The 72,089-nt window shown below is 37.2% G+C and overlaps 1 protein-coding gene across 2 annotated transcripts; it reads left to right on the top strand.

Annotated features, from left to right (window-relative positions):
• Positions 1 to 13,170: 13,170 nt before the first annotated feature.
• LOC149798051 (heat shock 70 kDa protein 12A-like) lies at positions 13,171 to 71,620 on the top strand. Of its 2 annotated transcripts, none has more exons than XM_089963141.1 (6): positions 13,171 to 13,208; positions 33,322 to 33,358; positions 47,507 to 47,809; positions 66,867 to 67,091; positions 67,924 to 68,074; positions 68,337 to 71,620. In XM_089963141.1, exons 2-6 carry the CDS (start codon positions 33,356 to 33,358, stop codon positions 69,398 to 69,400), a joined length of 1,746 nt encoding a protein of 581 aa, XP_089819267.1. In that variant the 5' UTR covers positions 13,171 to 13,208; positions 33,322 to 33,355; the 3' UTR covers positions 69,401 to 71,620. The 2 variants fall into 2 exon arrangements, with proteins under 2 accessions (XP_089819267.1, XP_089819266.1); XM_089963140.1 differs by lacking the exon at positions 13,171 to 13,208 and adding an exon at positions 21,661 to 21,781.
• The last annotated feature ends 469 nt before the right edge of the window (positions 71,621 to 72,089 follow it).

Genomic DNA, 72,089 nt, shown 5'->3' with positions numbered 1-72,089 from the left:
TCTGTCGATCGAATCTCATGACTGACAACTGTCGATGGTGGCGAACATTTCGAGATTTTTCTATATAAAATTGGGGGCCCGCCCCCGCCTCTAACTTCAACAGAAGAACAACACACACCCACACCATATCAACACGTGGTGGGTGATCTTTTGCACTCTCCCGGGGTTGATTATGTGGGTAGATGTAAAAATATGTTAAACGTATAGAAGGCTCCCGTATATGTTGTGCTGTTTCTAAAAAAATAATTATATGTATTTGCGCCATCCTTAGAATTAAAATTGTAATATCTAATAAGCTTACTAAACAAATCCCAATTTGGCTATTCTCATTAGGCAAACCTCACGTTGGCTATTCTTCACTAGCCAAATCTTAAGTTGGTTATTTGGACTAGACAACTATCAGCTTGGGAAACTAAAAAAAAATATTAATTTGGCTATTCTCACTAGTTGTAAATATAGTTATACACAATGCTGTAAATACAAGATTATATGCAATGTTGTTAATATGCTTCTATATGTATTTGTGCCGTCCTCAAGAAAAAATTCTATGTTTTGTCCTCTTCAGAAACGGTCAATGCTGACTTAATATATGTTATTTTAAATATATATTTTATAATATATATATATATATATATATATATATATATATATATATATATATATATATATATATATATATATATATATATATATATATATATATATATATATATATATATATATATATATATATAATCGAATAGATGTTAAAACTAATAGTGCTGCAATACATTTTTTTTAAAAAGATGGCATAACTTGATCCAGAGAAAATCATTCCCGATTTTGAATCATTATAAAATCGTAAGATTGAAGGAGTATATACACTATCAGCAGAATATGGACTGATCAAGACCATCCAGCAGATTATGTTACAAACTGTATCAACAGTAAAAGATGCAGAAGTAGAAAATTTCGTCATACATTATATCGGAATTGAGAACATTAGATCAAAATTTTCTAACGAATATAAAACAAAAAATCACCAATACACGCGTAAGACAACTATAAAAGATTATGTCAGATCGTGAAACGAAACCACTGTCACTTATGAAAGCGAGAGTAAAAGATAAAGTAGCGATGAAAACTAGTGAGAATCAGTAAAAAAATATATTGTTATATTTTTTATCTTATAGAAATACCAAATCAGATTCTTTAATCAGAATTAGACAATAAAAATTTAAGTTGATCAGATTTAATACAGGAATGTGCATAATTCCGAATCTGATCTCTATCACACGTGATCAAAGAAATATATTCTCGGCGCAGTTGATTTACTTGTTCCTTTGTCAATAAAATAATCTTCGTTGCCGTATTCATCAATAATTATATCAACACTAAATTGTTCTGTGTTGACTGAGAATGTGTCAATATCGTTCCGATAACGTTTTCAAGTACCTCCGACTTGTCATGTTTATCAACCCTCACGGGCTGGTAGATTATATAATATACCTCCTTATTTTAATTAAATGTAAAAAACCTTTCTTATCCAAAAATATACGGACAATATTTTTATTATAATGATTTTATTTGTTCTAAAATTCTCTGAATTTTGTTATTTTTTTCATGAACATTATTCGCAATAATTCTTTTTGTACCTATTTTAGTTATTTTTGTCAAGGAAAATCTATCAGATTTCGTAATTTCTAAGGATGAAAACCCTAGCGATTCTCTAAATGATTTATCGATAAATCAATACATTTCTCCTTTTTCTGCTTACAAAAAAACTAAAATCAGTCCTTAAACTGACAAAACATTTATATTAATAAATTGTCCACGTAGGTCAATTAAGTGTCGAAATTGGTCAGTATGTTTGAAATTTATTCTTGATAATAACGGATTATGACATCGTAGATAAACATGATTAGTATATTCTTGTACAATCAAATATCCAGGAGGTATCCTTGTTGAGCCTGATTTGATTTTTCAAGATCTATTTGATAGCTGCCATTAATTACATCGCATACAAGATTATTGCAATAGTTGAAGTTATATTAACGATCCCTGGTGAAATATGACGACCTTCACCACACGGATTATTATTGTGTTTAAGAATACCTGGAGGTGGGGCTATCTCTTTCCATTACTGGACAATTTGCGGAAAGGTTTCGTTGATAAGATCATTCAGTGATTTAAGTTGGTCAATTCTAAATTCTTGCATTACAAACGTTGGTAATTGTTCTTTGGTTATTTTATAATGATCGAGAAATAATTTCCTAAGTGTTGTTTATGGATTTTTTTCTTTTATATTAACAAAATCATAGCCTTCATAATCACCCGGAGAAATCAAACTTGCAATAAAAAGTTTATTGATTTAATAAAAATCTGATACAACCTGATTTAAATGCTGTATTGTTTCAATGATCTGTTGATTTATATCATCGTTGTAATATTGTGTGGTACTGGAAAATAAATTCTGCAGATCACCAAATACTCGTTGGTATTCAGGTTTAATTTGCTTAGGAAATACGTTAATAAATTCGTCAGCAATATATGCAATATTAGCTTTTTGGTCAATATTATATATAGTTATTTTTATCTATGCCATATCACGGATATAATTTTCAATATTCTGGATATTTTAGAAATATTTTTGTCTGTATTAAAATCATCTAACTGTGGTTCTGGTGGTCCTTCATACTATGGTGGAATTTCAGGCCAACTTAAAACAACGTAATCTGGAGAAAATATTTCAATCGCAGATGATAAAGTTGGTTCGTGAACTGAATAGCTATTTTTGCTTCCTTTCCAGTTATTTGCCCGATTTGATAACTTCCTGTCGGAATAGAAACAACATTTCAGTATGGTGTTCCATCATCTTTATTTTTATTTGCAAATACTAGTGAGTGAATTATTCGCCTGTAATCCACATAAATGATTTTGATCTGATATTTGGGCAACTGTAATATACTCTTAATTATGCTAGTGCGATTTCTTTTGCTGAAATTATAGTTCGACAGTTAATATTAAATTCTGGATTAGTTGAGCTTACCGTTATCATTGTTGTTTTTTACGGAGTCGTATTTGTTACGATTTGTTGTAGTAGCTCGCTTGGCGATGTCAGTAGAGTTGACATTGTTATTTAAATCCTGATTTTCTAAATCAATCACTGTCATTGATTCTTTGTAGACTTTGATCATCTCCGTGAACTCAAAATCTGATATATTTTCCATCACTAAGGCTCGTTGATAATAACGAGGATACTTTTGAGCATGCTAACGTCGCTGTTTGCAATTTTATTATATAATCATGCAATGTTGCATTTGAACACGTACATATTTTTGCAATGATATTGAGAATACCGGCAATCGTTGGTGTAGTTGAAACACAAATTGTTACAACTACTTATGCCATCATTATTGTTGTTGATAATAACACGCCGGTTCCAGCAATAACAGCAGACGTTGAATAAACAGTTATATCAACAATAACTACACGTTTGTGATATATTTTTGTTATTTTCACTACATGCTCCTCAACGATATTTTTGTTTGCCATTCACGTGCTTGATAGTACCTGAAGTTTTGAACGTCGATTGAAGTGCTCATTATATTTTACTTAGTAATCAATTGAGGTGTTTCGGCCATACATTCCAGACACCACCAGTAAGAAGTCGCGGTTGATTTTTTATGCTTCCAGTATAAATGTTTCTTCGTCTCCTTTATTTAATATGATATACACAATTCCAGAAACATTATCCATTATGACGCCAGGGATACGTGGTAGATATCTTAAATTTTGCAGCGCTGAACATGGACAGTCTATACACACCAATGATTTCTGCAGCATGTTTGAGAGTGTTATTTTCCTGTGACCATGTTGAGAATCCTGTTGACACCGTGTATGCTATGTTGGTAATCTGCCCGTATAGGATTTTAATCAGAATATTTTTTTAACGATATCAGGTATTCCACTTATAACATCGTCTAGTTTTTGTTCTAATCGATTCAATACCTGATATAGCACCTTTATTATTGCCGAGTTTCGTGTTAATATCAACGAGTTTCACGTTTTTTGAAAATTACTACTAGTATTTAAAAATATATTTACGTTAACATCAAACTCAGCTCGTGGCGTGAATAATTTAGTATCTAATGTGTCTACATATTTATTTGTTGCAGCATCTTCCTCAGATGTAGGATCTCTTTAAACAATTATCTTATTTCCGTTCATGATGAGTTCGCCTGTCATTGTATCACAGGTCTTCCGCAGACGATTGGCAACGCTTCCTGCAATTTCATTTCTAATAGTTGCTTATGATATATTTGAGTCTCTGATTCTACCGCTGTCAGTAAATATTGGAATGTTATCCGTAGTGGCACCGAGAACTCTACGAACTGTATCATTCCATTTGATGTTGCTCGTATTTAAAACCCGTATTTATCTTGAAAAATGGCAACATATCTCTGTCAACTCCGGAGAGGTTCATAATAATAGCGAGTTCATCTTTAGTCGCATAATTTGGCAAATCAATGTCATCTTTTTTTCTTGCTCTTAGTGGTACCTCTAAGAAAAGATCTTCCGTAAATATCAACCATTATACTTTAAGATCTGTTTGAAACGACGCGGTTACTTGTATAATTATGCACGACTTTATGAGGCTCATTGGTATATTTTGATAAAGCCTCAAGTACATTAATTATTTCACGACCACATATCGGTGGATCATTTAGTGTTTGTGTTGGTAATGTTGAATACCAGACTGGAATGTTTCTGGCGTATTTTAATTATTTTTTTAAATCGAAATAAATGGAGCCATGTGGGTCAAATGCGTATGCAACCCAATGAGTACCAGGCCCTGAATTATTATCAACATTTACAATTCCTGTCTTATTATTGTTTGGTGTTTTGGTAAATGGTCACGCATAAAACCACCTCTAAAAATTTTTATATTTAATTCTTTAGCAGCATCAAGTAAATCAAAATTTGATATAGGCAGAATTAGCGAAGTGTTCCTGGAAGTCTCAGACCTTTTCCGTACCGATAACGGGTTACTTGCAATTATAGACCCCTTTTTTATATCCCTTTCCTGTTATTTTATCAACAAGCATACTACCAACCTTTCCGGCAGTACCGCTTAAAACACCGAGGCCAGCTGTTTTTGCGATGACTGGGGCTGCAGCGGCGATTAATCCTGGTATAGCTGCAGGATGTGTAAATATATCACCTGTTTTGATTGAATATTTAATAGCGCTCAGAGAAAGATGGAGTTGAACTCCGGTTGTTGATTCGAAGGCTCTATTAAAATGTTTGAGTCTTGGTTAATAATAATTTATTTGGACCACCACTTGAAATTTTATCTTTTTAAGTGATATTTTAATTCCGCATTTATTCGCGAGTTTTGATTGTAATTGTTTCACCTGACAGGGAGTCAGAGTGAAATTAACATGATTATATGACATTTTTTATAATATCATGAGTGACTTAATTACATGTTTTCTATTGGTGCGTCAATAACTTGCATTCTTCCACCAGCACCTTCTGAAAGAATAACTGCAATTGCTCTGTAAGCACCATGAATAGTTGGTGGACCAACAACGGCAATAGGAGGTTGTGTTACTAACACTCGAAAGTGAATATCAACGACATATTGTCTAGATAAATCAAGATACTCCAGAGAAAAGTAATAAATCGGATACAGCGTCGTAAAATCGAATTGTGATATGTGCAACCTTGTATCTATGTTCTGTTCGCGTCCCATACATGTCATCAAACGATGATATGCAAGAGCTATATGATTTTGATCAAAATTCAACAATTTATCCTCAGATGGTTATTGATGCCCGTGTTTGTGAATTTATTCGCGTAAATTCTTGAAAAGCAAGATACATATATCGTGGTGCGGAAACACCCTGCTGTGATGCTATGTGCCATGTAAATAAACCATTAACACTAGTTTGAACACTGTCTGTGGTAACTGTCAACCATGATAGTAATGATTTACCACCTGAATCCATAAATTAAAGTAGTTTTATTCTTCGGTAATAGTTAGAGTCATTACTGGAATCCACGACGAAAGTTTTGCAAGTATTACTTTATCAGCATCACCAACAGGTCGCCAAATTACAGCATCATCAGTAGCCTTTCTTACAAGTGCAACTGTATGTCTATCTCCAAAGATAACTTTTCTAACATTTCTTCAAAATCCAAAAATATGTGACAGTCGAATTGCGCATGAAAATCTTCTACGTACATCTTTCATCATTGATCGTCGTGATAAAAATCCTAAGTTGTAATCTTGATTAGCACCTTGAGACGCCGGCCATATATCAGCGTCGGCGTTGTCGGCAAAGTTTATTGGTCATCTTATATTATGCAGTCTAAGGTCAGGGCTGTCAGTACCGTCTTTGGAGAACATCATTGGCTGGCCGGCTGATTTTGTGTAATCATCAGAATATATTGCTAGACCTATTATCATCGTGGCAACGTCAACGTCCTTCTGAATTGATTCAATATTTCTTCCGTGGATGATATAAGTGGCACTGTCAACTAAGGGCATGATACCGTTGTTGACAAAACCAACTCTAACATCAGCTGCGCATTTAGTATCATCTGCTTTTATAATTTCACCTTCTACCTCAATAAATGCTTCAGCGGGTAAGAAATATCTGGTTGTATCTTGAACTTGTAATTCAACTCGCCCACGCTGATTTGGTTGTCGTGCGTCATAAGAATAAAAGTCATAATCGCGTATCGATTCATCTTTGAGAACCGGTGCGTCTATATCGAACGCTGGATCGGATACACATTTGAACATTTTATTATAATTGTTATCGTCTAACACGAAGACCACTTCCTGCTATCAAACTTAAAGCTTTCTGGTTCACCAGCCAACTCTGGTAGTTTTGATTTGCGGCTTGCTTTAGTATTGTACTGCTATTTGCAGGCATGACTTCATTACTAGGTCATTTTACTGGTTGTGGTTTTCTTCGTACTAACCGAGCTAATCTATCCTTGATTGTCGAGAACGCTTTACCGGCAAGATTACCAATAGCGTCGATGCCTTTATCACGAACAGCCTCAATAGCTTTCATCACTAATTGTTTTACAATTAGCATTGCTTTTGGGGCTATCCTTCTAAATAGACCTTGAACAACTTCATCAAGTCCATCTCCGTAAATCGCTTTGTAAGTTGGTAATCGTGAATTCACTACCCTGCCCATTACGGGTCCACGTTGTGCATTGTGTACAATCATTTTTTAAATTACATGTTGATTAATTAGTTGTTTTTTAGTCGCTGAGATAATCATCAGCAATTTCATCGATGAGAGAACGAAAAATGTTGCGATCCATAATACTGCCAGTAAATAATCTTCGACAAATATAAGATATTTCATTATAATTAATATCTCAACTGCTATTATACTGTATGTATGTATGTATGTATGTATGTATGTATGTATGTATGTATGTATGTATGTATGTATGTATATATGTATGTACGTACGTACATAAGTGTGTGTGTATGTATGTATGTATGTATGTATGTATGTATGTATGTCTGTATGTATGTGGGCATGTATGTATGTAGGTATGTATGTATGTGCGTGTGTGTGTCCATTCATGGCCAACAATGTTCATCTGGAAAAAAGTTTGAATAAACGTTTATCTGTGACAGCCTGTTTATAGGTAATCCCGTAGCAACCGGGTGAATGCATGCTCGTGTAAAGAGATTTCTAAAGCAATTATTTTAAAATTCAAATAAATGTCGGTTCTTTTTTAAATAAAACATTTTCAAACACTCCGTAGATACACGGGACGTATCTGTTTTATTTGCGTTGGTTCTTCGTCTGCATGGAAACAATTATATAACAGGCTTCCTCCTGAAACTTGACTTTTCAAAGTGTCCCTTTTTGAGCATTCGCATTTACCAAAGTATAAGGCAAAGGAAAAAGTACGAACTTTATGCACAGTTGCGCTGATCATTTATTTAGTCCGGCAAAGATTCAGTAAAATCTTTAAATTAACATGGGAAAAGAATTAATAAGAATCTTCCTCCTAAAGAATGACTTTCGCAATTAAAGCTCAACTTTCCTTTGGAAAAGTTCTCACGAAATTAACTCACCTACCCCTCAATATTAGGCAGTATGAAAACATTAAACCATATAACGCAGCTTCACCATCCGCTGATCTGGTCTTCAAAGTTTCAATAAAATCTTTCCTAAGTCTTATGAAGAGAAGCGGTAACAGGCTCTGTAATGGACAGATATACTAAAAGACGGAGAGACACACATTCGATCAACATTGCAGTATCCCCACTCTTAATTGCAACTTGAGAAGATATGGTGCGGAACAATACGACTAGAGCATTTTTCCATCGGTATTAAGCTTGCTTCACATATTAATAGTACATTGAAATCTGAGAGAGAGAGAGAGAGAGAGAGAGAGAGAGAGAGAGAGAGGGAAAGATAGAGATAGAGAGAGAGTAAACAGGGACAGAAACAGACAGAGAGATAGAAGGATAGAGAGACAGAGAGAGTGAGAAACAGTGAGACAGAGAGAGAGGAGTAATATTAATAGAAATGTGATAGATAAGGAACTTTAGAAAAAGGACAAAGAGTTCCTGTTTTTTCCGCATGAAGGATGAAGGGCAGAGTAAAGGCAATGGCATGATATTTCCTTAGTAAAGTGTATGCAGATGCAAGTGTTTGAATTTAGTGCATTTTTTTTTTTAAAAATTGCATTGTTTCTTCTTTATTTAATTGCTGACTTCAAATGAAGAAAGCAAATATATCTCTAAATATACAATTTAATTTAGTCGTCTTGGCAATCAGGAGCACTTTTTTTGGGAAGTAGTATATTCTGCAATACGCTCTTGACTTTATTATTACAACTTTCTTAATGTATTCCTTTTCTTCTAAACATACATGAAAAGTACACGACAATGATATTCTAATTTTCCACCCAGCTGTAATTTAGTGGTATAGCGAACTTCATTAATTCTATCATCAATGAGTGAAAGAAATGTATGCTGATAAGGTCAAATGAACCTTTTCTTCCTAACATATGACGGTAAATATTTTTACTTGATTCAGGGATAGATACAACTGTATTTACGCGTCTTCATCTTTATTCGCAAGCTTGTCCTAATTTACATTGTATTGATATATGACTGTGTTCAACTTGTGTTCAGTATTAATTAAAAGGATTTTGTCTAACCAAACGGGCATTATTTAGATGCATACAAAGACGACGCAATCAATGAGCCCGAAGGTGTCCTTTGTACCATCAATTGGAAAATATGTTTGATTAGTGCAGTCCTTTATAATAAGCAACTTAATTAACTTTCATCAAGTCACTTGAAATAACATTTGTGTGTATGAAAAAATGACACCATGACCAATGGACGTGAGAAAGCTGTTTAGATCTAACATCCAAAAACAAAATTGAAAGTGAAAATAGAAGAAGAAGAAGAAGAAGATGAAGAAGAAAGTGATATTATTAATATGGTAGTGGTAGTATTAGTACCAGCAGCAGCTACATACAATACTTGTTTAAATGACCTTTCACAGAATCACTCGAAGGTATACAAGTAACAGTTTATGTTGGTTTTTGTCTAACTAATGAACAAAATACGGTTGTGATACTAGGATAGGTAAATAATTCAGTATATATTTCATTTTTTTCTTTGTACCTAATGAAAAATGTTTCATCAGATTGAATATTTCTCTTTCTTTCTATTTTGTCTTCATTAATTATTTTTTTTAAAAATATTTATTAACATTGAAAAACCTTACCTAAAAATAGTTAATACATTTTGCTCCATTACAACTGAAAGAATGTTTTGAATCCTATTATCTCAGAAAGAAGTGATAACACATTTCTTTCAAAATATGCATTTGCCATCTAATTGTTCATCTCTGAGCAATTTGTTTGCTTGGAAGAGTTTGTTGATCACCAGATTTTGGTGTTCATGGCTGTAATTAGGAGAACCTATAATGTTTTAGCAGTGTAGGATGGACAAACTAAATGGCTATTTACAATTCCAATTTACTTATCTGATGAGTTGCTACTTGTATACTTGCATAATTCAGAGCATTTAAGTTCCCACAATGCTCACAGTTGTCATAGTGAGTAAACATAACACCCAGGACAATTTGCCTTTGAACAGCCAAGTCTGGATTTGGATGGAGACGGCTGGATACATAACTCAAACATAGGTATAGCATCCAGGTCTGTATGTTTCCTAACTTGAATTATCAATCATTTATATGATTCTCTATTATATTGCTCTATGCGCTAACCCGCACATTTGTTAGGTTTGGGGCTAATCTCGGAGAAATGTTGAAATCGAAAGTAGAAAGTTATGATATGTCCTATTTATCCGCGATCTTAATTTAGCTCAATCGGATTTATTTAATCTTCAGAATGGAGATACCTATCACAAAATGTATTTTCCCGCAGAAAGTTGACAACAAAAGGCAACTGAATTTACCTTTTCAATATTTTAATGCATTAACTGAATCTTATGTTATCCATAAGTACACAGTTTACTTCATGGTCGTAGCCTTGCGGCCTTGCCCATATTCTAACCAGCGTGTATTACATTGATTCCATGCCATTATAAACAAAATAATATATGAAATAGATTACATCGAAAATCAGAAAGTCAGTAGAAGTGTATTTTATTGTTAACCGTCATATGCTCTTACTACTACTACTTCTACTACCAATACTACTACTATAGTATTATTATTATTATTATTATTATTATTGTTGTTGTTGTTGTTGTTGTTGTTGCTGTTATTATTATTTTTACTAGAGGACTCACAATGATTCATCATCGCACATGAATATGCTTGTTTGCATAACATACACCCAATCTTTGTGTTCATCCCTATCCCTAAACAATGATCATAATGCAAACATCGTCATATATATGATACGTCTTCCTGTTATGATACCTTATATACAGTTCAGTCAGAGAATATGTACAAATGTTATGTTATTGACAGTTTAGTACATTTAACGTTTGTCCCCCTACTTAAACAGGGAATTGGTATTATGACCTTTACCAACACCTGTAAAATACATTTACAGCACATGATTTAAAAGAATAGCGTTCGTTTTTCTTATGTTTTTTAGATTTACAATCTCATATAAAAGTACCAGTAACGAAGTTAATTCATGTCAACTAATGCCAGTTTCTCAAAATGGTCGTTGTTCAGATACAGTAGTGAATATTTGGACATTTTCGCAGAAAACGTGGGTCGGTAATCCTGCTCAGTATATAGGTTATTTGGACAAACAATTAATACAAATCACTCATTATTAGTCTCTGTATTTGTCCGCGTCGCTAAATTATATAGTTATTGTTCTTACATGCTGACAATGTCGGGAACTGATTTATTTGTTTTAACTGCCTTGTTTTGTTGTAAATCCCAGGCAAAAACGGTTGCCGCTGCCTTATGCTGACATAACGATATTAATTGTTTTCCCCATCATTATCATGCCAGGTACTTAATTACGAGGTAAATGAGAAATGTGTCAGTATCTCATAATTTTTGAGTGCATGAGAATATCATCAGAAAGGGTCTCTAACTGTTGAGCATTTATATACTGAACTAGAAACACAGCTGTATTTGATGGCGGCCAGCGGCATGCAAAGGATAATACAAATATATTTTCCAGCTAGTATTAGTGACATGTGGTAGGGGTATTGAGAAACTTTAAAATGCTCAATTATAACACGTTATTGCCATACAGCTTCTTCAATTGGTCTACCCTTGGAAAGTTGATTAACCAACAAGACAGTGCATAGATGATAAGAGACGAAGTGCAGTGGATGATTAAATATTACATGCATGGGAAAGGGGTGGGGTGATAAACGTCACATATCTAAAAACACTCAAGCATGACAGCATGGCATCAAACATATTTAAGTTGTATGCCTTTATAAAAAAGAGTCAGCAACAAAACATTATATAGAAGGCTAGCAACAAATTGCAATGAATAACTGAAAAGTTCCTATCCTAAATATTTGTAGCCGCTTACTGCAATAAAAACCACAGGAAAATTATGAAACATCTCATTATAATCAAGAATAACATATGCTATTTTTTATTATTTCTTATGGAAACATTTGGTTGGGTGATAAAACATCAAATATCTCAGTGTTTTTAGAGCATGACAGATGGTCATCAGACATAAATTATGTACTCCTGTAATGAGGAATCAACAAAAAAAAAAAACAACAACATTATAACAAAGCCAATGTGCATTTATTTGAATGCAGCCTAAGTATATAGGGAACATACTTGGTATGCTGTGTACAGTCATTAGTTGGAGAACAAGGCACGAGGTTGAGTCCAAGAGTATTATATTTATAAGTCACTCCTGAGTGTCGGCCCAATGTTTACACACAGAAAACCGCGTACGATCGTTATTTTTGCATTATAAATATTCATAATAATTAAATTTCTACAACAACAACAACCCCTGAAAACCTTCACCCCACTGCAGAATATTAAATTTCTACTACTCTAAACATAATTCGGTCCCTAGAGTCTAAAATATCCGCTGTTGAATGACATGTATGAAACACAAGGGACTTGACCTTGTAAGCTTGCTCCCTGATACATTTATATCTTTGTGACGTTAGTAAAGAAATACTATTCTCTCTCAACATGCAAATTTCCCGCTTTAAAGCACAACTTGTTACAAAAACGTACATAAAGATTTGGGCCAAAACGGAAGGTATTTGTAATAAGTAGGGTAGGGCGAACTCGGTGTGTTATATGAAATAGGATTGGAACAAACCGGCCAAGACGGTGTTCCGTACTCGTGTTGCATTCAAGCATCTGTACCAAAAATTATATAGAGAAAAGATATAAGCAAGGCACGACCGACCTCAATCAATTTATCGAAGATGATCTTTCTATCGTTTCCGCTCTTTAACATCATCAGAAGGTATACCTCTCGGGAACGTTGTTATCTTCTGAGAAACCGATGTACCAGGTTGTTGAAATGTCTTCATGCAGATGCTTAGGAACTAGACCTTATTCCATATTGATTGTTAGACAAATGATATCCCCAACGCTTAAGTGTGAGGATAAATACCTCTTGAAATGACAATATCCGCTACGAACACTGTGATTGAAGGTATGAGTGGTTATTATGTAATTCTTCTGTTTGCAGGTGGTTGATTTCAGTGTATCATAGGATCATACATGGTATGTAGAAACATTAATTAAAAGAATGCTATAAATGAGCATTACTTCGTTAGTTTTAGTAATTGGAACGGCAAGAATTTTTAGTTTATGAACCGGACCTATTGCTGCAGAAAATAAAAGATTGTTCATTTATTGGAGGAATGTTAGATCTTTGGAAACTTTAGCTGCGAGAAATAAAATTTGTTTTTCCTGTGCGAAGACTCAACCCTTGACACAGTCATATGTAGCATAAATGTATTGAAATGGCAAACTGATGTGCACAACCCACGATTGTAATAACACTCCCCGTACTCCATTCTACAATCCGACATTTAAGATATTGATATACGAATGAGGAGAGGATAACCTGTACAAGTGTATTGAGTTATATACCGTGTTGGTGTTATGATGATATCTGTCCGTTTGCATTCATTCTGCTTTGGTTTCTGCATGATAACCATATATCTTTCTCTCCTGCCCTCACCAAACTTTACAGATAGTTTTCTGTAGGGGCAAAGAAAATGATCTATTGAGGTTAGGTGATAAAAAGGTTAAGCTCAGGGTTAACTTAACATGTATAGAATAAATAGTCTCTGCATTGTAATAACAGTTTAATTTCACATGTCTTCAAAAAACTCCATGAATGGTTCGCACAATCTATCTTCATTAAAAGTTTTAAATGGCTATATGTTTTCCCGCCATAACTTGATTCATCCACAATACAGCTTCACTCAACTCTTTGGCAAGTTCATTACTCCTTGAGCTAGAAAGAGAAAAATATGTTGATTATTTTAGGTCAACGGAGAAGGTCATATAAATTTTAAGATTGGCAGTTATATATTTTTTTTATGAAAGTAGGCTGTGCGAATCATAAATGGAGTTATTGAAAGCTCAAATATTCACATTGAAATTACTATGTGGAGACATTTTTGCTGGGACGATTTATATTGATTTTGTGTACGAGAGCTTAATCTCAAGGTTGATTTGACACGAATAAAACAAAAACAGCCTCCACATTGTCATTCCAGTGTGAATTCACACGTTGTCTCCAGACTCCCTGTATAGCTCGTAAAACTTACCTTCATCATAGTCTCCTCTAACTGGCAATCATATTTTACTACCATAACTTGTGTTATCCACAATATAGCTTCACTCAGCATAATAAACATGATAAATAGTGTTTGTGTGTGTGTGTGTGTTCCCGGGAAAGGGTGAGGTGAATTCCATTGATGTCGTATGGGCCAACCACAAGGCCACAAAAACCTTAAAACATTACGTGTCAATAATTTATTATGTTCTACTCCATCTGAAGACACGTTTTAAGATATTATTCAGTTTCAAACTGGTAGAGGAAATAAATTCAATATATTGATTATGGAATAAAATGGGCAATATAACAAACATTTGGTACACATTGATGATTGGCTTTAATTTTACTTTTGTTTAAAGTTTTATATGAGAGAAAAATTATGAAAGAAATACAAGACAATATATAACAGAGTTCGAGTTTAACATGAATTCGAGTAAGACAACTCTTTATATCAAATAATTTAATTTGATCACAAATAGTGATCTTAACTGTCTAAGATGTGGACCTAATGCCTTCCGCTTTGGGGGCGAAAAACAATATTCTAACTGATTGTTTACAATATTGCATCCATTTATCCTAAAGAATAAAACATTTGTATGGACTGTGACTTCTGTAATGTAATTACCTACTTTTCTATTGAATTCTGGGCGTATATATACAAATTATATATTTGAATTTGATAGGTTCCTACAAATATGTATGTGTGTGTGTGTGTGTGTGATTTGGATTTTAACGTAGCTTTAAAAAAAAATTTCAGTCATATCACTACGATGTCAGCAGTGTGGTAGTTTAGAGTGATGTTTAGCACTGGGGCATCATGCCACAGACATGTAGAATGATGTCCCACCCAGTCACATTATTCTGACGCCAGGCCGACCAGTCCTCACACTAACCTGTTAATGCTGAGTGCCTAGTGATGTAGCTGTTAGTACCATTGCTATAAGATTTTGGTATGACTCGGCCGCGGTTCGACCTCGCGACTTCTCGCATCCAAGGCTGACGCTCTAGCCACTATACCACCGGAGCGGTCCGTTCCTACAAATACCTTGTTGAAAAAGCAAATGAATAAATCTCTCTCTCGGCATCCGTCCATCTTCGAGAGACGATGGTGTAGCTTCCAGTTGGGTGTCCTATCTGCACCTTCGCGAGTGGCTGAGGAGTCCCACCCTAGAGTGACAGTCTCTGTTGCACTTGCTGATGGTGAACGTCGATGCTTATTGAGGCTGTTGTTGTTTCGCTTCCTCCTGGCTCTCTTTGCAGCGAGGTTTGTGTTTCTCACTTCCTCGGTTTTCTAAACGCATTGTCTGACAGCGAGGCGCCAGGCGGAGTGGTCGTCAGCAATGCTCTTTCAGTCGTTGACTTTGATGTTGGCCGTCTTCATGTCCTTCTTGCAGACATCTTTGTAACGCAGATCTGGCCGTCCAGTCAGTCGTGCGTCTTCTGCTACCTTCCTGTATTGCAAGTCCTTGGGAATGTGGCCTGGGTCCATTCTCTTGACGTGGCCGAGCCAGCAAAGGCGCTTCTCGCTGAGAATAGAAAATATTCTGTTCATGTTGGCGCGCTCCAGAACCTCTGTGTTCAGTACTTTGTCCTGCCACTGGATGTGCAGAATATGTCGCAGGCGTCTCAGGTGAAAGCTGTTTAGTTTCCTCTCGTGGCTCGCATAGGTTGTTCATGCCTAGCTGTTGTAGATGTATGTGCTGAGCACGCAAGCCTGGTAGACGCGCAGTTTGGTCTTCTCAGTGAGGTTGGGATTGTTCCAAACCCTCTGATTCAGTCTGGCCATAACTGCTGATGCCTTGGTAATCCTGCCGTTCACCTCAGCATCAATGGAGTGCGAGCTGGAGATGGTGCACCCGAGGTATATGAAGTTCTCAACAACTTCCAGGTTGTACCAATCGATGACGATTGTGGGAGGGGAGTCTGAGTCCTGCACCATGACGTTCGTTTTCTTCAGACTGATGGTCAGTCCAAACACCTTGCAGGTGTGGGAGAGGCGACATAATAGCTGTTGCAGTCCATCTTCCGTGTGTGATGTAAAGGCTGCATCATCGGCGAAGAGCAATTCACGGATAAGAACCACTGTGAATTTTGTCTTAGCGCGGAGAAGGGCGAAGTTGAACAGTTTTCCATCAGCCCTGGTATGGATGTACACTCTCTCGCTGCAGTCCTTGAAGGCGTACTGGAAGAGCATGGAGAAGAAGATGGCAAACAGCGTCGGCGCAAGGACGCAACCTTGCTTCACTCCGTTGCTGACTAGGAATACCTCTGATGTTGCGTCTTTGAAGCCCACGGTACTGTGCATGGTCTCGTGGAACGACTTGACGACAGCGAGCTGTCGTGGGAGGCAGCCGATCTTCTGCAGGAGCCTGAAGAGCCCACACTGACTGACCAGGTCAAACACCTTCGTCAGGTCTATAAAGTTTTTGTAAAGAGGCATCTGCTGCTCACGAAACGTCTCCTACAGCTGGCGTAGTGAGAAGATCATGTCTACAGTTGACCGGCCTGCTCGGAAACCACACTGGGACTCTGGGTAGATGCGGGAACGCTAGGGTATGCAAGTGCGCCAGGGCGACACGGGCGAAAGCCTTTCCGACGATGCTGAGGAGGGAGATGCCCAGGTAGTTGTTGAAGTTGCTACGGTCTCCTCTGTTCTTGTACAAAGTGACGATATTGGCGTCGCATTGTCCTAGGGGATGTGTCCCTTTTCCCAGAAGAGGCAGAGGAGTTCGTGCATTTGCTGGAGCAGTGACGATTTCAAGCCCTTGAGGACTTCAGGCAGGATGCCGTCACTCCCTGTGTCCTTCCCACAAGCGAGGTAATCGATGTCTTTTCCGAGGTCTTCCAGGGTGGGCGATGTGTCTTGTTCCTCCATGACTGGCAGGTCTTGTATGTTGTCCAGGGCGGTGTCAGTGACGACGTTTTGGGTTGCATACTGCTCGAGATAGTGCTCAACTAAGCTGATTCCCCTGATCTGTGATGACTTCGCCCGTCTTGGACTTGAGGGGGTCGCTCTTGGAGGTGGGGGGCCTGTCGCCTTCTTGATACCCTCGTACATGCCACTTGCATCCCCAATGTCGGTAGCTGTCTGTATACTGGTGCAGAGGTTCAGCCAGTATGTGTTGGCGCAGCGGCGGTCGGTCTGATGGGCGTTGTTCCTGGCAGTCCTGAGGGCTTATAGTATACTAGGGATAGATGCATCCTTGTATGCCAGGAGGGCGTTTCTCTTCGCCTGAGCTACTGGCTTTATCTCCTTCCGTTGTCCTCATACCAGTCTGCATGTTTGCGCTCCTTCTTCCCGTAGGCAGTGATGGCATGGCTGAATTGTACACAGCGTCACGGAGGTGGGACCACATGTAGTCGATGGTGTCATCAGGTGTCTCTTTGTTGACAGCCTCCTGCAGTTTGCCGATGAACTGCTGTGTCTTCTCTGAGCTGCGTGCACAGCAGGTGTTGATGCTGGGGTGACCATTGGTTTTGGCGTCGTGCAGCTTCTTGGGTATTATTCGCACCTTGCTGGCCACTATGGAGTGGTCCGTGTCGCCGTCGGCACTGTGGTAGCTGAGAGTGAGGTGGACACTGGCCAGTTCCGCACGCCTATGAAGACGAGGTCCAGCTGGTGCCAGTGGCGGAAACGTAGGTGTCTCCATGACAGCTGGTGGATCTTCTTACATTTGAAGAAGGTGTTGGTCACACATAGGCTGTGGAAGCAGCACATCTCCAGTAGTCGCTGACCATTCTCGTTGACCTTGCCCCTTCCGCTAGAGCCTAGACAGGTGGGACAGGCCTCGTGTCAGCTCCAAGTATAGCACTGAAATCTCCTAATAGGTAGAGGTATTCAGTGCTGGAGATACTGGATATCGCTTGATCCAGAGCCTCGTAGAACTTGTCTTTCTCCTCTTGGGTGGAGCAGACGGTTGGGGCGTACACGCTGACGATGTATGCTGGGCCTGAGGATGTTGACGGCCGGAGGGCAAAAATCCTATCAGTGCCTGATGACGGAGGCTCAATGAAGGTAACTATAGTGTTCTTTACAGCGAAGCCGACACCGTGCTGCCTTAGCTCGTTCGAGGGCTACCCTTGCCAAAAGAAGGTGTAGTTGGCTTCCCTGATGGTGCCGCTGTTTTCTAGTCTGGTCTCCTGAAGGCAGGCAATGCTGACGTTCAGTCGGGAGAGTTCCCTATGAATGACGGCAGTTTTCCCTGCGTCGCCGATCTGCTGAAGGTCAGCGGTGAGTCCAGGACACTTGGTCCTGATGTTTCAGCTTGCAAAACGAAGAGCTGGAGTCTTCTTATTTCTTTGTTGAGTCTTGCCTGGTGCGGAGTTTGTAGCCTACTTGTCGAGATGGTTCTTTAAGCTCCACGCACCCAGTGAAGCAGACAGGACATGGCGGGGCAGCTCCTTACTGACTGGGGGCTGCCCAGCTTGAGGCGGTCGGTAACTGTCAAGTGAGACATGGTGATCTCTCCCACCGTCGGAAACAACCCCTGGCGCCAAGCTCTACGCCAATCGAGTTATGATTTAGAACTGGTAAACTGCTGCTTCCCGTGTTGCGCCGACGCCTTACGACGACGCTGAAGTGTCCTATCTAGTGCAGATACGAATCCTGGGCAGGGTGGTATGGAGAGTCAGCTGTTGCCCATGAAGCAGGTCTCCCCTCACAACGCAGCTGGTGGACCCAAGTACGACGAATGCTGATACAGCTTGGCACCAACGGCGTCCCAGGAGTTGCTGGAATGACGTTGAAGTCAATGTTAGACCGTCTTAGGTACTCCGTCTCAAGATTTTCTGTCGGGGTATACTCCGTTAGCCTTTCCCGTGAGTGGGTATATTCGCAAAGCAGCGGAGGTTTGGAATTGGAGATTTCCTTCTCCTAGATGAGCTACCATCCAAGGTTTACGAGTCCCATCTACCCGAAGCAACTGATTTTAAGGCGCCAGTGGCCCGCCTTCACCCCTCCTCCTTTTATTGCAAACATGGTCCGCCGGACTTAGAAGCTAAGCCACTCTCGAAGGCAAGGAGCTGGATTTTAGCTGACAGAGGCGATCAGAAACGCAAGCCGTGGGGGGCATTTCTGGAGGAGTGGGGCTCTTGTCTTTCATTCCCACAACTGCAATGTCAACCTTGGACCACACTGAATAAATAATATACCATGATTTGTCTTTATACTATTAGCCAAGATAGTTTGGCTGAAAGCAGAAAGGTGTTAACTAAATAAGACTTGCGTGAAAGAGAACAGGTGTAAATTGGATAACACAACGTTATCCTTTTCTTTATAAATTCTTTAAATTAATTAATGACTATTTCATTCCCTCTTCAAAATCATAATTCTGCGCATTTTACGTTAAAGAGTTGCAAAGTTTGATATTGGCTTTCGCCGTTCTATTCTGGAACCATCGCCAGAAAGTTAATAAAAACATGAAGATGTTTTAATGTAATCTGAAAATCCCATGGATTTGTGAATTTTAGATCGTTTAATTTGTATAACTGAACAACAAAAATTGCTTTAAAAGAATGACCTTCACGTTTTGCATTTTAGACTTTAAGAAGTCATGTGGATCGAGAGAGATAGAGAGATGTTTGAGTGGTTTTATAGCACATCAAGACACAAATAGTATGACTATTAGAATAACATTTCTTGCCCTGTTATGCACGGCAGCTGCCTCATTTGGGCAGGGTTCAAAACCGCACCCTTGTTGAGGCGAGTACAACACACTAACACTCTCGTCATTGAGCCACCGCAGTTATGGGGGGGGGGGGGTAATGTTAATAAAAATGTGATAGATAAGGAACTTTAGAAAATGGTTAAAAAGCACATATATTACACATGAAGAGCAGAGTAAAAACAATAACAAACGCTTCTTCCTTTGTAAATTGTATGCAGATGCAAGGGTTTTATTTGAGTGCAAGTTTTAGTTTCAATTTTTTCTTCTTTGTTTTATTGCTGACTTGAACTGAATTAAGCAAATACAACTCTAATTATACAGATTAATTTAGTAATGTTGGAAATCAGGAGCAGTCTTTTGTGGGAAGTAGTATATCCTGCAACAAATTGTTGCGCTCTTTATTACAACCATTATTCTTTCTTTAAGGTATCACTTTCTTCTACGCTAATACAAATGAATACAAGGTACGTGATAACGATCTCCTAATGTTCCAGCAAGTAGTATTTTAAGTGACAAGAATACTTATTCCGTTATTTACATCACTAAATAAGTGAAAGAAAATTACGCTGATAAGATCAAATAAACCTTTTATTCTTAACATATGACGGTAAATGATTTTTATTGATTTATAGATAGATACAAATGCATTTACGCCTCTTTGTATTTTTGCAAGACTTTTATTTTCAAACTTTCCTTAATTGGCATTGTATAGATGTGATAACTGTCTTCAACTTGTTTTCAATATGATATCAAAGGACTTCGAGCAATCCGTAATTATTTAGATGCATTCAAAGAAAACACAATCATTTTGACACGAGGTGTGCTTTGTACCATCTCTCTGAAAATGTGCTTGATTACTGCAGTCCTTTATAATAATCAAATCAATCAATTTCTATCAAGTAACTTGAACTATTATTTGTGTGTATGATAAAATTACACCATGAATAGAGGGGTGAAAGTAATTTTTGCTCTCACATTCAAATACTAAACTGAAAGTAAAAATTCGAATATTTGTGATAGGCGGCATATTTCTTACTTATTGTTCCAAACTCCGTGACACTCATAAAGAAGCCAAACCGATGCCATTTATTCAAAGTCCATCGTCGAGCAACAACAACAACAACACTAATACTGCTACTACTACTAATAATAATAAACATCAACTACAGCAAGAAAAATGGTGATACTACTGCCAACAGTGTAGTAGTAACAACACATAACAATTGCTTAAATGAACTCTTCCAAAATCAGTCGAAGGTAAGCAAGTGTCAGTTTATGTTAGTTTTTGTGTAATTATTGAACCGAATTTGGTTGTGATAATATGATAGGCAAACACTTCAATACAAACTTAATATTTTCATGGTCTTATCTGACCTTATATAAACGGATAATCGGATGGTCTATTTCTCGTTCTGCCTATTTTGATTCTTTTAATAATTAATTCTTTCATTCTTGATTAACGTTGAATAATCTTACCTGAAAATATTTCATGAAGTTTGTTTCATTACTATTGAAAGTATATTTGAATCCCATTATCTCAGAAGGAAGTGATGTCACACTTCATCCAAAATATAAGTAGTCTAAGGATCATGGCTGCAATTAGAGAGGGCCTAGAGTGGTTTTATCAGTGTAGCATGGAGAATAATGAGCCATATTTACACTTTAATTTACTTCCCTGATGAACGGAAACCTGTACATTTACATAGTACAGTACATGCAATACCTTCCCACAATGCTCTCAATTGCGATAGTGCGTAAACATAACACCCAAGAGAGTTTGCCTTTGAACAACCAGGCCTGAATTTTGATAGAGACGGACGGATACAGAACTAAAACAGGTAATGTTTTTGGGTCTTTATGTTTGTTAATTTCAAATATTATATGATTTTCTGTGATATTGCTATACCCCGCACATTTGTTAGGTTTGAAAATAATCTCGGAGAAAGGTTGAAATCGAAAGTAGAAAGCTATACTATGTTCGATTTATCCGCCACCTTAATGTTGCTAAATCGGTTTTATTTAGATCTTCAGTATATAGACACCTATCACAAATGAATTTCTCCATTAGAATGGAGACGATGAAAGGCAATTGAAGTTACCTATTTAATATGTTAATACATTTACTGAATCTTATGTTATCCACAAATTCACGATTTACTTCTTGGTCTGTCGCCATCCCCCTATTCTAACCACCGTACATTACATTGATTTCATGTCAGGATACATAAAATAAAATGTGGAACGGACAAGCTCTAAAATCAAGTTTAAAAATGGAAAGTGCATAACCGTTGTCTTCACCCCTATCTTTTGTCAATGACCAAGGGGTCATTATGCAAAATTCGTCATATACATGATGGATGTTCCTGTTATGATACCATATATAGTCTAGTCAGAGAATATGTACAAATATTTGTGTCATTAACATTAACATTAGTTTAACGTTTGGCCCCTCCCTAACCCAGGAAACGGTACTTTTGATCCTTGCAAAATACTGTCTCAATTCATTTTTACACATATTTTTAGGCGATAGCGTTATTTTTTTGTTTGTTTATTGTTTTGAAATATTTTTTTACATTTATAATATGAACGAAATTGCCAGTAATTAGTTAATGCATGGTAACTATCACCAGTTTCTTAAACTGGTCGTTGTTGAGATAACACATTTTGACATATTCGGAGAAAAACTAGGCCAGTAACCAAACCCAGTATATAAGTTATTTTGAATAAATTAATTCAAATTAACCAGTTTAGCCTCATAATTTGTCCGCATGGCTATTTGTTATGCCTAGTGTTCTTCCTAGCTGCTATCTAGGGAACTCATTTGTTTTAAATGTCCTTGTTTTGTAGTAAATCCCATGCAAAGCCGGTCACGTTGCTATATATTGGTATAAGGTACTAATTGTGTTCCCCATTGACCTGAATGATAACGTTTGCTAAGATAAATGTACGTTCTGCCCTACTTCAGCACGCGTGTCGCGTACACTGTCATAGTGAGCAATCTTAGATTGACAATTTGATGAGGACAGGACTATGTACCCCAACACTAAATAGTGATAACTCTATTGGAAGTAGATAGGAATAAGAGTTTTCCTGTTGTGTATCACGTTAAAAAAAATCATAAAAATACAATACACAGTCTAAATATAAATCATCATAATCTCACATAAATGGAGGAGACACTAATTTTTTTTTTTTTTTTTTTTTTTTTTTTTTTAAAGCATTCAAGAAACAATAACTCATACAAATTCAGAGCTTTATTGTATAGTTCTGAATCCAAGCCCACCCACCTTTACCTCGTCTCCCTTGGTATTGTATAATTGGTACAATTATACCTAACGGCAACACTAGCATTCTCAATAATCCTTAGTATAGCTCTGGACAGAATACATCGCAAGTGTACTTAGTCTTACTTACAAATGTAATTTAGCTTATTCAACTGCTATTTCTAAACACGTGCTTTCAAAGCAAAAATAACTTTTTTGAATAAATACATTTTTTAAACGATGACTTTAATGTATTCATATCAATACTTAATGAATCTCACTTGGGTGATATGGGATAAACACATTTTATCATATGTAATATGCCGGTCATACGTCAACTTACTAATTTTTAGTAATCTCTCCCTACTCAAAAATGTGATTTTTGTTTTCTGAATGAACTATATATTTAATTAGTAGACACATAACATAACATCAGGGACAGGTAGACACGATCCAATGTTATCACAAAGTATAGGTTTTAAAAACTTTGCACTGACTGCTGATACATGAATAAACTTGCCCCAGTCGTTGCACAACCACCAGCTTTCCCAATAGTTTCTATAACATGAATATCAAACTTTTGTCTCTTGTGGTAGTGAATATAGTTCACCCTCATAGTATCTGTATAACGAATACAGACCTCCCGTCCCTTGTGTTAGTGTAGACAGTTCAAGAATAAATGTCACTCTGTCAGCAAATAGAGTAGACAACAGTTTTGAAGCATTTAGCTTGGATTCTAGGCAAAATGTTCGGAATACAATTTAGAAAACAATACCAAGGAATAATACTAGTATGGTATGTGCAAAGGGGCTAAAATCAGGTTGAAAGTGTACGTACAAAAGGGACATTAGCTGGTTGTTGTGAGTTTAACACCATTTTCAACACTCGTTAGACTATATATAGCGGCCAATATAACTGGTAAGAACCACCAACACCGAGAAGCTGCTGGGAAGCTTTGTTACATAACCACAATCTCCGAGTTCGAGGTTTCAACCAACAAGGACAGAGGTTAGATGCAGTGATCGGTAAAGGGGAGAGCTATAGGGCAGTTGATCACCCGGGGCCCCAACCTGTAGCATGTAACAAAGGAATCAAAAAGATGATAAAGGAAAGACGAGCCAATTGAGCATATAAAGTTTGATTGCCTTACTTTGGACAAATATGTAGATTTATGGTAAATAAGTTTACCTGTATTATCAAATCCCGTACAAGTACCAAAACGTGAGGTACATAAAATAAAAGAGTAAATAATTTTAATCATATGGGTGCATGTAATTTATAATGTTTTTACACATTAAACTACAAATAATTAGTTCAACCACGGGATGAGAGCAAACTACAAGAAATAAAAATTACATCAATTAATCGACTTTGTAATCTGTTTCGTGAGAAATTATTAAGTCAGTTTTGCGTAAATTTACATCATTGTTTTGGGACAAATTAATCTCGTCATTATTTTCATAAGCACCGTTTCGGCATTTAAAATATATTGCATGGTGTAAGAGAGATAACTGAACTAAATACATAAAAGATGTATTTGCTTCCCTTTACATCATTTTCCGTGTAGTAAATATTATTTCATGGACAAGTAGATGAACTTGTATATAGTCGAATTATTTAAAACTTAATCATTGATAAAGTGAGAGCCTTCTATACGTATTACACATACGATGGTAGTTGTAATTTAGATTTGTTATCAAAGATGAGGAGGCTGTCACTTCTCGGAAATTTCATTTTCTCCAGAATGACTCTGTGTGGAAATCAGCCGTCACTGAACATGCTGATATGACCTCATGCAGTTCTTGATTTCTGCGAGGGGACCCGGAGTTTGAAGATTTGTGATGGATTGAATGGGCAATATGTGATCAATGTGGCTAATGCTCATAAATGTTCAGCCTTTATATGGAAATTACAAAAGAAATAGTTTGTCAAATGTTTGCAAAAGTGAATAGAGGGTTACACATGAACTTACACAAATGACTGTGGGATAAAGGCAATTAAAGAAACTGCTCTTCTTTGACAATAATTTTGCTGTTTCAATTAAGTGGATATAAAAGATTTCATCATTCTAAACTTTATGAAGAATTTGAAGGGAACAAAATGGACTATTATTGCATAACATTAAGAAACTGAAGTGAGATGGAAAAATATTAGTAAGTCGAGTTTGGAACCTCTGTCGACTCCACTTTTCTCTGTAGAAGATTTGTAGAAGATTTGCAAATCACATTTGCAAATCGTATTTTCAAATCATATTTGCAAATCGTATATGGAGCCGCTTGTGGACTGCCTGTATTTGCGGATAGAGGCTTGTAGTGATGGATTGCAATTTTTGCTACCATAAAAGCTCGGTTAGTCATCGGTTGATCCCATTCCTAACACTCCTATGTAGTTCATTTAAAGACCCCGTTTTCATTGAAAATCAATCAGAGGACAAAACTATTTTGCGTCATCAGACTGCTTTCTAAATACCAGTTTACATAAAAATGTCTGCCAGCCATTGTTTTGTTATATATATACCAGTTTACATAACAAATGTCTGCCAGCCATTGTTTTGTTATCTATATACAAGTTTACATAAAAATGACGTCTAATTAAATACAGGCATATTATCTACCGCAAATGTTATGTGGCCTAGAGGTTTCAGTATTCACTTCATACGAGTTGCTTAATGATACCGTTTTACGAAAGTACTCACTAACACATAAAGGCTTTTGCAAGAACTATGACTGAGGGTTTAATAAAAGATTACCGTCCATATGTCAAGGATTCGATAGTCATTGGTATAATAGGATTTTGGGCGACTATGACAATATCGTTGACCACATCAAATCTACTGAAGCAGAGCTGATTGAATTATCTGAAGAAAGATCTGCACAGATAACACGGCTACGTTGTTGGTGACTTTGAGAGCAGGCCAGGAGATGATTCTAATGACACTGATGCTATTGCTAGACATGGTCTAGACAAAAAGTCAGTCCCTGTCTTGCCTTGGAAAATATTTAAGGTCGCGTGCAACTACATCGTTGACCAGCCAGACTACGGTAAAACAATACAAAACGCAATGTCAAAGTTAAGAGATCTTGTGTCATCTAGTATAGTTACGTATACTTTTGATGCCAAACGAATAAGAACTGCATTCAGAAAGGCAAAAGATGATTTGCTCATGTTTCTAGTGGGATGTAATAGAAAGGGCGTCTCGTATCACAAGGATTACTGCTCCTTACATGTTTGTGAAGAGCGCTCTCTAGATGATTGCAATATATCTAAGGAAACTCCAGTGACTTTTGACTTTTTATACAGCCATCGCCATTTAATTAGTTCATAGTAGACGCATGCTAGGAGAAGAATACAAGGCTGGCTCCAAAACATCCTGTAACACTTTTCCAAAACATCTTTTGATGGTACATTAATATAAGTCAAGGCTGTTTTACTTTTGATTGTAAGCACAGTATGTAATGTTTGGAAAAGCAATCTTAGCAGCCTAAAAGAAGATCCATACCTCTACTTTCACCAGAGCTAAGCTTTTATGACTTTACAAATCCTATGACTTTCAACTACGCATACGCGCTCGTAAAATACGCTCTTGACATCTGTTAGAAACGAGCTGAAAAATAAGGAACACTTTGATTTATATCAAAATAGCTGTAGAGTTAAATTCTGCTTTCTTATTTCTGGAAAAAGACTATAACAGACTTGGTGGTAAGGCGTCGATTGCAATAACCGTTTGTTAAGTACTGTTCATTTGAATTACGTCTTTACTACGAATACCATGTCGCCAACGTCTTTTTTCATGCTTCTGATATTTCTTTGCAAATATTTTCTTGTATCTAGTAACCAGCATTGGACTATGATATTATCTACCACGCACAGTTTTTTCACAAGTTGATTTGATTGAGAACATGTATGTACGTGATATATACATACCTGCACATGGTTCGCTTAATTTACGTTTTTGGTCCTCGTGTCTTAAAGCGGATTGTGTTTCTGTTCGAAAGCTAGAAATAATCAGCATAACATATTTATTACAACACGAGAGGAAATGGTATCGATGGCTGTTAAAATAAATGGAGGCTCTGTCTTTAAATTATGAAATTCAACCATTATACCCCTAGGGCCTCTTAAAGCAATAAGCTCGCTTGTTATAAAACTCAAAAATTGCTATAAGTTTCTCTCTGTCGTTAGACGGTAGGTTATAGTGAATATGATTGAAATCGATGTTATCAAGCATTGTATACAATGACAGTAGCCAATTATTTCTTTACCCTAAGGCTGCAATTCTTTGTCGGAAAGAAACCGCTGATCTTGCAGCTGTTGCGGATGCTCATACAATTACGGATCTACTATCTGCTCTTCTGTGAGTTCAGGCTAATTGAAGTAACCAGTATGTATTTGTGAGACGACAAAAAGAATCAACCTTATATTTGTTCTTAAGATAATAAAGTTCGGTCAGAGGTTTTTCAGTTGCTCGTGTGTACTTAAACATGTTGTAATACACATCTGATATATGTTTCTTTATTTCTGCGTCATCTGACTGACTGAAACGTGTCATGCTTTTCTAATCTTTCTAAAAGGTGTTTTGATCCTCTTGGAGCATCTGCAAAGTTGCCGCTATGTATTTTTATTTCAGCCCTTGTAAAATTCTAGTAATTTCTGAGTTACCATTACATTCTGCTTAACGGTGAGTAATATCAGCTGCGAGTTCATTAATATAACAGCCTTATGATGGTATCTGACAATAAGGTAATATACCACAATTGTCGTTTGCAAAACATCCGTAAAATCTCTGCATAACTTGCTATTTAGAGGCCTAAGGAGACTTTCCGAATCCTTTGCAAGATTGTTCTTGAGTGGTGTGAGGTCATAAAATCTCTTATGAAAATATTACATATTTAAATGTATGCTGGTCTTGCTTCGTTAAAGTTGCCATAAGGTATTTATCTGATATTTTCATCAAACGCAATACAAGGGTTAGCTTTGCATATTGTGTCATGTTTTTAACACGTTCAAGGACAGCTGTAAATATGTTGGCTGTGTAATCATCGTAAAACATCGTAGGTTATGGTAATCCACTTCTTCTGTCGTTTTCTTTGACGACTTTTGGAATCTCATCTTGATGTGGTTGATTTTAAACAGTTGGGTTATCCCGTTTAGGTTTTTATTGACTCTGGCTGCTTCTCAACATAAACTGGCTGTGGTGGTTAATCCGCTTTGTCTGGCATCGCCATCATTTGCATGATTGTTTCTATATTACCAAAATGCAAGCCAGTCGCATAATACAAGTTGCGTTTTCCGGTTTTTGTTGTGTATAGTCTAAATGCTTTTTAAAGTTTTTTTCTGGGAATTGGCGGTGTTTGTACTTGCAGTCCACTTTGTGTTCTTTACCTTTATCAGGCACCTAAGTATCCTGCGTTTGATCTTTTAGGGATTGATGACTGCAGTAATAATGTCTAGGTGCAGTTCTTCAATAACAGTGTTAATGAGCATATCGATCCTTTTTCAACTGTGTTTGAACCCTTGTCATTGCAAAACCTTTTGACCACATCATACTTTTCTAGATCTGACTGGATCCATGTCTACTCCCAGAAAGCCAGTGTGGGCTTCAGCGCAGGACAAGGGGCAGTGGACCTGATATTCGCTGCACGACAACTCCAAGAGTAATGCCAAGATCAACATATAGACCTCTTCACAACCTTGGTTGATCTGACCAAAACGTTTGACACAATCGGCAGACATAGACTTAGTAAGATCATGTCTAATTTCGGCTGATCAAAAAGGGTCATACAAGTCGTTTGCCTGTTCACAACGGCACGATGGCCCACGTAATCGATTAAGTCGAACCTTCATATGTCTTCCCTGTCACAAATGGTGTCAAACAAAGCTTCGTTCTGGTTCCCACACTTTTCAGCATGATGTTCACTGCCACGATCACCGATGCGTTCCAAAACAGTGATAAGATCATCCATATCAGATACCAGACCAACGGGAAGACCCAGGCGATTGCAGGCAGTCACGAAGATGAAGGAAACAGTCATTAGTGACTTCCTCTTAGCTGACGACTGAACTCTCAATGCCAGCTCAGAAGAATACACGCAGACCAGCATGGAACGGTTGGCTGTGTCATACGACAACTACGGCCTCGGAATCAGCCACAAAAAGACTGAAGTCATGTACCAACCTGCCCCTGGGAAGCCATTTTGCGAAGCGAATATCACAGTGAAGGGTCAGAAATTCCACACTGTCGGCATCTGCACGTATCTGGGCTGCATCCCCTCAATAGTAGTCAACAGCAGTAGTTGGAGATGTTGAAGCTATGTCGCTCTATGGTAGGACCTACATTGTTTTTATATCGTACCATTTTTTTACGTGGCGTTGCAAGGTCAGTCATCTTTCTGGAATTCACGTTAATGACTGCGTTCATTGTGCCACCAGTCTTCATATTAATAAAAATCGAAAAACAAAACAAAACAAAACAAACAAAGACAAACAACATTTGAATCACATATGGTCATCATATTACCAATGGCTTGCGATGACAACCGGATGCCTGCAGAAAGTATTATTGTGCTCGGAAAGTAATCATGAGCTGTATTCACTGGGACTATTGCTGCAAAACACGTGTCTGTTTTGCCCCAGGTAGCCATATCTGCACTATCGGCAGACGTGACAAAGTTTGTCACCTTGTTGAAGACTTGCTCAAGATCTGTTCTTGCCTATTCTTAATACGCACGTATTAAGATGAACGTTTGAAATTCCATCGGCCAAAACGCTACCAACAGAAATACAAAGAACTATTCCTGAAATGTACCGTAAAAGCTTTAATGAATTATATCGACTATATTAGCCAACATGATGGCAGTAGCAAAACTATTTTATGCAAATACTTTGCATACACTGCGTTGAAAGAGTGGATACACAAGAAGACAAAAAGGAGGTCATGAGCAAGTAAGTAAAACAGCAGTAGCAACTGATTGGTCATGTTTTCGCAGAAAACGTAGGAGATTGTATTGACCATTTTGTAAAACGCCTGTTTAAAGTGAAAAGTATGTAAGCATTATTTCTGCGGCAAAATGGTTTATAGAACAGGAGATATAAATAATTTCACAAAGGCTGATCATTGTTGACTGTGCAAAAACACACTTGGATACGATCGGGTTAGAGATCATTGTCATTTCACTGGCGTGGCTCACAACAAATGCAATCTCCATTTGAAGACGCCAGTGTTTATGCATGACCTGCGCTTCTACGACACACATCTAATAGTGAAGCGCATGGGAAAATATAACTAGCATATTACATGCATTCCAAACATCATGGAGCGCTACATGCCACTTTGACTGGGCTATCTGCGTCTCATGCAGAGGAGCTGCATAATGAGAAACAACTCGAACCAGAAAGTAGGACTGTGGACGACGCCATATTATGTCCACAAACGTTAGATATCAATGAAAAACTAGGTGTTGTTAACTTCAGCACTCCAAAGCTAATTCTGTACCTGATGGATAAGATGTGTTGTTTCATTTACTACAAAATCTGAAGTAATGTTTGATCTTGTTCTGAACTAGTCAGAATTCGCTGTTTGATCGAATTAAAACACGAAGCCTTTCAGAGGAGTTTTAACATAGCAGAATGAAAAAGCTTTTGAAAAGAACGTCTTTTAGCTCTTGGCAAAATGATAGAACATATCAAAGAAGGAATAGTTAAGAAGAAAGAACAGCTAGACAAGTAAGTGGCCGATCCTGGTTATATCGCAATAAAAATATTTCATGGGAACCGTGTAGCTATCCATAAAACGAAGACGCATATCTTTCTCAAAAACTGATCTACTTCCGTTTTGCTATTCGGCTATTCTGAAATAGTTAAAGCTGTTAATGTACGACTTCCATTATGGCTGCATCAAGGTGAAGTATGGTGACAAGACCGAGCTGTTTGTTTTTTAAGGATACCGATTCCTTATATTACGAGATTAGGACTTGTGAAACTTACGAAGACATGTAAGAAGCAAAATAACTATTTTCTGTTTCAGATTATATGTGTGATAGCAAGCAACAAGAAGGTCACTGGCAATGTCAAATATGATACTTTTTTGTTCCAATAGCAGTGTTCTTTGTTCCCAGATCAAAGATACATTGAATTAGGCTTGCTGGCAGGGAGACAAAAACAAAGCGTGCAAAAGGCATCAAGAAAAGCGTCGTCAAAAATGTTCTCAGTCATGTCGATTATGTAAATGCACTTCTAGAGAAAACATTATGCGACTTTGAATAAGATCAGGTCAAACAAAGACGTGCTGTATACTGTGACATTCGAAAAAAGTGACCATTCTGTGTACGCTGACAAGCGATATGCTTTGGATGATGTTGCAAAAAGTTATCAGAAGCAACTCAGATCAATTTACAGGGTTGAATCTAATCTAAACTACAAAGAAAAAGGAAAACACAGCATTGTGAATATGATGATATCTGCTAGCTGACGTTCGTCATATAATGCAGCCATTGTACGAATGCCATGCATTTTCCCTGTTTTTGAAACGATGAAAAATGGTATTGTATACAAGTGACAGCGAGGCATTTCAAAGTTGCTAGCATCCGATTTGTTTGTCTTGCAATTTGTCTTGGATGTAACAAACTCTAGGTTATAGATCCTATTATCAATATTGTTGATCTTCAAAATATCTATTTCGAATGGTTCCATTAATGCATTCGAATATAAAACGATGCTCATACATTATCTTTCAAGCGGCATTGGTGACTGCAATGTTCACTAAGCAGAAGCCATTATTGTTTCGCTGCTTGGCAAGATGTTTATGTCTTAAAATATCTACAAAATTCCCAAGCATGACAACTTGTCATCAAACATTCGTAGGTAGTATGCCTTTATGATACTGAGTTAGCAACAAAACATAGCAAAGATGGATATCAACGTATTGCAAAGAATAATTGAAAAGTTCATATCTTACTATCCAAAATATTCGTCGCCGCTTCCTGCAATAAAAGCGTGGTAAGACACTGTGTACTTGGCTAGCAATATAGTGCAAGGAATATCAAACATTACATATGCAAACTTTGTTATTTATTATGGAGACATTAGGTCGAGTGATAAAACATCAAATATCTCAGTTTCTTTGAGAATGACAAATGTTCGTTGGATAGTCACACATTGTGTGCTGTTATGATGCAGCATCAGCAAAACCATTAAATTAAAGTAATGTGCATTTGAATGCAACCTACGTATTTAGGGACATAGTTGGTATGTTGTGTACAGACGCTAGTTGGAAAACGAGTGACGTAGTTGTGTCCAAGGTGTTAGATTTAAAGTAAATAATTACTGCTCTGGCCACTGTTTACACAGAGAAAATATAGCAACTGTAGAATGATACAAGTTTATGATAAGTTTTTGTTTTCTATATCAGCAAGTCCCCAACCCTCACCTCATTACAGAATACTGATCTTCGACCATTACTGTCACGTAGGTTTAAAATATCCGCTGTCCAGTGAAATGTTTTCAAACAGACGCGTTTGTCCTCGTAAGACAGTTTCCTAAATTTATGTCTTTGTGGACGTTAGGAAAGAACAACGCCTGCTATCGCAGCAGTGGAATTTCCCGCGTTTGAGCACAATTTTTATATAAATGTATGCGCCAAACCATAAGGATTCAGGCCAAAATGAGAGGAATTGGTGATGGGGTGGGGTAGAGGGGATTATGTTAGTGATACGAAATATGAATGGGCAAACGTGCCAAGACAGTGTTCCGTACTCCTGTCGTGTTCAAGCATCTGTACCAAAAATGATATAAAGAATAATAGAAATGTAAGGCATGTCTTACCTAGATAGATTTATCGAAGACTCATCTTTCAATCGTTGCTTCTCTCTAACATCGTAAAAATTTGTATCTCTCGTGATCGTTGATATTATATGAGATACTGATGCCTCAGGTCGGAGAACTGAGTTCCCACAAATCATTAGGAAATATAGCTTATTTCAGATTAACTAGTAGACGGGGGATATCCCAATATCCCTGACGCTTAAATGAGAGGATACATATCTATTGAAATGACATTATCCACTACGAACTTGATGGTTGATAGTATGTATGATTATTATATATTTATTGTCTTACAGGTGGTCGATTCCAGAGTGTCACAGGGAAATAGATATGGTATGTAGCAACATTAACTAAAAATGTGATAAATGAGCATTTCTTCATTTGTTGCAGCAATTGTAACGGCAAGGATTTTTCTACTAACCGGATCTATTGCTGCAAATAGTGAATGGTTTTTCATTTATTGGAGAAATATAAGAAATTTGAAAAAAGCTGCAAAAACTTAAATGTGTTTTTTTCCTTATATGACGACTCAACCATTGACCCTATCAAGTTTAGGATAAATGTAATAGAACATGACAATAAGTCGTACAAAGCACAACAATCAGACATGTAAGATCTTAACATTTGAATGAGGAGAATTTAGCATGTACACGTGCATTGCGTTATATAAAGTGTTGGTGTTATGATGATATCCCTCCGTCTGCATTCTTTCCTTTGTGGTTTCTGCATGATAACCAGACACCTTTTTCTCTATCCGTCACCAAACGTTATGGATGATTTTCTGTAGGAGCAAAGAAAATAATTTATTGTTTGTTTATTTCAAAAACGGTTAAGTTCATTGTTAAGTTAACCTGGATACAAATAAACAGTATTTGATTTGTAACATCAATGTAAAGTCACATGCCTTCACAAAACTCAGTGGTATGCTCGCACAACCTACCCTCATCAAAAGGTCTAACTGGCTATCAGTTTTTTTTCCGCCATTACTTGTTTCATCGATAATATAGCTTCACTTAACTGAGATAGAGAGAAAGACAGAAATATGTTGATTCTATCCGGTCCTAAGAGGTCATACAAATTTAAGACTGCCAGTTATGGATTTTGATGAATATAGGCTGCTTGAGTCATACATGGAGAAAGCAAGTAAATTCAAACAGAAGTTACGATATCGAGATCTTTTTGCTAGGACGATTTATATCGATTTCGGTTACAAAAGATTAATGTCAAAGTTAATTTGACACGGAAAAGAAAACAAAAGCGTCCTCCACTTTGTAATTGCAGCATGTGTGTGTGTTTTCGTGTGTGTGCCTTTTGGGGTTGGGTTAAGCAGCAGGGAGGGTGAACAGAGCAGTTTCTGGAGCAGTTATTTTGTAAAACTAAAGCTTCCAACAAAAAATGAGTAGATGGTGATTCCGACAAATATTTTTCAGACAAGGTTGGGGGGGGGGGGCGAACATACTAGTCCATGCGTGAAAATAAAGCTTCCTACTAAGCGTCACCGAGACCTCTAACCGACCGATGTCTCTCTAATTGGGTTATTATTATTTGATGTCTGCATTTTCATCGTCACCCCCCCCTCCTGATGATACTGCTGTGGTACAATTCAATCATTATTATATTAAATAATAATAACGCTGACCATGGAATCTCGCACAACTAAACTAGGTCGACAACAACGATAGACAATTAAGAAATATCTTCCCCTCCGTGATTCTGTCAAACAAAAATTACTAGAGCGTCAGGAGTTTCAGGTAGAATTTACAGAAAGTGCAGAACAGTTATTTAAACCAATTGTCGAACCAACAAAGAAAATTGTTACTGCAACCGACGCAGCACAAAAAGCTCTTGAGACATTTCCAAATATGTCAACACTCTAAAATCTGCCGATTAGGTTAATGTTATATATCGCATCGCTACTGATACTCCGCAGATTAGATCTGCGTACGGAATCGGTGATCGAGTTGGTTTTGTCAACAACGGAGCTATGGCGTTATTTAACAGTGCTACGTATAACATCGACAAACGAAATATTGAATGATGCTTAGAAAACGTCGACGTCGCCACGACATTACTTGGCTTTGCAAGATACAGCGATGATTACTCGAGATCAGCTGGTCGATCAGTGATGTTTACAAAGGATACAACTGATCATCCAGAAAGTAGAAACGTAACACTAAATGAAGTTGCATCAATGAATGAAATCTTCAACATGAAATTCACATCACGTCGATCAATTTTGAAAGGTGATGAGGAATTTTCATGTGTGGTTCCACTATCACATATATTTGGATTCTGCAGAAATGTTAGAAAAGTTATATTTGGTGTTAAACACACTGTGGTACTTGTTTGAAAAGCCACCGACAATGATGCAATATGGCATGCTGCTGCCGTTGATGCATGTAAAGTAATACTAACAAAAATATCGTTTTGGATGCCAGTAATTACTCCATCACTGGCCGACGAACAACGGCTGCTCTCTTTCAAGGATCATGGTGGTAAATCAACGTTGGCATGGTTGACGATGACCACAGACAGTATTCAAAGTAATGTTGCTGGCTTATTCACATGGCAGATAGCATCACATCATGGAGTTCAGCATCACGACAGATATTCATACTTGTCAGGAAAATGACAGCTTAAATTCGCAGGAACGAAATCCAATGGTGTTTGACACGCTTGGGTCTAGTGAAGTTTCTTTGAGGATACATTGACATCAAGAATCTTCTTAAATATAGTATTGAATTTTGAACACAATCATGTTGCATGTGCTTATCATCGGTTGATGACATCATGAGGCGTGATCAGCATGTTGACTCTGGTTTGCAGATATCTCAACGTGATTTCAAAAAATTATGTCCGATCTATTATTTTTCACTGGAACACTTGGATTTGTTCCGATAAGCAGTCGTTGACAAATAATATCGCGCTCGTGTAGCACGGGTGCCTGCTGCCATACCTGGTCCACCAGCTATGGTAGTTATCGAGTAATCGATGTTATACTCTCAAAAATCAATGCTACTTGAAGGTGTTGGTCGACGAATGAGAGGTATTTATGCCTCAGTAGAAAACATGTAATTAAATTGCTCATGATATTATAATGTCATATCATCATGCTGGTGTTACTTTGACTCCTGGTCAGATTATAAAGCTACGATCAGTATCTAAAAGGAATTGTGGAATACAAATATTGCTGAAATCAGAACAGATCGCAGATAGTCCAAATAAACTATCACTGACAAAACGTTAACTGCGACTCCAAACGCTCAGCGGCTGATGCTAGACTTAATCTTCTGCGGGTGCCATTAAAGTTACAGTCAAGACGGGTGGTATATTTCCTCTTCTTGCAACTATACCAGCGCTGACAGTTGCAAAAGCAGCTGCACTTAGTGCTGTTGGAACTGCTTCTGAGATGGCATTAAAGAAAGAAACAGGCCACGCAATAAAGACTTCCAAAAAGAGGGAAAGGTCTAAGAATGCCAGGAACGTCTTATTCATGGTACGGTCAAGGAGCTCGCGGTTCAGGTCCGAGACTGCCCGGAACACATCGCTAGACGCAATGCGTCTTGTGCTTCCCATGTCCAATTTTGATTTACTTGATGCTGCTAAGAAATTAAATATCAAAGACTACAGAGGTGTTTTATGCGTGATCAATTACCAAAACAACCAAACCGCGTTAAAACCAGTATCATTAATCTCGACGGTAGTTCTGTTCCAGGCACTCACTGGGTTTCATACGCGACTGATCCACGTGGAGTTGTTAATTTTGATTCGTATGGGTTTTCGCCACCGAATGAATTTTTAAACTATGTCAGCGGAACGCAAAACACTCCCGTCTGGTATTCAACTATACCAACACAGAACATAACTGATCCACCAGTATGTGGCCAGTATGTGGCCGTGAAGTACTTGCTGTGCTCGACGCTGTGTCAAGGTCACTGACGCCACCTCATAAAGTCGTGCACAAGTATACATCATCGTCCGATGTTTTAAACAGGTCTTAGAAAATATACAATGGTAGATATTTACTCAGGGCAAACCCCAAGGTGACTTATCCAGATATGCAACCCTTGACCAAGTCAAGGATGAACTCGCTAATCTTTTGAGTCTCAAATGTGGACCAAAATGAGGTTGTTGTTTTTCAGGATTAACTAGGACGGTAAAAGACGAGCAATATCCAGTTCGCATATATTATACTGCGGGTTCCAGGTGCGACCGAAGGTAACTTATTGGTGTTTGCTAGAAACGGTCAAATTCAAAAATCAGAGGAATCACTTCGAACACTCATGGGAGAGATTAATGGACGCATCAGAATAATTGGAGATAGCATGCATGGCGATCTATACATGAGCGAAAATACAATTGTCACTGTGAAAGAGCCAAAATAAGACGATGATATGGCAACAAAAAATATGTAGACAACAATGACGCCACGATTAGAACCGAGATCAACGCTCGTTTTCTATCCGCCGATGATACAATGACTGGTTCTCTCAATATGGCTAATAATAAAATTACTGGTCTTGGAGAACCAGAATCAAACGATGACACTGCAACGAAGAAGTACGTCAACAATAGCAACATCCCGATGACAACTTCGTTAACGACAATCAATGACGGATTGATCACGTTTAGATCTGATTATAACACTCATGTAAACACGTTTTTGAATTTTCGCAAAAACGTAATTAGAACCATTAATTAACTTTTTGGAAGTCCAGCAGTCGTCGCATTAAACTCTCTAACATCAAATAATTACAGATGACTGCAAAGAGATCACCGATTTCTCAGTCCCTTCACATGCAGTAGCGTCTGGATCATTATTATGGACACCACTCAATATATTGATCAACTCGGTGATTACACTTCAGACAAAAAAAGAATAATTTGGAGTACCCTATATGAAATATTTTAGTTATGGATACCTGTAGGTGTATATGAGTGCGAGTTCGGCTCATGCACCAAATGCTACACTTGATGATAATGGAATTAAAACATATATATTCTGGGAGTTTAAAATCGATGTTACTGGTAATGAGGCTGAATATCGCTTCGATGATATTACAAATGTATTTAATGATATTATTATCCATAATAATGCTAGTATAGATTAACAACGCAATATATTTACCGGGTTTGTAATAGAATATATCAATGAGAAACCGCGTGAGGTAATTATTTCACAGATTAAACACAAATAAATCGAGGATGATCTTGAATGTTCCAACAGTAAACATGTACAGTCTGTTATTGATTCAACCGATTCATTCACCAATACTATTATTGAACGAATAGTCAAGCTAGAATTTTTTGCCGGTTATGGCAGTATTTGACGTTGATTTACCAAAATTTAGTTTTTTTTATAGAAATCTTATCAAAATCAGTGATATTATCTCTGAATATTTTCCACAAATTGTTGCCGCATGTAGAAAAATATCTCCACCGGCAAATAGCTTCAATTACAACAATGATCCATACGGTGGAAGTTGACACATTTCACAAGGTGTTGTTAATATCACAACAATGATCGCGGTTAATCTTGTATGTGATGCTATCCATGGTAGCTATCAGGTAGATCTTGACAAATTCAGTCAGGCCCAGCAGGGACTTATTTTATATTCATTTGCACCTCAAGCTCCACCTAGATTTTAATTGTGTTAGAACTCGTTAATCCAGTTTATCTGCGATGTCATAATCCGCTGTTGTCACGGATACATTTCAAACGTACTGACCAGCGTGGATACCTACTTAATTTTAGAGGAGAATTTCTTACAATAAGTTTGCATGTAACATCGTAGAGCGTCATCCTGAAAAAATCATGATTTTGTAGAATAAAAACATATATTTCTGAGTCTGCCTTGTCAGAGCTAACAAACAGTTATTTGTGTGGTATTATATATGTACCAACACGCGACAAGTTTGGTATATAACAAAGAGGTACTCGAAGGTGCCGTGAAAACAATCTTGACATTTCCACACGCAGAAAAGATTAGTGTTAATATACTTATTGTTGATTATGGCGATGAAGAATTTTGAAGAATTTTTGTTAACGCAGGAATAGTTAAATGAACTGCAGCGAGAACATATTATTACGATTGTGTACGATAGAGATCAAATTCTGAGTTATGCACATTCTCGCCTTAAATTTGATAAGCTTAAAATATATTAGAATAAACAAAAAATGTTTAGTACTATAGTCAGAAATGAATTATTCCCCTGATGACCTCGTCAACGACGTTGTCACCAGGTTCACACTTTCACTTTGTTTAGCTGTTACCAATGACGTTGTCATCGACGGTGTCACCGATTTCACTTTCACTTTCCGATTGTTTACAATCGGACATAATAGTTCTCAACTATCTGACACACATTCAGAATCTGTTTTGTTCCGTATTCGTATGACAACTCTTGATCTAATTTTCTCAATCGCGTGTGCGAGTGAAACGAATTATTTAACTTGTGTATCATCGACAGTCGCCAACGATTATGTCATTGACTGCTGAAGCAATTTGATAAACCTGTATTCTGTTATTAATGTATATCTACCTTGGTATCTTCGTTCCAGCAGTGATTCAAAATCATAAATATTTTTTTTCCATGATCAAGTTGATCAGAGGTTTGGATGGTACCATCATGTAATTGTTCAATCGCAGAAATAATCGCATTAATATTTTCAGAATTCATTATATAATAAATATCTGTTTAAAATATAAACAAATATTTGTATTCCTCAACCTGGAATATGCTTAGAACTGCACAACATATAATCTTAAACAACTTAATTATACATGTAATTATGGCACCCCTAATGGCGAGAATGCATGCACCTCCATCTTGACTCACTACAGTGCTAAATTTGTCATTTGCCAATCTTTGTCAGAACAGTGCCGCTGTTTCATGAGGTTCATTTTCATTGTCAGAGATTCTTACTTACAGTGGTGAAGTTATCTCTGTATTTACAAACATACATCTATTTAAATTTATTTACATCTATTTACATGTTTATGTACATGTTTTTTACATGTATTTACATCTTTTTACATCTATTTACATCTCTTTACATGTTTATTTACATGTTTATTGACACTTATTTACATCTATGTACATGTATTTACATGTTTATTTACGCCTATTTACAACTATTTACATGTAGAATTAAATTAGTTAAGGTTATATGTTGTGCCGTGCTAAACATATTCCTGGTTGAGGAATACATTACATTTACACACAAACACACAAACGGGGCCATCTCTACCTTCAACCGATTTCTGCACACCCACCCACGATCAACCCCGGGAGTACAAAATAGAACACCCCACGTGGTGACATGGCGGGAAGGTGTACATTTGTCTGTAAATAGGGAGAACCCCACTTATAATTGGAACTCCTAATAAGTTAAGGATTTTCATATTTCAATCCAGAAATAGCTCATGCATGGGGCGTGGTTTTTTATATATTTTTTAAAACTATTTTCCCTGATAAAGTCGGGGAGGGGTAAGGAACCTGACAAGATAAAAACAAACAACAAGAATAATGTTTTTTATTTAAAAAAACAAACAAAAAATAGTTCATTTATAAACGGATGTAGTTGTAAAATACACTCTCTGCATTTACCTCACATAGTTATTTCCTTTCGCTGAATTACTCTGTCTTACTATAGGAGTGTTTCCTGTCTTACATTAGGAGAAAAATACTGAAATATTATTCATTGTTTGTAATGTCGATTTGGTTATCTCCGATATGATGGGAAAAATAACCAAGGAAAATAATTCATTTGTAAATGAATACTGTCGTAAAATACTAGCAAGGTCACTGTTTAATCGCTGTACGTATCCCTGACAGTTATCTCTCTTGATCTAGTAATAAAATTCAAAAGTGATCCAAAGTAGAATTAGCGTCTGTCAGGATATACATAAATGTTATTATTGTGTTTATATTTCTTTGAAAGCGTTTATTTGGTTATAGTATATTGAAGTTCGTAAATCTAGAAATATTTACCAGCTGCATATATCGATGGGAATTCTTTTTCTTCGTCAGTCTCCACGTTCACATTTAACCTCTGTTGCGCGATTATCGTTTTTCCCAGTAACATCAACTTTGCAATTCTGGCTTTGTGTATTAGACCGCAAATTACACAAAAAATTATTTTTCAGATTTGAATCAATATGATCGATCACAAGTCCAATTTCGATTAGCCCGTGAAAACACTCGTACAAACAATTGTGACAAAGATATATGTTTTCCAACAGTAAATTTGAGATAACTAGTATTAATGACAGAATCGACTGTTATTTTTAGTCGACAGTGCCTAATTACATTATCAATCGATGCCTCATATGATTTGATGTGTTGCAAATTGATTTTTTCTCCATTTATATAGTAATGTTATTTATCAAAATAATTATTTTATTACTGGAGAAAATCTGGCGAGATAGTGTTCAGCGTTTTTATGGGTGATTTATCGGCGTTATTGTTTATCATAATATCGTTACAACTGTTTGTATTTTTTACCACTGCATTCTACGCTCAACTGCATTTTTTCCCGGCCTCCTTTGATATCTCTTAAACATTGTTTTGGTCCTAGACTCCCTCTTCGCACGCTTTGTATGTGATATCCACAACATTCATTCAGGCTTTGTTACAAGCAGTTGTAGAGCCAATCATCAACCACTTAGTTACTCTTTGCTTGGATCATTATATAGTATAAACAAAACTTCAAAATAAATATATATTTGCCTTAATTATAACAACTGAGGAATTTGCGAGATTAACTTCGATTAAACGTTCTCAAAAGGATTTAATAGTTGCAAGTAAAAAGATAGTTCGTGATACACTTCAACAACAATTATTTATGATGCATAAAGAAAAATGTCAGATCTACATGTACCGTTGTGTTATCGCCCAGCAGATACGCGACGGCAAAATATTGAAGTTGAGATTCCTGGAACCTTGAGATAGTGAAGGGAGAAACAAAAGTTCGTTCTTAATGAGATGGTTTGGGTTATATGAGTGCTGTTGCGAGTGCATTAACGATGTATAAATCTCCATAGTCGGTAGGATATACTATAACAATTCATTCGTCACAAGGATTAAATATTTAATATATCGATACCAATATTTCGATTGTTCATGATCGTATTGAATGGTCAAATTTAGTTTAACTGGCAGTATCTTGAGTCAGAGGAATATCTCAGCTGAGAAGGTTTGTTATAGACTGCGAAGTGAATAATAATCAAACTACTGGCAATACCGATTATGTAGTAAGAACATATTAGCTGGTTATAAACAATATGATTGATCATTGTGCGAGCTGTAACACAGTAATGTTGTGGCAGTATTTTAGTTATAATCCAAGACAGGCTACCTTGGATAGAATTAGTAGCAGTCTCGGCCACATACGCGAAAATGTTATGCTAACCTGTATTGAATGTAATCGACGCCGGGGCGCTGGTGTCCTGCTTTCACAAAATTTAAGGCGGTGTTAATTGTGTATCTTCAGGAAATACGTGTAATTGTTCACGTACAAATCCACGTTGAGGAGCCATTGAACCTAAAGTGTAAATTGCAGGTATACCCGTGGATCTTACCACGCTGAAAATTGTTTGTGGGGTTACACTCCAAAATGGGTGTGTCTCTCATTTTTAACACCCTTCAAGTTGACCAGGTTCATATAAATATCTTACATTCACATTACCTGGTACTGACTGTTTTGAGAGAGAGTTATGTCTTTGTATTGGTATATTTTTTGTGATCGCATTGATTGGTTTCATGGAAATTCCGCGAGTAATTTCATTATTTAACGCAGCTATCACACTTGGTAGTTTTGCAACCCATTCACGAGATCTCTTGTCCACCTGAACTTTGTTCAAGGATATTTCCTGCGCATGTTCAAAATCAAACAATCGCTCAGCAAGTGTTCGATTAAATCGTTCAACGATTTCCTGATCGCGATGAACTGCACCAAACATTTCTTTGCCATGATCTGCCTGTAGCAACTGTGACCATTGCAAGGATCCTCGTTGATAAATTCGGTGAAACTCAGATGCAACTTCAGCTGCTGTTTCATTTGATAGTGTTTCTGCTTCTTTATATCTGCTTGCAACGTCAACGACAGTTAACGCATATTTGTATGTGCGTGATTGACGTATACCACTTTGAACATTATCATGTGGTAAAACCTGGTAATTTACCGAGTGAAGCAGCGATATGTCCGCCTGTTTTATTAGAGATAAATGTGTATATTTTTGTACCACATTTCACACATATGCCTGTAAGCGCAAGCTTTTTATTCCTCGTCGTTATTGTTGTTAATCCACTGGTGGGGTGGGTGTTCTGCATCGAATACAATATAAATTCATATTATTTATTATATTTGTACAACATGGATATCATTGATTTTTCAGCTATACGAAAACAAAAACCAGTCAAGCATTATTCTGCGCTACCGAATTAAATTAGAGCAATTATCATGGTTCCATCTGGGTCTGGTAAGACGCAATTGTTACTTAATATGATAATGAGATGGCTCAAATGGGATAAGCCGTACTTAGTGTCCCCTTCTGTAGATGATCAGTGATGCTACAACGTGCTTAAAGATTTTAATGAAAACTCGACATTGTTGGACGAGGAGGGAAATGATATTGAGTTTATCACCGATATTGATGATGCTCCATCTATAGATGACCTCGATGGATGTAATCATAATGTCGTAGCATACCATGATGTAATGCTAGACAAACAATAAATTCCAGCTTGGATATTTTCGCGAGTCAGTCACAAAAATACGAAAATTCAGACATCAAATAATAATATCCCAATTAGAGAAACCTCGGTCGGTTAGAATCCTCAGTGACGCTGAGTAGGAAGCTTTATTTTCACGAATGGACTGGTCTGTTCACCATCCACCTTGTCTGAAAAATATTTGTCGGAATTACCGTCTACTAATTTTGTGTACTAAGCTTTATTTTCGCGAAATAACCGCTCCAGAAACTGGTTTGTTCACCCTCCCTGCTGATGGTGAGATGAAATCCATTGATGTATGGGCCAAGTTCATGACCACATAAACTTTAAAAATAATGTTTCTCACTTTTCTTTTCTTATGTTCTATTCCATCTGCATAAACGTTTAAGATTATTAATTAGTTGCACAGTGGAAAAATGAAATAAATGCAATATATTGATTATGAAATCAAAGGTTAATAAGAGAAAGAGTAAGGATCAGTTATCTTTCGTAAAATAATGAATCATGTTGTGGTTGGGGATCGGGGTGGGTAACAAAATTAAAAGTGAATAAATAAGGCAGGGTGTAGATCCTATTTTGAACCACTGTTACAACCAAGAAAGATCATTTCCTTTTGGGGTATGGTGACGCCCACCCCAAGTCAAAAGATACAAATGATCCACGGTGAAACTGAAGATCCGAAGAACCAGTAATATCTACTAACTTTAGGTCCCTACTGTAGTGATTTGGGTTTAAGTGAATGATTACAGGGCCACATTCGAGATATAATTTAAGCAAATGATTATTTAGCCTACAGTTTTGTCATTTAAGCTAATTCAAATTCACGCAATCGCTTTAAGCAATCAACCACATCATGAATTTGTAATCTCTTGTTTGTGCAGTTAGTGGGAGAACAAAAAGAAAACTTTAAACATTTTTCACTCTACACAAATGATAACACAAAGTTATATTATTTTAAATGCATTAGATTTTAGATAGGTGATATAAATATTTCATGGATTTAACATAAAAGAACAATCTCAGTACCAAGTGAGAACATGCATATCTTTTCATGTTTAGATGGGATTACATTGGGGTAAAATCTAGCTGTGATACAAAACAACACTAAAAATCACAGACTCTATTTCCAAGAATGTTACTTTAGAACACTTGTTATTTAAAGAGAATAATACTAGACAAAAAATACAACTGTCTCTGCTCAGATCGTATAACACATATAATTTCTAGATAAGCAGGATTATATTCCTCTAATTGTCCTCAGGTCACAATTAGCATTTTCTAAAGAATAAACTATTACCTAATGGAAAATTTAATTCTGGAAGGTTACAAATATCAACAAGATAAAGTCGTAGTCATAATTAGGCCTGTTTCAACAATTATAATATAAAATGCAATAATCAACAGGTAGACACTGCATTTCATGGGGAATTTCGAATGTTATTTACACAGATTGAGATAAACTTGTCGTTTACAAAACCAAAGTCAATGAATCCGGTCAGGTGGAAAATGAATTTGATTTTTGACAAAGCAAATTCTAATATATAATTATGCATATCATATAATTAATAAAAGAAACCAACAAACTATGCAAAGTAAACATACAGAACGCTTTACATATTTTTGGAAGATGCACACAGCTCTGCAGTTATTCTTAATGGGTTGTCCATCTTGGGTGATCTGCCTTTGGCAGACCTTGACACTATCAACGAATCTGAACTTCGATTACACGTCTAGATAAGCTTCTGTTAAGGAACATTTTACTCTGCTAAATGTCCGTGCAAAATTAGATAGCCCATCATGATATTGAAAATAGCCGTTGTTACCAATAACTTTAGGTATTTATTTGATATACGTTTTAGACGGAAGTCCTATACTGTAAGAGTCCGGCTGTTGCATCAGTGTGCGAAACCGTTAAACGTTTCCGTATAATGTGCGATAACGTATGTTTAAAATGTTAATTGTCTTAAACACTCAAAATACATACACTTGTGTGAAGCACACATAATAAACATGATCTACAACACTTAGTGAACGTTGTTGCTTGTTTATAGGCAAGCATTACAGTGTCTCCTGGTTTGAATTATCACTTCGTTTTGTAACTCTACTTGGTACCGATTTTGGTGATGGGTCGAAGTTGTAAATGACATAGATTTGGCAATGAGCAACATAAACCTGTAGATAAGCGATGTCCCAAAAGTATATTTTCCTACTTTAGCTCTCCAGTTTGCTCTCCTTTATAATTGGTTCACATGTCCCTCTCCATTTATTCAAGATCCTTGTCTAGAATCGTTCTAACTCTTTTTGTTCAATTCTTTGTAAAGTGAAAATTCTGTTTGAACTTGAGTCTTTATCTTTTAGGTTTGTAAATCAAAGTATCCATATTTGTCCATAGTTGTTCATTCGTTTGATAGTAACTTGAATGTTTCCTATGCTGGTCTTGTTTTATCTAATCTAGTCAAAAAAAATTCCAAAATATTTGATTGTTGCTTGTCCTTGTTATGTCTTTCCTGGTTGCTGCCTTGAGTAGGGCTCAGACGTGTAGACCTCCTGTTAGGCTGCAATTGACGGAAAATATGAAATAGGAGTCAAATTCACAAATCATTCTCACAATTCCGGATGGTCATATCAAGGGCAAAATACACTGATTATTTGACTGGTTAAATGTAAGAATCATTCTTAGAATTCATTGTAAAACATCCTACCATGCTAGCCATACCACATGGATAAATATCAAAATCAAGTCTAAAACTAGAGTTTATGCAGACATTTTCACCAAAATGAAATAAAATAAAAGCCTTTTGGCTCATTGACTTCAACCATTCATTAAATCTGCAAAAGTTGGTACTACATGTTTCGGGCGGTGTAAGAGAGGTGGCGATGACGAGCTTTCTCTTAACGCTTGATTTTCAACAAACACAATTTTTGCTGCATTCCAGACAATCGTGGTAAAATGAATCAAAAAGCCCTCTGTACATCTTCATCAAACGGGCAGTATGCGTAGAGACTTCGTATTAAATAATCCAGCGTCGGGACCTACTTGATAACAATCATCTTTCGAAAGCTTAATTTTTATATTTCCTCTTATTTGTAATTTACTTTTCAAATATTTACTCCAAATCTCTACCACCTCCTATTGCGCCTCATGGCTTCAATTAATATCGAAACTGCGTGAGAGAAGAATCGAAAAAAATATGACGGACAGGCTATGGACGGAGAGACTGATGCACGGACGCTATCACAGTATGTGTGCCTTCGTTGAATGCGTGTATAAGAGATAACGCAGAGGAGCTTTCTTGACTAAAGCTACTAAAATATGAACATAAGCCAAAGTTAGATGTGGTATTGTGTGATAAAACAAGGATCTGTTTATGATTTGTAGTGACATACATTAGTGATATTGAAAAGAAACCGATACGAATGTGTCACTTACCGTAAGTTTTGACCTTGGAATTGTTTGTCACTCCATTGGAAGAAGTTACACAAAAGTCTTTTGCTCATTTTCTACAGCAGGATATATAGAAAAATGGAATACTATGTAATTTGTGGTTCATTTAACGCATTCTTTTCATTTAGCGTTGTTACAGGTAATTATTTGTTTTCTAAACTGTAAGACCTAAAACATAAAGATGTTTATTTTTAAGCATTTTACTCAAAGATTAATATTATGTCATACAAATAAAGCATAATCTGATTTAAATATACTGAACATATGAAGTACTTTTATTATTTAATTCTTTCTTTGAGGCATCAACACCTATTCTAGTCGCCGCCATAGATTTTGGAACAACCTATTCTGGATGGGCGTTCTCATTCAAGCACGAGTATACATCAGACCCGACGAGGATTAGCTGCAAACAATGGACCGGAGGACAGTTCGTCTCCACGAAGGCCCCGACTACAGTGTTGATAAAACCAGACGGAAAGACATTGGATTCCTTCGGTTATGATGCTGAAGCAAAGTATGCTGAGTTAGCATCTGAGGACGATGAAGAACATGAACGCTGGTATTTCTTTCGCCGTTTTAAGATGATGCTGCATGAAAAAACGGTATGAGGGACGTGACGATAACAATAATAATAATAATAATAATAATAACAAGAATAATAATAATAATAATAAGAAGAAGAAGAAGAAGAAACAGAAGAAGAATAGACAGTCTCATCCACAAATTGGTACAGCCTACGACGAGCACAGTTGACTTCTCATGTCGCCACTGAATCATATTGTGCGCGACACTATACCGATGTGTTAGAATGGTGCATGTGAGCGTTGTTTATCCTAGCAAAGGAAAATATATAATATTGCATGGTACATATCTTGATTTATTCAGACTATTATCTATTTTTATAGGTAAACATAACTTGTTGTTTATTTGACTAATTTTGAATTAGATGCATAGTACAGCTGCGCTAAAGATTAGAGATTCATTGACTGCTCTGTCATACGTTTGATGATCTTCAGACTGGAGAAAAATATGAACCCATGTATTTGAAATGGGTGCACAACTTTGAAACATTTACCTATAAAATGTACTGCGCCAATATGACGCTTCAAACGCTTCGCTTCAGTTCAATGCTGAGTTTCCAAACCAACTGCTAGGTTATAACTTAATTGTTGTGAGAATGCCATCGATGATTAAACAACTGGGAGATAAAGATTATACTAGAGTAGATTCATGATGTTCTCTTATCAATTTAGGTCAGGCGCCAGTGAAAAGTAGACATCGAAATCAATCTAAATGTGTACATATCTTGGATTTTTCCAGCGCTCAAGTCCATTCAATTTTTCGGGACAAACGTCTGGATGACGACAAATACACAATAGAGAATCTAAACAATTAAATACGCTACTCTCGAGCGGTTATTGTTCGTCATATTATTATTATTATTATCATTATTATTATTATTATTATTATTATTATTATTATTATTATTATTATTTTCATTATTATTATTATTATTATTATTATTATTATTATTATTATTATTATTATTATTGCATTTGACGTTTACTTACGTGTAAGGTATATGGTGAATGAAGACATTATATGGAGCTTCCAGCCATAAAAGCAAAGTTCATCGTTTCCAAATGTGTAAGGATGACATTAGAAAATATGTTGTGCCATACGCCAGATTAATATCTGTAGTAGAAATTAATAACGAAGTGCAAATGTAAACATTTCATTAAAATAATATGTGAAAAATCATTTGGCTTGCAGAAATTTTGTAGCTTAAATAATTGGAAAAAGAAGTTAAAATGTCCAACGGGAGAGGAAAGTGGGAGTGTTAATATGAAGGCCAATTAATATCTATGTAAACAACATCAATATCCAGCTGAATTTTCTAATATTACAGTTGAACGTAATATTGCAAATATGGTTGCTATATGTCCTGTCGCAAAACGCTTATTTCGCAGACACCCAATGATATTATACTGGCTGAATAGCCCATAGTCAAAACGGAATCCAAATTCGCCGCCTCAGATCTATCTGACCAGGCGACTTTACTTGAGCTTTAATAATTTTCATATCACATCTTTACTTGTAAATGTAGAAATTAACCCTCTAAAATGTGATAAATTTAGTTTTACGTTTATGAACTTTGTTTCGTAAGTTAGTACCATGTATTCATTACTGTGCTTTGGTGCTACTTTTAATATTGGAAGGTGGTTATATGTACTTACTGAATTATAACTGTTCAACATAATGTTATCCGAAACAAACGTTTAAGTGGCCATACATCCGCATCAGCGATGTAACCTGATACGTTACTATTACTTTATTCGTCAGTTTAAAATGTTTCATGCAGGCAAGTTAAACACACAAAAGTCGTCTTACCAAATTGAACTACCAGATTTGCTACAGTATCCTTTTTTGATAAGCACGTTATTATAAGAGCCTGCATTACGCCGTGTCTTTCGCCCCGCTTGAGCTGTGCTCGTTGATAACAGACATAAGCAGATCCCATTAGAAACGACCGCAGCATCGGTCATGTTTGTACTGATTGGGGGTTTCTCCATATAGTGTAGAAATACACGAGGAATCAGCATTCCAGGTTGCTCCACAAGTTTCACATCGGCGGCAGGGATTGCATCATAACGTGGTTTTGCGTGTAGAAGCTAGCTTGCCTCGCTAACAATTTTCGACCACGCATGTTCCTAACTGCGATCGTGGGAATATATACGCGCGTGCCGAGTGTGATTCTGAAACAAGGAGCGTGACCCTCGTGTTAGCTGATTGGGAGAGGCACTGAAGAGTGTGCGAGTGTGTTACAATAGAAAACCTTTTCCAGTTATACTAATTAAATATAAACTGATAACACAAATTATATATGGTGAAAGGAAACAAATCTGAGCGAAACTATCGCAATGAGAAACTTAACCAAAGAATCCTTATGATCGAGATTCGAGCACAAATTTTGGGTTAGTTATGTACGCAAAGATGATTTGATAAAAAACAATTGTTATGAATAATGCAATCGTGAACTATGTCGTCCTAAATGGAATTCCTTCTTACGGACTCAGTGACAGCGAGTGATAAAACATGTTCACGAAACCGAGGATTGCGGCGACGATCGTGATTACATAAAAGTAATGAAATTCGCTGCGTTAAGCAAACCATCCCGGTTAAAATATAATCCTGAACCTGATAAAATCTAAGACGTAGAAGACTATCGAGATCAGCTGCAGAAACGACAAGTAATAGTATGGCGAAAATGGGTGTTTTACTTTTTCATTATTATATTTCATTTAGGTCAAAGCCTTATATACGCACGCAAGGACGCGAGCACGCACGCGTGAAATTGACATGGACGGATCCATAGAAGAGGATAGAAGACTTAGACCGCGCTATTAGCATGTTATTATGAATCAGTCGATTGCAAAATTATACGAATGATGATTGTGATCCAAATTTCTGAAATAATAAGTACACTGGTAGATTACTCGTCTTTGACATCCTGCAAGTCTACTGCTCTCCAGTTTCGGATATATGCATGAAGTCGTGGGTAGTTGTCCATTTCCGCCGGCATCATTTCTAACTCGACCATGCTAATTATTTTATTCTTGAGGAACATCGGTCTCTAACTAGATAGCCCCAACAATAATTCTGAATGGAATACCAAAAATATTTGTCGTAGTCGTAACTCCCGTCACGCAAAATCCAATAGTTCTTACCGTAGCAAGCCCATAAACGGCATCAACGACCACACATCTACATTGTTTTCACGAGGAACTCATTTTCCTCTCTGAATTCATCTGGCAGATGTTGTTCCACTTTTGGTGTTGGTACCATTCATTGCCCATTACGATTCTTGTATTTATAATGTGATCGCATAGTATCTTTGATAGAAAGGACGACCGTGTTCCGGTGCAATCCGCACACTCACTTCGAACCAGTTACTCTACTTTATTGTTGCAACTGTCATACAGTGATCGAAATATCTACGTAGGGAATATTGAAATTTAATTCGATTGTATGCTCTTGACGTGTGAGATTAGGTTCACGAAAAACTATGCTGATCACCCGTCGAATAATATCTGAAACGATCGTTCTCGACTTCGCCTAGGAATTGTTCTACGGACAAACCATACCTTGTTGAGTAAAAGTCGAATTAGTACTTATCTCAGTTGAGTCAATAGTGGGTTAGCATATTCCTTGTTGTAGTTAAATTCTTCAGTGTTTTCATACTTGGCAGCTCATTCAACGATTGGGCGTTTTGGTGTTTATGTGCTACAAAATCAAGGTGACCTTTAATTGGTATTGGCTCATAGCGGTGCTGCCAGCTGTCGTGTTATATATGGCCCTTAACATGCTCATATTCCAGTGATTAAGATTTTCTGGAAGTACCACTTGATGTAGATATTCATCAGGAAGTGGATCACAATTTCTATAGATTGTAGCATCCGTTGTCACCAGGTCCCACACACTGTCAGCAAATTCCGCAATCGCATTGCCAATTTCAGAAACCATCACTTATATGCAATTATAAATTTAATCTTAAACATAAACACTAAAGAGGTCTAAGTATACAAGTAGATGGACGTTGAGTCATTCAAATTGAATTTCATCACGCACAACTCGTGATCATGGTACCGTAAATATTAACATTTTGGTCATATTTGTGTCGTTTTTCACTAGGTAAGTTTAATCATTTGATCATCATTAGGACGTATATTTATCAATATTGACATTCTACCGCACACGCTACTAAATCCGATACTAGAATATCACAAGCTCGCCCGGGTTAACAACAACAACAACCTGGCTGTTAAACTCGGTCAAAGCTGTTTTGGTGACAAACCTGGTCAGATCCACATTAGATCCGCATTGTTGGACGGTCGAGCGTCCATACATAATAACTGATATTTTGTATATCATTAAAATCAAGAAGTCTTTGCAGGGTTGAAGCTGAGGAATCATTGCTTATCGCGACTGCTTGTAAGGACTTATGAACAAGACTTCCACATATGGTGCCGTCCGGCATGGCTTTTTAAAGGCAACGTTGTCTACTTCATTGGGTAAAATACTCAGCAAGTTCAAGTGGTGCTGCGAGCCCATGCGAGTCAAAATATAAAAGAGATTTGGCTGTCAAAACGTATGCGACCCAATAAACCACAGGTCCTGCTGATGATCAATCCAGGTTAATGTTTCCGGTTTCCCGATTCCGGAGAGAACCTTTGCGAGTTCATCCAACATAAAGAAACCTCGCAAATGTCTGATCGACTTTATAAATTTAGACCAAGCTGGGATCTAATCTTCCTTGAACCACTCAATCACTGCAATAGCAGAGTCTTATATACGAGAATTACTGCATTAATTCTATACTCATTGCTACCGGCGGGTCCTATGCCATCTCGGATCAGGTATTTCAACAGTCGAGGATACGAGCGAGTTAATAGTTTTCAAAGCAAAATGTTTTCTGTGTGTTCTTGGTGACCGTTAAACCTTCGTGATACCTCAGTCACTGCGAGTTTGGCAAATGTCTTTGGATTTTTCGATCATTTGTGCAATTGGTCTACCATTTGAAAAGATATAAACACGTGATTAAGTTAACTAACACCTTTTCGGATGCTTATTTGCCAAGAGAATTCTCCTCGGACTTCACTTTATTCGACGTCTCTTGTAATCGTGATAAATGAAATTATTGATGTTTAGTCAGAGATTATAAACAATGAGAAACGTGCGTCTGTTGGTATTGATGGACTCATTGATGGCATCCATAGAGTAAATTTGGATAATATAACTTTACCCGCATTGGGAAGGACAAATTTATCGCTGCAAATTGCATAGTTGGCGTTGCCCCTACGGTTTAACACGATTGTGTCCTTGGCTCCAAAAATCATCTATTAAAGTGTATGCAAAAACTTAATGTTTCAGGGTGGAAACGTGCAGGAAAACTCCCCGTACCTGATAATTGGGGCTCTACGCTGTGCAAATCTGCCGTTGAAGGTTAGATTGTTTTCAAATAACTACATTGTGGCTGTATCTGATATGATCAGGGTGTTCGATTATGTCTTCTATGAACATATTATACGTGCCTGCAGACCCTGCGTAATCGTCGCTGTATGGAGCGAATCCAAGAATTGTTGTAGCAACGTCAACATCGTCAAGAAATGCATCGATTTCGTTTCTATCGATGAGAATACTTGACCTGCTGCACAACGCCATGATACCCTTGTTTAGAAATATGATTTATGTTTTCATCGTATGCGGTATTGCTGTCTTGTACAAGCTTTCATTGGACGTTCACGATTGTCACAAATGTAAGAAAATACCGATATGTGTCATGAACTGGCCCTTATTTGTCTGATCCCTAACCTAATATTGATAATTTTGTTTGATTCGAGTTAGCAACACTGAGACGTTGTTGAGCGACTTCGTTGATAATATTGCCTACCGGAGTTGACATTAATGTCGTTGATGTGAGTGTAATAGCTTTCGGTTGAACCTCTGGTTGTCCAGTCACTTATCTTTGTAGTCACTCTCAAATTGACTGAACCGCTCCTAATCCTAGAATTTTAAACTAAGCCTCATCATTGATTTTTTTATGCTCACAATGACTCAAATTGCAACTTGTGTAATGATTGGCGCATCACGCAAAAATGCGAAGGAGAGCACCTCTGGTGATCTTTTAAACAATCCCCGTACAACGTCACCGTGCTCAGTTCCGTAGTATAGCACGTTAACGGATTTTCTCGCGTCAACATGTACGGGTTTAACACGTTCACACATAATTGTCATTTTGCTTAAATGTGAGGTCGATCTATAATGTACAATTGTATCATAAACATGGTCTACCCGCACAGGATTAGCGTGTGCCCGCCCTGGTCCAAAAGAGTAAAACGAAGGTCTATCAACCGGAGATTGTTACATGGACGCAGGAGTAATCGATACAGGATCACCAGGGGGAACCAGAATAATATATAACCGAACTAGGCTCGCGTTGTCGAGTTTGAGGTCTCATACGTGCTACTAATAGCACAACAGGTTAGATTAACCTGAGTCATTGAGGTAATTCTAACGATATCTAGTGCACAATTGTAACTGGTACTATCAGGTCCGGCACGTAGAATTCTTTGGTCCTCTGGAGTCTTGTTAATATTTTCAGACCAAAAGGAAACTGTTTTCCAGTGACGACTACAAAATATCCATCGCGTACGGCGGAAATGCGATCGACATGGCTCGGCTGAATGTGGGGTAGAGGACGTATATGCTGATTTTAGAATCGTGCTTGGTCATTAAGGTGTTTCCCAATCGGATATCTTTATTGAAGAATTCAATATGGTACGCACCAAGAGAAAGTCCAACAACGTTCCAGCTAGCTTCAAATGGCTGCAATCGAATATTAGGCCAACTGCGGAAAACACTTAACAACACCAATTCAATCTCCAGTGCGACATCTTCCACAGCAGTGACTGGTGTAGAAAAATGGTACCTTGATGAGATTGTGATCATCGCGGTTACATTCCAGGTTGCGTTTGCAACGACAAGCTGTATTGCTGCATTGATTTCGGGTAAATAATGCTAATAATAATAATAATATTGAGGACCTTGTATATCACCTAATCTTAAGAAACTATGCGCGTTACAACACTAGACAGCACATAAGAAACACATACAGTGATATGATTACAAAGAAACACCGTGAAATCAAAAAAGATAAAACATGCTGAAAATATGTAAGGTAAGGAAACATTATTAGGTCCTTTAGTCTGTTCTTGAAGTCGAAATAGGTGAGTTTTAAGTGCGCTCTTGAATGTGATCGCTGTGTGTTTGTGTCTAAGTTCAGTGGGCAATACGTTGCTCGGCCCGGGTATGCAAAAGAACAGTGTCCATATGAGTACATTTTCATAGTGGGAATGATGAGAATACGAGTGTCAGAAGAGGAGCGTAAGTATCTTGCTGGTGTGTACACATGGGTGAGATCGGATATGTATGTTGGACTGGAGCCCATCAGTGAAACGTAGCACAGAGAAACGAATTTTGTGCTTGATTCTGGATCGAATGGATAGCCAGTATAGGGTACAGAGCAGGGTTGGGTGTGATCTGATTGTGGTACTCTAAGGATGATCGGAGCAGCTGTGATTTGAAGTTTTTGAAGTTTCTGGAGTAGATATTGAGACGAAACAGACATATATGAATTACAATAATCCAGCCTTGATAGTACTAAGAAACACACAAGTGTTTTAATGTCATCAGCTGAAAGATAATGGAGAACGGAGCTGATGCGTCTCAGCTCAAGATATGCAGCCTTGCATATGTTCATGACAAGTTGGTGCAATGAGAGAGTACTGTCGAGAGTAAACTCTAAGTATTGTATTGACTGTGTGAATCTAATGTTGGTGTGGTTGATATTTATTGTTTTAAGTAAAGGATGTAAATGAGAAAGTATTTGTGTTGTTTATCAGAATGGCTACAGTTTTATCATCATTCATCTGCATCGTGTTACATGTCATCCATGGTTGCAAATCAGAAATGCACCTCCCTACACCTTGGATGGTAGCATCTACTTCAGTTGATAAATCCGGAGTGTTTCAATTGAATGAGTACCCACCGTTGTGTTCCTCGTCGATGTCTTCGGTAAGTTCATTCATCAACGCGCGAATTTTTTTTCGGATCCCCAATGTCGCTTTATGTGCAACCGTTCACAAATGATGCGGCCTTGTTGATGACATTTTGATGCCTGAGCGAACTGATCCAACGAGTATTGCCAACCGTTCAGTAAATTTTTGAGGGTCACGTAGTCCACCTCTTTCATATTTTAGTTGTTCCTGGCCTTTGCATCATAGCCTAGTCAAGATACATACAGTAACTTTTTGGGGTAGTAGGATCAACCGTTGTTTGCTTGTGCGTACCTCCGCGATACAACGATGAATGGGATCTCTCTATGGATGGCAGCTAAAGTTTCAGTACACATTTCCTATCAGCTCATATACTACTAGGTATACGCTTCCATATTATTTATCAACTTCAGCTTGTCAGGATTATTTATGTTTTATCGATTATAAATTTTAAAGCTTACGGACTAACTTGTCCAGGCTGGAATTCATAAAAATCTGCAGTGAATCAATGAATTGAAACTGACCAATTAAAACATCATATATCATATAGTTTTCCAGGTAAATGCGGATTACGCATATTAGAGCATTTTATGCCGCTGAGACTTGTTGCATAACCAGGTGGTCATCTTACCCACTCAGGTTTTCAAGCAGAATTGGATTTATTATTTGGTTTAGTTTAATTTGCAACTGACGATTGCAAGGGTTGTGCGCTGCTAACCGGTAAAAACCAGTGATATAGCAGTGGTCTTGTTCATTTGAACTTCCATCACTCCCAAAGTGATCATTTGAATATCATGACTGGTCATAACTGTGTCGGCGGGCGAAAATATATGTTGCGTAATGTAGTTCGCCATAACGTCAAGCAATTTAAGAAATTTGTCAACCGAGTCCTGACAACAATACGTTGTTCATTTTAAGCTCACTGATCACATAGTCGCCGGTTTTTGCAACTGTGCGCTGCATTTCATCCCAGATGGTTTTCGCGGATTAACTCGAGTTGCTGAGTTTACTTATAGATCACAGGAATATTTCATGACGTGAATACTGGCAGTTGTATGACGATATTAGTCCAGATGATGTTCCTGGATCGCAGCGGACAAAATGGATTCAGAAACAGAACAGCCTCGTTCTATCCAACCTCAGCAAGATTAATGTAGTCGTCCAATATTTTCTCGATTATCTCTAGATGCCCACATGCATATTATATATGCACTCCAGTAAATATGCAATCACGAGAGTGCGTCAGTTATTGTAGTAGCGCATTAACGAGCCGCACTCATCACACAAACTCCATGGGTTTAGATCTCACAGACCAGTATAATTCTACCAGAACGACTATCTGTTGATTATCTGACCATCAATATAGGCCTCACCGCCAGGTAGCTTTTTATTAGAATCAATATAAATCGATCCGTGGGAAGTATCATGGGTGTCTCAAAGGTGTGTGTGCCCCAAATAGTGTTTATATCGAATAAATCGTTGACCTCCCTGGGGTGGGATCGTTCCTGATTACACAATAACCATCAAATATGTGCAAAATAATCAGTTCATTAACAGTTCACGATGGTGGTAGCGTATTGAAAGCTTTTAAATGCCCGGCTACGTAGATTCGTAAAAATACATGTTCGGATGTAATTTTGAGAGTTGAGAGTTGGTTGGCCTTTCACAGAAAATGTATACGTGCCTGTGTGAACCACCAAGGGATATGCCTCAGCCGGTTTGTTTTTCGGTTCATAGATGTCTTTTCCTCCACGCTTCAATATCAGAGTTAAGATGTATGAACTTTCTCTGCAATCGCCTAAATAAATACACGTGATTGTTGTACTCGGTTTTGAGCATTTAGAATTATGCGGTCATGGCAGCCAGGTCAATGCTCTTGGTAACTGTGGACACGTCTATGCATGTGCCTGTTACTTTACAGTAAGATTGTTCTTCTCGATCGTCATCAGATATCCACGATTTTGTTTTATTGATAAGCTCTGTAGCTAATTTTTCAATCGTGACAATGTATATTCGTGCACGGTCTCCGAGAGATTGTCGGACATGCTGATTGCTTCAAGCGACCCAATCACTTCCAACCTACATATGTCCCGATCCCCCCGAGTCAAGTGGCGGACTAGTAGACCGCCAACATTCTCAAGAAACTTGCTTGATCCCTTTCAAGCATTAGTGTTTTGTCCGACAATATCACGACGATTCATTTGTAAGCATCAACGTTGACCGCCATTGACCAATGAGGACCCGAAAATGCATATCCACGACTGACTGAATAGGTTTAAATGTTCCAGTGAAAATAAATGAAATGTGTTTCTGAGAAATCTGCAACCCTGTGGCGACATGCTGATCTCTCCCTATGAACGATATCCCTCTTTGGTATGTTCATTAGAGATGATTCTGTTCAAAATCATTCAGAACTTCATAGGATGGTTCTTGATGCATAATAAGTCACAAGTGATACTTCAGACACATTAAGGCGGACAAACGTAATAGGATTTCTTCTGATTAATCAGCCGTCGTGTGTCCTGAAACGTTATGAGTACATGAAACGCATTGCTAGGCTCTGATCTACCTCCTGATCAGACTCAGTTATGTGCCCTGGTCATTATGAACCACGACAGCGTAGATTGACATCCCGCTGACATAAATGACAGTAATCGATGTTCGGCCGCGATGTCATTCTGAACGACAGCTTAGTCAGCGTAATACCTGTTCCACGCTGCATTCGAGGATACATTTAAGCCCTAGGCGTGTCAAGTTATTTTCGACATCAATACTGCGTCGTCTTAGCATAACAGTGTGTTTAGCATCAAACATAACGTTTCCAACACCCGTGCCGAATCCCAAGCTGTACAACAGTAGAATCACGCATGAATATGGACAGTGGGCGTTAGTTTGTGTTCGACGAAGGGCAAATCCCAAGCTCGGTGTTGAATTATCAGCAGAATAATTTGACTCTAGATCAGTAACGGGATCTTATGAAGTTCATACTTTAAGATATGTTGTTTTTTTCAGCATTATCTGTGATATCTCTTTCGAAAATCATTAGCATACCCGTAGCTAGATAATAATCACCCCTATATCGTGCCAATCCAAGTATTATTCTGGCTAAGTACGCTTCGATTAATTTCAATCGATGGCATATTGGGCGCTGATAAAAAAGATCCATCATTCAGTTGTTGACAAAATCACCTCGTTGCACAGCCGTGTATTGATTTCCGTCTACTTTCAGAGGTTACTGGGTCACTCACACAATCACTGTTGCCAAACAAGTTACTTCGCTGCATTCTTTATTACTTTTTCGACTCAAACGGGATTGTCTGCGGTAGAAAGCAATTATATTGTACCAACCTTTTTCTCAGAGGCCAGAGGAATCGTTTTAAATCATTTCACCAACGGCCCCAAATGCTTTATTCTTTACCTGTTGGATCATTTTAATGGCAAGTTGTTCTTCAACGTTCTCCAATCTGCAACGTTTTGGGAACCAGTATTTTGAACAGACCCTAGACAGTGTCACATAGGTCATTGCTCTAAACTGCTTGGCACACAGGCGCAAGCGAATTTATATTTCGAACAGACATTGCCATACGTAAACGCATGCTATGATGTAAAGTGAAGTGATTGTTTAACTTGGTCCGTCAGCTACAACGCAATCGTGATAACGTATTGTCCATGCACCGCAGATAAACGTGACCGGTCAGTAAAACCGAAATCAGGTCACCCGCGGATACGTCGGGGCCAAGGCTATATAAAATGTATATCTGAGCTGCTTGATTTATGCTTGCTATATGTGCGATAATTGCTATCTTCAGTGGATGGCATTACACGTTAAATAGACCGGACTGTATATTGACGATATCCGGGGTATTATGATGTCTGTCACCATTCGGATCATAATTGTGTATCAGTGTTCTTTCCTTCGGTTCGCCAGCGAAGGGACCATAGCTAGGCCCGTCAGGCCATCCAAGTACGGATATTACATACGACACATAAATATCAACCTAGTATCCCTCTGTGTATATTTCGATGATCGAGCTAATTGTGGATTCCTGTACGGTGATGGCTATCTTGAATTTTTGCAGGTCATATGTTTTATCCGTCGAAGAATTCATTGTTGATGGTTTGGATTTCGTAAGCTTTCGAGGGAATGTCGAGCAAGGTCCAATCGGGTACGTGTTGCCTTCCTCTGTCGGGTTTAACTTACCACGCATACGCAAGCGAATGTTTCGAATACAGACTGATATTTGGATAACTGTAATACTCAGAGATAAACAAGGAAGGCGATGCAGCTATGACTGAAAAGCTTCGTTAGTTATTTCATCTCATGCTGACATGCAACCTATTGTCGACAAGTTGTCTTATGCTTGTACAAATTTTTGAATTACAATCAAAACAAAGAAAACTGAAATAATGTATCAGCCAGCCCCAGAAAAACAGTATGCTGAGCCAAAATATCACAGTAAAAGGATAAAAACTGAGCGCAGTGAACGGATTCACCTATTTTGTCAGCATCTGTTCACAAAGCGTCGAAATCGATGGCAAAGTTAATGCCAGGACTACAAAAGCCAGCTTCGGCAGACTACACGCCAAGGTCTGGACCAGACGAGGCATTAGTTTACAAAGTTGAAGGTTTACAAAGCGACAGTATTCTCTGTGAAAATATATGACAGCGAAACCCGGACAATGTATCAACGCCATGCTAAAAGGCTGAACCACATCCACTCTACCTGCCTCAGAAGACACATAAACATTAAGTGGAAAGACAGGATCCCGGATACTGAGGTCCTTGCCCGAGCAAGCCTTCCCAGTATCTACACCATCTTGATGCAAACACAGTTGTGGTGGGCAGGCCATACAACTCTCATGCAAGACCACCGGCTTCCAAACAATTGTATTACGAGCTTGAAAAACTTAAACGCAACAAAAGAAGCCAGAGAAAACAGTACAAAGATACCCTGAAGAGGTCATTCAAAAACTTTGGCATTAACTATTACACGTGAGAGCAAACTGCCCAGGACTGGATCGTGTGGCGCTCTCCCATCACTAAAGGTACTTCAGCTTGCGAAGCCAACGTGACAACTGCATCAGAACAACGGAGACAGGCCAAGAAATCACGAGCCAGTAACAACACAATCAGCGCTGCTACCATCCCATGTCCACAATTCTACATAACATCGGCTTCATTAGACACCTACACACCCACAATCCATATATTCCCGCTAAAACACTGATGACTAAACTGGTCCCCATCGATTTGATGGACGAACTATATATATATAGAAATTAGAAAATGATTTTCTAAATAAATGCCTCTTAAAACCGGATGCATGGTTAAGGTTTTTAGACGATATTTTTATGATTTGGAGTTATTCATTAGAAGACCTTTATTACTTTATAGACAGTTTAAACAAATTACATCCAACAATAAAATTTACATTCAATGTCTCTAAAACTAAAGTTTCATTCTTGGACGTTGATGTCATGAAAAATGAAAATAATGAAATTACTACCATGGTTCATGTTAAAAACACGAATATTCATCAATATGTTGAATATTCTTCATGCCATCCTAAATCATGTAAAAATGGGATACCATATAGTCAAGCTAAAAGATTCAGAAGAATTACTTCGGATGATGCTGTTTTTAAATCATCTTTGACAGAGCTAGGTCAGCATTTTTTAAATAGAATTACCCTATTGACATCATTAATACTGCTTTCCAAAAGGTATCTTCTCTTACACAGCTTGAATCTTTACAATATAAAATCAAAAATAGAAATGAACATATCATTCCTTTTGTTATTGAATATAATCCAAGTTTGCCTAATATAGGTAAGATTATCAATAAATATTGGGATTTATTAAACTTATCATGTAAAGCAAGTGTTAAATCGCTACACGAAAGCAAACCCACACTTGCTTATAAAAGGACTAAAAATCTGAAAGATTTCCTAACTAATTCCAAATTAGAAAAACCATCAAATAAAATAGGATCATCAACTAAATGTAATAGACCTAGATGTTCACACTGTTCATTTATTAATGAAAATACTTCTTTTAATAGTAATAATACGAAAGAAATTTTTAATATGCGTTGTGACATTAATTGTGCAACATCCAATGTTATTTATTTGATAACGTGCAAAAAATGTGGCATCCAATATGTTGGACAAACCAGTCAACAAATATCTAAACGTATGAACCAACATAGATCAGATATAAAAAATTATATCGATCAATCATTTTCATCTCATGTTGCCGCACATTTTAACAAAAATTCCCATACATTGCAAGATTTCTCCTTCCAACCTATTGTTAAAGCTGATTCTGAAATGGAACGTCTACTAAAGGAAACCTATTGGATTCACCGTCTTAATACGGTATATCCAAAAGGTCTAAATTCAAAAACACTATATGACATTTAGTAATTTTTTTATTAATTTTTAATTTTTTTTTTTCTTTTTTTTTCTGAATTATGTCCCTTGTTTACAATTAGATATGAATATTTCATATTATTTTACTTTGCAGAAAATCTTAATTGCTAAAAGTATAATCTAATAACATAAAAAAAAGTTTACTAATTCTTTAAAAATGAAATTGAATTTGTAATTAACTATCAATATAATATGATTAATTATTTATAAAATACTTGATAGTAACCGTAATGCACACCATATTTTTATTATATTTTTATTAAATAAATTGAGTTCTGATAACCACTTTAACAGCTATAAAGATTATACTAGTGTATATGTTGATTACATTTATCTTTGTAATATTTTTTTTTTTTTGTGTAATTTGTTTTCTTTTCTTCTAATAAGCATGTATTATACATAATACTAATATTACTAAAACTGTTTATCTCTATTTGTTGATAAATCGTATATATATATATATATATATATGGCCTAGAAAGAGATTTGGAGGGGGACGTGGTTTTCCTCTCACTGGAAACTTTGTCTTTTGTGTTTCCCATGCCCGTTTTCCTTGTGCCTGGAAGTACCCATATAGTTTATTCGACGTGGAAATATTTTTCCATCACAGTCGCCGTTCTTCACATCGATCATCTTCTGCTTTAAGTTCCAGTCGGTGCAATTCTTTGTTGTCCCACTCCTCGATGGCCCTAAAGAAATTCTTTCAGTGGTACCTCGGGAATTTGTTCTAGCTTTACCGGCTACTCCAGATGAACATATTACGCCAATAATCTTCCGAGATATCGTTTAGGGGCCGCAATTCATATCTGCATCTATTTTTATATTCGTCAGGAGAAAATATGACCACATTTTTGAATATGATCATACAAAGGCGATATGTTTTGTTAAAGTGTGAATTGCTCTGTTTAACGCTCATTCATACTCAAGGGCCGACTCAGCTGCATATCTTTGAATTCGTCTTCGAGCGCAAGACGGGAAGCCTACAATAATTCGGATGCGTGTTAAACGGCTCGTTCGGCATTTATTGCGGCCAAGAGAGGCTAATGGGTTTCCGCGGATATCTCCTACGTGGTCACTCCGATTCCTCCAACGTCTCCGGGCAGTTTATTTTTTCAAATGTTTCTTTGGTCACACTGGTTGCAAGTTTGGACGTGATCAACGGGGCAAAATCTGATTAAATCTCGTGGTAAGTCTTGAAGTGTGGTTTGACGTTCTTATAGTTGTTACTTGAGGTTCTCGTATGCTGACATACGTTTTTATATTGACTCGATTCGTTGCTGTGATAATCATTCCGTTTAACTTATGCATGCTGGTGATATTTATGTCACCAGTCTCGTCTACAAAAAAGTTGGTAGCGTATGCGTGTATCAGTTACGTTTTGCGTAACAAATCCATACTGTGTGACATGTGCAAGCGAGTAGAAATTCTTTATTCGGTTGTGATCCATGTAGCTGAAGCACCATGTCCCATGAATGTTTCACAACCCGAGCTCTTTGATCCCCTTTAAAGCTATCAACATCCTTGTGTCACATAAATTACGTCACTGTTTTTGTGACGTCTACAAAAAAATATTCGTGCGTTTTTTTTTTTTTTTAACCATTACATCATGGTCGTACATGACAAGATTGTTTATATCTCCGTTGATATCGTCGATGTCGACGGCGTCATTCATGTCAACAATATATCAACCAGTTTTCTGTCGCCGTTTGTCTCGCGAACATGTCTTTGCACACTAGGTTCATATCCTTGAGGATATCGTACCTGTGCTGGTCGTCAGTCAACGGTTCTGTCAGAGTGAGATTAAACAGCTTTATATATTTCCTGATGCAGTGGATCCTATGATGGATTGAACTTGGGAATGCCTCTAGTGCTTTTTTTAATTCGGGTGTTTTACTCGCAAATAAATCAGTTACGTTGAGAGATACGGTCGATATAGAAAAATCATGAGTTCATGTTGTGTACTATACAAAACATAAACGGAGAACACGGGTAAATTAATGTGGTCACGAGGACGACATTGCGAGCACGAGCGGGGATATGAGTTCATCATAGCAAATTTAGCCGCCAAAAAATATACCACACAACGTGGTATGTTAGTTGGGTCGTGTTAGCGGATCCGATTGTTTAACTTGACGCGTGGGAAAGATGTCCACGGTGCATTCAACGGCAAACTCATCCTTGCGAAAATATTGATACGGATCCGTCAAATTCCGTGAAAGTTTCACCACCTGACGGACTAACCAGTCAGGATCAAAACGTGGATCAACAATATGTTTGATTTGGAATTATTGCCACAGCTTTTCCGTGAGGATGATCTTGTCGATTTGCGCAAGAAGATTATCTAATTGCAAACTAGGTCTTAGCAAAGCCGGAACGATTCAAATGAGCTGAACTTTTATCTTTTGGAGCAAGTCTTTCTCTCTCTCTCTCTTTCTCTCTCTCTGTCTATATATGTATGTATAAGTAAATATATATATATATATATATATATATATATATATATATATATATATATATATATATATATATATATATTATCTTTATTATTACTATTATTATTATCATTATTATTATTATTATTATTAGTATCATTATTATTGTTATTATTATTATTTTTATTATTATTATTATTATACCCCATTTTTTATATGGACGCGTATGACGATAAAAGTCGATAAAGGTCGTGGTACGTCCATGGATACGAAACATCATGGGTGTACAAGAAATGAAGGTGTGTTACTTGATTGGTTACATCATCGTACCGTTACCAGTCTAGAGGGCGTTTTCTCAGCTGTGCCAAAATAACATTCGTTTGGAAACTACGCCATATACTCTTCAAGCTTTACCGAGTACGATGGCATAAAGATAACCCGGAAAGGTTGAGTACTTCCTCAATAAAGATACTAATACTAACTCAGTTCCAGCATTTGTTGGCTAACACATATGGATCTATCATGCAGGGACTGATAAGTGCATGCCTGTATGTATCCTTGGTGACATTCATGTATTACCTAAGGAACTGATATATCTGGTTTTTTTTTTTTAAATCACGATTGATCAGCACGCGCGTTCATTTTTGGAGGATTCGTACCAGAGTTTGAATAGACCGCCACAGGTTTTGCACCGTTCAATATTTATACTCACACCTACCTTGTTACGAACACGATCATCATGTGTCCAACGATATTCATTCACACTTTGCTGCCCGGATAGCGTTGTTTTCCAATTGAGAAATCACGCACATCAATTTGTTCCAAATATATGCAGTAATATTAAAACACTTTAATTAGTCAATGTTTTTTTGTTCGTGTGTAGTTCTACCGCCGAAGAAATCTTCGTTCGCTCTTCGGAATATTCTTGCGGTCGCATTTGGGAACCTGCAGATCGCATTTGGGAACCCGTAGATTCTGCTGACACACACATGTTCGGAAATTGTTAGTTGGTCACAACATGCGCTGCAACCCGTGCTTCCGGTGGAACATTAGTGGAGTCAGCTGGGGTGCTTGTGAGGACAACATACAACCGTTTAGAATAAGGGCACTTGTGTTTGTTGCACCTGTCTAACGAAATGTTCTTACATTGTTTGTGTGATTTATATCAAAAGTATATTTCATGCATTCCTGTTTTAGGGAAAATTAGTCCCTTGTGCCTCCTTTTGATTTTGTATATTTCCAAACGTTGCATTCTCACCTGAAGTATCAGGGAAACGGAAAAATGTACACCAGAAGTGAACGTTGTTATAAGCTGGTACACTATGCGCTTCCATAAGAGCTCGTAATGAAAGAGGTGAAGCATAAATACGAGTTGACTTTGGTGAACTTGCGTCTTTTATTGTCCATAGTCCCATTATACATTAGCGCATATATTGCTGCTGACCTGACCGAAGCTAAATTTATTACTTCCTGTTATGTAGGCATGTTCCTTTATGTCCGCTCTAAGTCATTCGTTCAACATTTGGTTTTCAAATATATCTGCATGTTTCGTAATATCCGTAACATTTTGTTCCAATGTGTCCGCATGTTTCATTATATTCATAACGTTGTTACAATAACTCTGTAGCTTGATAAAACAAATGTATCTGCCTTGAGAACAACACGCACACATGAAACTTATATGCATATAATATGCACATGCTTTGTTTTCAATTAAACACCATTAATTTATTAATTTATAACGATCATATGACTATGACGCAAATGGTTTCTATTCCGTTACATTTGCAAATTAATGAAAATTAAATTACAGGTGTTAAGTTTGTTATGTACATTCAAAAAATGAAATCACGTGACCGGTCAGTACATTTCGTTACATGCAGTTTGATTTAAAGCACAAACATATATCTGTAATAGGTTAGAAAGAACAATACTCTGTGTTTCTATGTCCCTGGTGTATGGACTTGTGTTGGTAACATTACTGCACCACGGTGCGTAGACTGAATCAAGGTGTTTGTTGTTATCGGTTACATACATATCATAACTAGAGGGCATGATAACCCAGTATCCCATATAACAATTCTAGGTCACATGTTGAGAGAAAACTTCAGTAGACAGATTAGTGAGTTAGGGCTGTTATTAATACTTTCTTGTCTGAAATGTAAAATATCTCGTTCACAGAGTTTTGACCGAAATGCACATCTCGAGGATGAAACACAAAGATCTTTACCAGCAATAACCGTTTTCTCATTGGCTATCCGGTACCTTAAAGAGGACATGTTAAAAACGTGTCATGACAGACTTGCAAGTGGTCAAATAAGAGACGATGAGATTACATGGGTCTTGACGGTTCCTGCTATTTGGAACGACTCTGCTAAACAGTTCATGCGCGAGGCAGCTGTTCAGGTAAATACGTACTGATTAAAGCTCTTTATACTACCATCCATCCCATTTCTTTTTTCCTATTTATTTATTTCACCAGAATAAATAAATTAAATAATTTTCATATATACAACTTCGTCACCATTAAGACCTTTACATTTGCTTGAAGCACCCATTGTCACTGTTTTTGATTATGTTAACTTTAAAAAATAGTGAACAGGCAAGCAAGTCAGAGATACTTATTTTAATTTGATTTTTGTTGTTGTTGTTGAATGGTTAAACGCCATTTTTCAGCACACGATAGGCTATACATGGCGGCCAGTATTAATGGTGGAAGAACCCGGAAAACCCCGGAAAGAACCACCGACCCACAAGAAGCTACTGGCAAGCTTTCTTACATACCCACATTGGCCGAATCCGAGACTCGAACCCATGCAGACAGAGGTGAGGTGGCAATGAACCGCAACGGAGAATACTTTAGACCACTCGGCCACTCGGGGCCCCTATTTTAATTTGAAGCGAATAGCGTAGATACTTTTGATTTTACAAAACGTATTAGTAGATGTATGAAGAGATATTGCGACTTAAGGGAATTAACATTACTCCTTAGGATTATCATGTGCGGGCCTCTCTGTCGTCTAAGGGAGATTTAAGATGGACAAAAAAAATGACGTCTTTATACGAATAATGGGAATCAAACATTAGAATGTATAATTGATAGGGAGAACGTGAAATCGTATGTTTTAAAATGTTCATAGATTTAACATGATGGGCCAAGATGATGAATCACATGTCAAAAACGTTCTATAAAATATGTATTCAGACAATTTACAAATAAATCGTATTTCTTTATCAGGCAGGAATTGCGAATGTGAGCTTGAAGATAGCACTTGAGCCAGAAACAGCATCTATATTTTGCTGCCTTCTCCCAGTAGAAAAGATGGTTATGGGAGGGGTAATGGAGTCTTTTAAACCGGGCTCAAGATACCTGGTGTTGGATGCAGGAGGTTATTTCATTTCTTTATTTTATGATAAGGAAACGTTTCTTCATGCTATCGTGTCACGGTATTTTTTAAATGTTGCTTTAATACATAGAAATTGTTATTGGTGATTTTAAACAACATTTTATGAAGGTCAAAGTGATATGTATTGTATTATGGGTATTGTAGTATCAACAAATATCTAAATAGAGACATGTCTGACACTTGTACCTATTTCTTACCTTGAACAAACGGAAACTATTTTAGCTGCAATTACTTTTGTCCTCAGGTGGAACGGTTGATATCACCATCCATGAGGTACTGCCAGGAGGAAAATTAAAAGAATTGCTCAAAGCCAGTGGGGGTGCCTGGGGAGGAACTCAAGTTGACGAATGCTACAAACAATTTATTATTAGCCTTGTTGGGACTCCTGTCTTCCAGCGCTTCCAGCGTGAGAGCAAAGAAGGTTATCTTGAAATGTTCAGGGATTTTGAATTAAAGAAAAGAGAAATAGCTCCGGACAAAGATGCAAAAGTATCTATCAGGCTTCCTTGGTCTTTGAAACAAATATTTGAAAAAGAGACCGGCGAAGATCTTGGAAATGCAATTAAACAATCCAAATATGGCAATAAAGTGTCACTTGTGGGTGATAAACTACGCGCAGATGCTTCTGTAATGCAAGATCTTTTCTCTAATGCAATCCAAAGCACCGTATCCCACGTGAAGGAATTGATGCAAGACACACGTGTCAAGGGAGTAGAAAATATTTTGATGGTAGGGGGTTTTGCTGAATCCAAGATACTCCAATATGCAATTAGATCAAACTTTCCCAGTGTCAAGGTCATCATACCTCAGGAAGCCAGTTTGGTTGTGCTGAAGGGAGCTGTAGTCTTCGGTCACAACCCATCGTCTATTTTACAGCGTGTATGCAAATACACATATGGGGTTGATAGCATGGTTCCATTCGACAATGAAAAGCATGACATCCGGAAGCGAAAAGTATACGAGGATGGGCCATATTGTAACGACATCTTTGATAAATATGTTGAAATAGGCCAAACTGTCGAACTAAATGAGACAACCAAGGAGAAATCTTACCTACCGATGACAGAAGATCAAAGTAGCGTTGGATTTACAATATATGCCTCACCCCAGAAATATCCTATGTACGTTACAGATGACGGATGTGTGAAGCTTGGGTACGTTAGCTGTCAAATTGTCGATAAAAGTGTGCCAAGTGAGCAGAGAAGTGTTCTTTTCTCCATGAGTTTTGGAGGCACTGAAATCGAAGTTACAGCAAAAGAGGAAAGAACAGGAAAGTCTACAAAAGCCACCGTCAATTTTCTCGGTTAGATAATACGATAGTAAGTTTTTGTAATTTTAATAGGGAGTTACCTGAATGTCGAAGTAGAAAAGAATAATACACTTGAAAAAGACTTACTGATTAACAGTGCACTCCTAGGAGAAGCAATAACTATTGACATTATTTCGATAGTTAGATCGCTTTGTGGCTTTGTTTTATCACGCAGCTTATTATCGCCGAATAAATGTACAATTATATTTCGCTGTTTGGACGGAAATAATACAAACATAATGTGTCACAACGAACTGTCAACGGTCATTTTTACGGCTTCTGGCTGGACCAATTGGTCATCGATATTAACAAAGGAAAATATTTGGTTTTATCGGCAAATAACCATAAAATAGCTATTTTAATGTTATATTCTGATTTAAACAAAAGTACAAGCTAAAAATCTAAACAAAAGAAGAGCAATATGTACAACCGCATCATGGGTCATTGTACAAATAGACACCAGACATAGAAGAAGATATATGTTGTTCATTTGTAGCTGTCTGTATTAATTTCCAGATAACATGGTTTCTGCTGTAGGAATACGGAATGACTGTTTTACATGAGACTCAACTGCTTGGTCATCATGCGAGTTTTCTGTTAGGTAAAAATTCTCATACTAGCGATCATGTTCCATACATTTTGGGGTGATGTTGTCTTCATACCACAGGAAACCAGTTTGATCGTCATTAAGGTAGCCCTAGTCTTGGGTTACAAACCATCGTCTATTTTACAGCGTGTACACAAATACAGATATGGGGTTGATAAGAATGTTCCCTTCGACAATGAAAAGCATGACATTCAGAAGCGAAAATAATACAAAGACTGACCATATTGTTCTAACATCTTTGATAAGTATGTTGAAATAGGCAAGATCGTTGAGCTAAACGAGACATCCAAGGAAAAGTCGTATTCTCCGATGACAGCAATTCAAAGTAGCATTGGATTTACAACATATGCCTCAACCCATAAATCTTCAATGTGCGTCACAGATGAGCGTTGTTTTAGAGCCGTGAGTACGTTGGCTGTCAAATTCTCGACAAAAGTGTGCCAAGAGAGCAGAGAAATGCTTTCCCCAAGATTTTCGGTGGCACTGAAATCGACGCTAGAGCAAAAAATAACAGAGCAATAAAGTCTGCAAAAGCCACCGTCAATTTTCTCGGGTAGATAATACGATAGCAAGTGTTTTTAACTTTATTTTGGACTTACCTGAACGTCGAAGTGGAAGATAGTTATACACTTGAAAAGGACACATTGATTAGCAGTGTGCTCCAAGTCGAAGCCATGAGTATTGACTATTGACAGTTAGATGACCTTGTGGCTTTGTTTCATAAATCAGTATGTTATCGCCGACATAATATACAATTCTATCTCATTGTTTAGATAGACAAATACAAAACTATTCTGTCGCAATTTACTATTAACGGTCATTTTTATGACTCCGTGATAGCCCAATTGGTCATCGATATTAACGAAATGAAAATAGTCTGTTTATCACCAAATGACCATAACATAATTATTCTAATATTATTTTCGGTCAGATCTACAGACATGTCGGGAAACTGATATACTATAAAAAATTGGTTCAACATTTTAAATTCACGTTTTTTCCCTAACATTTTATTCCTCTTGCAGAGAGTCAGTAGTTACTCCTCGCTGTTTTACGGCATTTCTAAACAGGTCTGTATTGTCTCTTGATTGCCTTGGCTGTACGAACTGAATGCCGATTAGTAGATTCATTAATCACTGTATAGACTGAGTGTCTTTTTCTTTGACGTATATCTCAGAGGCACAACAAATGGTAACAAACAACCATATCTACGTTTGTAAACCACACCGCCAGCAACAAACAGGGTAGCGTAAGAAACAGATGCAATTCGGGGATTGGATCCTGATGTACTACCATATCGTGTGACAGTAATTATGTTTGCAAGCTGGTAACATCTTATTCTCACGGGTACATACGACAATAGCTATTTTCCCTGAATGATGTACCAGTTCGTATGTCATTTCCGCTCGCGTCACTATATTGTCGTGCGATAATTGTCTGAAGGTAATTGTTTTAAATCTAAGGAATAAAAAGCTTTTATAATTATGTAAACAACAATTGTTATGTTACTACTGATGAAGTTTTAATTGTTTGTATGAAGGTAAATAATACGTCATTTGTTCGCTTTACTATTTAGCTAACGTTTTAACACATCAAACATTAAAAATATAAATGAACCTTGAAGTATTTGCCATGTGCATCTGCATGTGATGTATTTAAACTTAATTCAAAACAACAAATCGCAAATTCATTGACTTATGTCTCAATTTTCATCTAAACTTCATTTTCAAGTGTATAATCTCCACACACCTTAAGTACCATATGATAAATCGCAATCTTTTACGTGAATGTAGCACGTACCTTTCAAGACAAGCAACATTGCGGCGAGAAACTATTGTAAAATATTTTTTAAATTACGGAATCTCTAAAGCACAATATTTCAAATATATTAACATTATCCTTAGCGAACAGAAAAGATCATAGTTATAATATGTTTTATAGAAGTAAATATGTTTGCAAGACATTAATGGTACGCTGACGAAAAAGGAAAAAGGAAAAAGGAAAAAGAAAATGATAGGACAATTACACAACTACAAATACTGCGAATAAAAGAAAGATATTTCAAATTGAAATTGAGATGA

Source organism: Sinohyriopsis cumingii, chromosome 6, assembly GCF_028554795.1.
Source record: "Sinohyriopsis cumingii isolate HCF-2022 chromosome 6, ASM2855479v2, whole genome shotgun sequence".
NCBI classification, from domain to species: Eukaryota; Metazoa; Mollusca; class Bivalvia; order Unionida; family Unionidae; genus Sinohyriopsis; species Sinohyriopsis cumingii.
This window is presented reverse-complemented; position numbering and strand designations above follow the sequence as displayed.

Bases quoted from the DNA above. Each gene is read 5' to 3' on its own strand.
- LOC149798051 (XM_089963141.1), top strand. The intron at 67,092-67,923 runs GTAAATACGTAC...TTTCTTTATCAG, and splicing joins TGCGCGAGGCAGCTGTTCAG to GCAGGAATTGCGAATGTGAG. The intron at 68,075-68,336 runs GTTATTTCATTT...TTTTGTCCTCAG, and splicing joins CCTGGTGTTGGATGCAGGAG to GTGGAACGGTTGATATCACC.